Source organism: Meleagris gallopavo, chromosome 1 (assembly GCF_905368555.1).
Source record: "Meleagris gallopavo chromosome 1, MGAL_WU_HG_1.1, whole genome shotgun sequence".
In the NCBI taxonomy this organism is placed as follows: Eukaryota; Metazoa; Chordata; class Aves; order Galliformes; family Phasianidae; genus Meleagris; species Meleagris gallopavo.
Genome location: NC_139404.1, coordinates 51,540,802 through 51,612,890, shown reverse-complemented (window position 1 = coordinate 51,612,890; position 72,089 = coordinate 51,540,802). Strand labels below are relative to the sequence as shown.

Sequence of the window (72,089 nt, the reverse complement as noted above, 5' to 3'; positions counted from 1 at the left end):
TTGTCATAACTAGAGTTAGATCAAATTACTGTTTCCTCTCCTTGTCCTGGCTTCAGCCTGGATAAGGTTAATACTACACTGATGTTTGGTCATTGCTGAGCGATGGATGCATGCTGGCAGTCACCACCATGATGGCATAGGGGAAAGGTGGACGTGCCACAGGTTGGACATGCCAGACCTAGTTCAACTGTCAGCCCATCCCCACCATGCCCACTGACCATGTCTGTCAGTGCCACATCCACATGGCTCTTCAGCACCTCCAGGGACGGTGACTGCACCACCTCCCTGGGCAGCCTGTGCCACTGCAGCACCGCTCTTTCAGAGGAGAAGTCTTTCCTAATATCCAACCTTGAAACCGTGCCACGTGCTTTCTTTCAGTCAGTGAAAGCAAATCTTGCAGCCCTCCTCATTTAGGATCTGATGCAGGCTGCTTTTTCTCTCTCCCTTCCCCAGCACCAGCTGGTTGAAAATGCTGCTGCTATGCACTGTTCACTATGAATAACATGTCAGAATGGTGACATGCAGTAGTACCACCTCTGTGAGAGACAACCCAATCTTCTCATTCTTCTTGTTGGTAGCTAGGCCCAGCAATACATGAAATGTACCAGCAACTTTCTCATAGTTCTGCTGCAGAGAGTTTGGGAAGCCCACCTGAATCAGCAGACCAAGCTGGAGAGCTGGGCTGCAGGCAGGAATGCAGTCCCTGGGAAGCTGAATGAAGAAATTATTAGCTAAGTCCCTTGGCTCTCAGTGAGAGCAGGTCACAGTCCTCCTCCCAAGTCCCAGTGGGAACATAAAGCTTAAAAAATGAATCTCTAAGTCTCCTTGGTGATGTGCAGAAACATGACACCTCTTTCTCTACCTCAGCTTGTCCTCTGTAGTTGTTTGATTCCCAGGGAATTGCAACAGACTTAGAGATTCTGCCCCAGCACAGAGAGTGGGAGGGAGCACCCACCAAAGAGTTATTCTTACATTTTCTGTCATCTCCTGTCCTGCCCCTGCCAATTAAGCAGTTGTGTTACAGCCTGTTAAAAAGTGACTGTGTTCTGCCCCAGAACTAGTGGCATTCAAAGAGGTGAGTGAAACCTGGGCTTCTCTCTGTTTCAGTATTTCAGCATCTTCTGGATCATAAATTAAGAGAGGAGATATTTGTGACATAATTTTGAAACCTCAAACAGCTTCAGAGAGAGACTGACTCTGCAATGTGCTACCAGGCACAGTTACTCCTCTAACCCCAAGGAAGACGGCGCAGAGTTTTACAATAACAAGTAGCACTTTTATCTGTGAAGACATCAATTCTTATTTCCATTATCCTTACAATAGAGTAGGACCTTAAGGTGGAAGTAAAAAATTTTTATACATTTTCCTCTGCCGTTACATCAGGGCTAGGGCAATAAGGAGGAGAGTTGATGGGTCTGTGGGTCTGCTTACAGCATTTACCAGTGCTGTGTAAATTCTTAGCCACAAGTCAGAGACCACTGCTCCTCTTTCCGCACTTCCTAAAATTTTGATCAATTTTACACTACCCTAACTTGTAAAAAGAGCTTTTTCATAAATGAGAAACAAACCCCAAAAACACTGTTTAGATCAGTCCTTCTTTTAGTTTTGTTGGCAACACGTACAGAAAATAATTACTTCTAGAGTTACAGTTGTGTCACAGGGGTCATCTGGGAAACCTTCTGGAGTGAGATTAGACAGTAGAAATGACCCTTGTGTGGCTGATGGATCCTGCATGCTCCAGGGTGCCTCAACGGCTTCTATCCTCATTATATGAACTCATGAGTGGTTCTCTTAAAAGCTCCAATAAATTATGATCTCAAATGAAGATGTGCTATTGCCTGTGTACAATGTTACTAATTTCCTTTGTATAAGAAGAAAAAGCATTCAACAGAGCTATGAAGGACACCTACAGCAACCCTCCTTTATGATTCATGTCTGTCCATATCACTCTCTTTTCTTCTGGACTCACTGTTAGAAGGCTCTTTTGCTCTTCCCTTTCGAAAAAATATTCACACTCTGAATTGCCTGATTTGCCAGGACAAATTCAACTAATTCGCTCTAATTAGGAACATGGTAAACTTCTACTCATGTACAAAAGATGAAAGCTAACAGCTAGAAAGTGATTATTTCTATCAGTAGGTTTCTGTATAGTATTTCAGACAAAACATTCTTGCTCTTAATAGCTTGAATGTCTCAAAAGAAATCCATGGTAACTTGATCAACAGTGTCTGAATCTTTTCACAAGCTGGACGGTTTTCAAGAAATAATGATATTTGAATCATCTTTCTTAATGAAGAAGATAGCATCAATACAGTGTGGCAGTTCTGTTGCTTAGCCCCTCATAGTTGGCATTGGCTTCACAATAGGGCTGTTCACTTGGTGACTGCAGGGTGCTAAGGCCCCGATCCAAGAAAGTAATGAGGTAATGAAAGTAATGAAAGTGCCTAAATGCAAGCCTGAAGGTAATTCTTCAGCCTATTTGTTCAGTGATACACTCCTTCTCCAAGTATCTTGCAGAAAGTAATAGTATAGGAAAGCCCAAAGGGAGATGAAATCTGTGTTATTTGCAAACATTTTTGACAAACAGATCCCCACATGAAAAAGCTGACGTTATGCCACGCTGGGAGTAGAGGTCTCCTGAAAAGATCCAGGACATGTAAACTATTCATATCAGTCTCCTCCATTGCCTGGAGGATCAGGAAGCACAAAAGTGTTGTACTGAACTGCGCCACATTGGGCTGCTGATACTGGCACCTGTAAGCATGGTAAGTTCACTGGAGCAAGGCTTTTGTTACTTATTCTGCTCTTCTTCTCATGAGGTATTTATGATAGTAAGATTACTTTGGTTCAAATGACCCCTGCATCCACTGAGAAGTGTGAAGTGGCAACTACAGGCAGACACGAGACCTAGGAATTATCCAAGCCCAAGTCCACCCTTTGCTAGGGATTGGACAGTTGACCAGGCATCTATATACTATGTCCCATACATAGGCAAGATAACCTGTGTAGCTGACCTGTGAGCAGACAGAGGAAATGTGTTTCTCCATCCTCTGAGGACCAATAACAAACAGAATGGGAAATTTTGCCCTGTCTCTGAGTCTTCTGCTATGAGAAATGAGAAACTTTGGCCTGAAGCAATGTGGCCTGGCTGCAGAAATCACAAACCTAAACAGACTCGGCATGAAGAAAAAAAATGTGATAATTGTTGGAAGCTTATGACTCTGCAGAGACCCAGTAAAGCATAAATATGGCTAAGCAACAAACCTCTGCTCAGAAGGGAGGATGAACACAGCTTGGATGCAGAGAGCTGGGCACACCTCAGTTTGTGGGGACAGTCTTCAAGCAGGAAATTGTTGCATTGCATCATAAGGTAATTGTGTGTTTGCTTCACATCAGTATCCCATGGTCAGACTGGAATATTGAAAATCTCTCCTTTTTTTTTTAAACTTCAGCTGCATTCCAGTCCTTTGTAGTGGCAAGATCACTCATGAATCTTAAACAGCTTTTGCGCAGAATCAGTTCAACTAATGAAAAAACAGATAGGATTGCTATAATCTCCTGAATCTAAGGAGTAATATAGGGCACTGATTCCATCAGGATAAGGAAGAAAGAAAGACATGAGAAAGATGTTCAGGTGTGTTATGAATGTTTGCAATATATTTCTTTAAAAAATGTGGGGGAGGGAGAGGTGACACTATTTGAACAATGCCATTATTTCACACCATCCCTCTCCTCATTAGTTATGGACAGCCTGATGCTGAAATTTAGCACAGGAAACAGTTTTAAGAATCCATATATTCTTGGCTACAGTTCATGCCCTCAGACTGTGCCAGAACTACAACTGAATGTTAAATATCTAATATACCTATGCATTTTTAATGCATGCATTACTATCATTTGAAATGACACTGAATTCTAATAGCAATTTTTTAACAAATAAAAGGAGATATCCAGAAACCATATTGAAACAGTAGATGTAGTCAAAACCAGCATACACTGAAAAAACATGATTTCTTCCCAAAGCTGGTGTTCTATAGTACATGGTACGGAATTAGATGTGACCATACTTGTGGCTAAGATGTGCTGTAATGGGAGTTCTTCTTTTGGGGCATGTAGGCAAGTTCAAGTGCACGTTTTTTACTCCAGGGAAGATGAGTGATAGTGCTTCTACCAATGCTCTACAGACTTACTGTGGAGATGGAAGCCACACCAGCAAGTCAGCTCTCATGTACTGGCCTGAGGCAGAGGAGGGACTTAACACAGGCTCAGCTCCCCATCTCGGCATCCAGGAAACCCCAGGATTTCCTGGATTCAAAGCTTGAGTCTCTGCATGTTACTACTCTGGGCCATTAGGAATCTCTAATCAAGCACTGCTTTGAGTGGATGTTCCCTTACAAAAAGCTAGTCAAGGAAATTAAATTGAGAAGCCTCTCTTGCCTAGTTAAGCTTTGGTGGCTTAAAAGCTAGGACACTTCATTTGAGTTTGTACAGATCCAGCACCAGGGATCTTCAGTTTTAGTGGCATCTGCTAAACACCACTGCAATACATGATAATTAATAGAAGTTAATTGTGCATACCAAAGAAATCAAATGACTGACAGGCCTTGCATACCTACACTTGAAAAATTATTCTTTTATTCTTCTTTCTGCTTATAAATACATAAATAAGTGTAATATTTGCTTCCCCAGAAAAACTTTAGTGACTGTGCTTCATACAGTAACATAAAAACAGCTTGAGATCTGGAGAGAATGGGAGTACTGTTTCTAAATTGTGTAATTTTCAGGATTTTAAAATGCTATCTTCCATTTAAATATATATATATATATGTGGTAGGCTTTTATTACTGCTCAAGTCTCTTGAAAAAAAGCAAACAAAAAAACTCACTGCAAGCAGAAGAACTGGAGATCAGCCACTACACATCAACAACAAGAAATGGCAAAAAGACTTATTCTATATCCTTGGAACAAATTTCTGATTAACATTCCCCAGTTAGCACTCTTCTTCCTGCCAAGTATCCTTCCTTTTATATTGTCTTCTGCAACACACTGCTTTCTTTTTGCCCACTATTAATCTAACTCGTGTGCTGCAGTAGTTAGGATCCAGTTCTGAGGAGTGATGCTTTTTCCCTAGTAGAAGTTCTTTCTGGGGATGAAATCCTGACCAGGCAAGGCACTTGCAACTCTGCAACTCTCTACTGCCCTAAAGTGAGATCCTTATTCTATAGCCCCATAGCAAACTAAAATATTTATGTTTCTAGTGCGAATAACATTTATGGCTTTTATTCATTTGTCCTTTTTCTGAGACATCTGAAAAGTGTGGGCACTCTGTTACATCCCAAGGGCAAAATCTCAGATTTATTTTCATTGGGGAAATTAAGTTCTTATTTCATGTCTTCACTCCAAGATGTCCATACCCTACTACCTTCATTTCTTATTTGAGGTTTTGAAAAGCAGGAAAGGTGATTTATGCTCTTAATGCTCTCATTTCTTTTTGCTCTGGGAACATAGTAGGTGTTTTGTCCTTGTTTCCTCTGGTAAACCTGGTACTGTGGAAACACTGCATCAGGAAGGAGAATCTCAGCTGGCTAAAGAGTAAGAACCTAGTTTTTAACATCAGCTAAGGGTAGCTGACATGAACCCACTCTTAGTCTCTACTACTTTCTGGGCTGCTCAGAGCTTCCTGTTACAAGCTGCTCATGCTGTGCCAGCAACTTTGTTTTAGTCAATGTAGCACCTCACACAGTGAGACATGACTCAGCTGGTGGTAGAACTGATTACCCTATTCCTTAAATCAATGAATTCTGCCATTGATTTTCTTTAGGACTAAAACATTTCCGTATCTTTAGCATAATGATATAATATGTCCTTGCAGGTTCAAAGCCAAGGTCTTTTCAGTCCAACAGATAAATAAGAGTGCTAGAAGTAGAGCTGGAACAGTGTCTATGCTGACCCCATATACATTTCCAGCATCCAGAAACTACACTGTTTCATGAGCTTGAACTGTATCTCCATCACTTCAAATTTTTAGACATTCTTTGGCCTATTGTCTTCAGCTATATTTAACTGTTGTTGTTTCAAGCTCATTACATTTGGGTCTTTCATAACTTCCAGTGGCAATGAGTTCCAAAATTCTGTTGTCTCTTGAATACTTACAGGGCTTCTACTGAACCTGCTGTCTAATAAATTGTTCCCTCCCTGCTGTCAGCCTTGTCACTGTTTGCTAAGTTTCTAGTTCTATATTATCAACATCCACCACAACGTTTTTTTTATGCTGTTGGGTTTGGGGTTTTTTTGGTTTTTGTTTTTGTTTTTGTTTTTGTTTTGTTTTGTTTTGTTTTTTTAACAGCAGACCTGAACAACACACAGTATTCAAGAAGCGAACACTGCATGCTAACAAAAAGAATCCTTTTTTTTTTTTTACCATATTCTCTATTTATTTCCTAATAATTTCCAATATTCCATCTGTCTTTTTGACTATTTCTATCTTTGAGCTGATGTTTAGGAAGAATTATATGTAATGATTCCAAAATCTGTCTTCTGAATGGTAATAGCTCATTTAGAGTCCATCACTGTGCACATATAGTTAAGGTTGTTCTCCTCCATATGCATTAGTCTGCATTTATTGACAGTGAATTTCATCTGCCATTTTATTACCCAATCACTCAGGATTTCGAGCTCCTTCTGCAAGCCTTCACAAACAGTTTTAGTTTTGACTGCTGTAAATAATGTTGTGTCAGCAGCTGGCTATGCCAACTCACTATTCTCCTCTTTTCCAAAGTAAGTATTTAGGCTGAGCAGTGCCTGGGGAGCCACACCAACAACCCCTTTTTGCTGTGAAATTGCTTCTTACTCCTAATCTGTTAAAGCACTGCGACATCCTGACAGTGCCTTTGTTGCCCCATATCTCTGGGGTACCCAGGCCATATAGATTTCTCACACTGCTTATAGAGACCCAAGCTCATCCACACCTTCTTCCCATCTTAGAACCCCCTTTGTCCATCTCCGAAGCCATTCTTTCAGATCCTAGGGAGGATCTAGAGATCCTAGAGGGAGCAAGGGATGCGTGTAGAGGCAGAAATTCTTTGCGTCTTGTCCGGCCTCTCCAGAAAAGTTCCTCTCGCCCATGCCGGCGCCGTAACCCCTTGTGTACCCCAGGTCCCTGTACTCTGTGCCGGCGGAGCACGGCGCGGCTCAGCCCATCGGCAGATCCGCAGCCCGGCCGTGCGCACGGCTCCCTCTAGCGGCTACCGGTAAGCATAGCCATCCGGAGGGAACCGGAGGTGGATTGACGTGGTCATGCCTCCGGGTTGCTTGTTGATGGCGGGATCAAGAAACGAACACTGTCAAAAAGGAGAGAGCGAGGGAGGAAGGCTGCCAGGCTGAGAAATGGCTGCTCTCAGATTGCAAGTGGAGGGCAGGAAGGACTTTCAGAGCTTAAAGTTTGAAGCTTTTGGAGAATAGTTTATCGGTGATACAGTTCCCCACTCCAACTCCTGCTAGCAGTGCCAGCAACTTGTGCTGTACTCACTGATCTATTCCCTAGCCGAACTATGGCACCATAGCAGTACTCTTAGAATTAATGTGGGGTCCAGAAACAGCAGGAATTTAAGACATTTATGGGAAAGAAAACAAACAAAAACAAAGAGCAACAACAACAACAACAAAAATAACACAAAAAAAAAAAACACCAAACAACAACAACAATAAAAAAAAAACACCAATTAAAAAAAAACACAAAAACTTGTTTGCTCTTCCCAAAGGGATATAGGAGAAGAAAATGAAACTGAAGCTCTTGAAAAGGAATGATGAACAGGGAATCCAGAACCCTGTTCCAACAGTTCCATTTGTCTGGGAATTTCTCTGCTATAACTCAGACCTCAGTGCTTTTGTCAGCATGTTGCTAACGGCTGTCAGGGTAGCTATCTGTGGTGTACAGTGCAGACTGAGAAATGCCAGAAAGAAGCAGCTTTCTCATCAACCAGCCAAAGGTTTGTGATCAACGGTTGTGTGTTTGGATGGGGGCTTGTCACAAGTAGTGTCCCCCAAGGGTCGGTCTTGGGACTGGTGCTCTTCAACATCTTTATTGGTGACATAGATGATGGCATGGAGTGCACCCTCAGCAAGTTTGCGGATGACACCACGCTGAGTGATGCAGTCGATGCACTAAAGGGAAGGGAAGCCATCCAGAGGGACCTGGACAATCTGGAGAAGTGGCCCATGTGAACCTAAGGTTCAGCAAGGCCAAGTGCAAGGTGCTGTACTTGGGCTGGGGCAATCCCAGGTATTTATACAGGCTGGGGAAAGATCTCCTTGAGAGCAGCCCTGCGGAGAAGGACTTGGGGGTCCTGGTGGACTAGAAATTGGACATGAGCCAGCAGTGCGTGCTTGCAGCCTAGAAGGCCAACTGTGTTCTGGGATACATTAAAAAAGGGGTGGCCAGCAGGGAGAGGGAGGTGATTGTCCTCCTCTACTCGGCCCTTGTGAGGCCCCATCTGGAGTACTGCGTCCAGGCCTGGGGCCCCCAGCAGAAGAAAGATGCAGAGCTCTTGGAATGGGTCCAGAGGATGGCACTAAAATGATCAGAGGGCTGGAGCACCTTTCCTATGAAGAAAGGTTGAGAGAACTGGGCTTTCCTAGCTAGAGAAGAGAATGCTCCAGGGAGACCTCATGGTGGCCTTCCAGTGCTTGAAGGAAGCGTACAAACAGGAAGGTGTACAACTGTTCATGAGGATGGATAGTGATAGGACAAGGAGGAATGGTTTTAAACAGAGGCTGCGGAGGTTTAGGCTCGATATTAGGAGGAAGTTTTTCACACAGAGGGTGGTGACACACTGGAACAGGTTGCTCAAGGAGGTTGTGAATGCCCCATCCCTGGAGGCATTTAAGGCCAGGCTGGATGTGGCTCTGGCAGCCTGGTCTGGTGGCTGGTGACCCTGCACACAGCAATGGGGTTGAAACTAGATGATCATTGAGGTCCTTTTCAACCCAGGCCATTCTATGATTCTATGATATGATTACATGATTTATTCTTTACTTGCTCTGAGAGAGGGTACAGAGAACTGTGGGTTCACCTCCCTCACTCTGGACAGCACTGTGTATCCATACAAAAGTCAATGCTGACAAGGTAACCTACTCACTAGGCACACTCCTTGGAGCAGGACTAAATAGCCTGTTTAGGATACTGTGCTAACCCAGATATTTTCATGGGTCTTAGAAGCAGAATCTCAGCACAGCAACGTTCAGCAAAATCCCACATGAATGAACCAGCATGTTTGAAGCCAGTTTGTACATCTCTGCACTGCACGGTGCTGACATGACATGCTCTGATGAAACTAGGAGGAAGTTTAGATACAAATGGTCGAACTACAGCCATGCTTTAGCTCATCTCAGGGCAGTCCAACAGAGGAAGCATGAAGACAGAAAAAATTCTCTATTATTTTTATTTTCGTATGGACATCTCTCATCTTTCAGAAGTGTCTCCTTGTTCTATATTTGCACAACACCTAGCACAAGGTAACTCTTAAGTGCTAGAGGAGAGGTGCTCTGTAATCTCAGTCTAGTACTTTGAGGAGTCCAGATTTATGCTACATTTAGGAGACTTAAACAAACACAGTCTGCAAGTCCAATGAATAATGTCTACAGTATGCACATTAGTAGAAAATTGCATGACTTGCTTTGGAGCACATTTCCCAACCCACAGCTTCCAATCTCTATTTGCAATTGCACATTATTGGTCTGAAGATTACATATTTGAACCCTGTGTGGAGAAGACCTATTGCAAGGTTGAATGCAGCCATGATGTGAAGGAGAAACTGGGCAGACACTGAGCCATTCCCCTTTCCTCTGACTAAGTACATGCACTGTTTAGCGTGAGTGAAACTTCAGGTGCTAAATGAGGCAATAAATCATCTTCAGTCTGAAAGATTTGTAAAAGCTGCTACTGTAAGCCAAAAAGCAAAAATTTACCTGATTAATATTTCAGGCCAGTCAACACAAGAATCAGGTACATTGCACAAATTGCAAATGGTTCGGCTCCTTTTGAATGTGTACTCTCAAATGTTCCCACTATGTTAGTGTGAGCCAAACGCCACTGATTTTCTCAGCCATAAAATAAGCCTACAAAAGCAGAGCCAGAAAGTGCATTAGCCCAATTTCTTTCACATGTAAAGGTCTCCAGTGCACCTGAAGTCCAGTACTTGAGCTGTAAGCACTGGACAAGTAAGTAAGTCAGCACCTCAGGCAGGAGTCTTGGCTGCATGGACATTAAAAAAACAGATCATTTACAGGCCATGTTTTGTCATGAAAAAGGTGACTAAGTATGTGCTTACTGACATTCTCTGTCCCTCCCTCTCTTTTTTTTTCTCTCTCTCAGTAAGTAAAAATACTCTTAAGCTGAATTCATCACAGCTTCCTCATCACAGACACAAGCCCATATAGACTCTCTCACTGTCTCTTTCTTTCTCACTTTTAAAAACACTTAATATGTATTTAATCTTTTAAAAGGTCACAGGAAAGATCTGTCAACAATTTAATACAGAGACCAAAGAGGGAGGAGACGCTGGGCATCAGCATCGAAAAACAACTGTGAACCAGGCAGGCACAAGTCAGGTTAAGCAGACAGCTTGGACATGATGCTTAGGGCATTATTTGCCCATCTTTCTCCCCACTCTATATGCAAGTAGAAGAGGGGCACAAACTGTGTTCATCTTTCATTCGTCTTTATTATAAAAATAAGTAGATCTCACAGGTCCACAAACTGAAGACTCGTGCATTTCTTTGAACTGTTCTGGATGTTAATAGTTCAGTGACACGTGGTGAAAATTTCTTAATGGAAGGATTTTTGTGGAAGTCTGAGAGCATCTTTTCTGAGAGTGAAGGAGGAAATGAAGAGATTATACTGCAGCTCTCCTTCATTCTCTGTATGCCCATTATTCAGGCTGGTATTAACTGTGCAGAGTCACCTGTGGATGCTCCACATGAACAGCTGTGCTATTTGCACCCCCAGACAGGTCATCTGTGTGCTGCTGCACAGTCCCACGTGGCACATTGGCTCTGCTGGTTAGGCTTGTCTGCACTGACGTGGTCTCTTCTGTTACACCCTTTCTGTATGCTCTCTGCCCAATTTCAAACGCATTCAGTGCCAGCTGTCTTATCATTTTTTGTGAATTGTGTAATGCCATCTGTATCGCTATTACTTTGTATTACCAGGAGAAAACGATTCTTGGCAATGTAAGACCCTGTGTTTTTGTGTGTCCATACAGTCTTCTTACTGCTGCATTGCCTTGATGTATTAAGGTGGAGCTAGATGAATATTTTGCTTGTTATGTATCTTGTTGTGTATGTGGTGTATTTTTGTTTTTATGCGATATTTCTATTAAAAGCTAGATGCATTTGCTGTGCCACTATTGTTAGGTGAGAGCTTACATGTGTTATTGACCAGCACTGACTGACAAGTGGCAGATTTGGAGATGTAAAGTAACATGAGTTCTCCATGTTCACCATGATTTCTCTAGGGAGTAAAAGAAATTTATTAATAAAAATGGGAATTGATGAGTAATTATGAACTGAATCTCATCCTCACCTCCACCACTGATGTACTAGCATGTAAATCAAATTTAGAAAAGTAGTTGTAAAAAGAAAAGAAAAGCTGACAGTGATTGTCTTGTATATTCATCCAGTCATGTCAGCAACATAGGGATGACAATCAATATTTGGTGTCTGCAGGCAAGTTCCTGTGGATAAAGCACATCCAATTCTGTACCTGCCTTTGCAGAGGCAAGAGGAACAAATCTATGTGATGCCCAGGATAGATTAATGCACAGGCATGTGCCTAGGGCTTCAGCTCTGCTTTGATGACAACATCTCTCTTTTCATTACTGAGAAATGCTTTTAGCCCTCCTGGCCATGAGGGAAAGCTGGAAATGGCAACCTGTGTGTCATGGATATAGCAACATCTGCTTGAGTCTGCTGTCAGCATCCAGCAGAGGGAAAGGATGTACCTAAAGCTAAAGGGAAATTACAGGGACTTTTATTTTTCCTAAAAAAGTAAACAAGATGGGAAAAGGTTTTGTTTTTGTTCTGTTTTGTTGTTGTTTTGTTTATTTGTTTTTTAATGCTGTTTTCATAAATGTTGTTACCCTTCCTCAGCCTGATTTCCCTTTGGGTAGTCAAGGGGGTTTTGCATTGCCTTACTCTGCCCATGCATAGTGCAGCTGCTCCACACTCCATTGAACCGGATGGGAAAATTTACCTTTTCTCTTAAGGGTGGGCCAGAAAATAGCACTACATTTACAGCTCTTTTTCAATGCCTTGCCTGCACTGACTGGCATCCCATCACCAAAGGAGAATGAATAAGCCATGAACAAATCAAACCACAGGCAGCTGTGATCTACCTAGAAGTTCTCAAACAGGAGCGTTGGGCTCAAAACCCTTCTGCTGCCTTCTGGTCTGAAAGGACACTCTTTCATCCCTCTCAGAGATTGCTGGAAGCAGGGAAATAAAACCCAATTGCTTCTTCCTCTTTTTCCTCTTCCCCTTGTCTGCAGACTGCTGTGTGTGCCACAGACACTGTGGTTTTAGTTATATCCTGGATGTTGCAGAGGACACAAACAATGGGGCAAATTCATACAGAGAAGGGGGTTGGGGTACCACAGGTGAGGGACAGTTCATGCAGCTAAATAACTCATAACTGATAATGCTAGTTGTAAGACAGATCCTCCTGCCTTCTGTAAGAGTCTGACCATCTCCAAAAGCTTTTATTATGTCCTAATGCACCTGTCACTTAATGTATGAGCAGAAGCAATCTTAAGTCTGGCATTACCTTAACTTTCCAGTACTTGACTCTGCAGCCTCAGCTAATAATGTTCTTGAGAGGGACTTTCCAGTATGTGATTTTATGGATAAAAAGCAGACAGTGCACTTGAAGAGAGGGACAGGCTGGCACACAATTACAGAATGATTGCTTTCTGACTACAGACTGTAAGAAAAAAGAGGGGGAGGAGGGAAAAAAAAGGGGAAAAAAAAGACGAACACATACACCACCTATATACCATAAACCGTTTTCATAGCATATGGCAATGTCACATCAGAAATTACAGAAGTACATTTAAAAATTCTGTGGTTACAAAAAGAAATGGGTTGTCTCCTAGTGGAAAATTAGAAATGCATGAAAACAGCTATGTTAGGTGTTACCTAGGAATACTGGGCTAGGGCATTTCTGCCCCAAAGATTTAGGCAGTTTTGGCAGCTGGAGCTATACTTCAAGTTAGACGTGTGTAGTTTTGGGGCCAGATCTACCAAAGGACCTGCAATCAGCTCCAGGTCAACGGTGTCTGTTTACCTGAAGTTTGAGTTCTTGTGCAACCAAATGAGTGGAAATATAATGATTCAGAGGGCAATTTGAAACGGAAAAACACCCAAACCACACTTTTTGCCCTGTAATGGGACAATTTATTTTGGTATGCAACTCTGTCCCCCATCAGACCCACACAAGCCCTTGTAGCTATGGAGACGTCCTGGTTTTATCAAATCTTAACTATGGCTTGTTGCTCTCTTCCAAAGATCCTGTAATTCTCTGAGCCACAAGAGCTCCTCTCTTCCCCTACATCTGCCACTTCAGCACTTGGCCTTTCTCTGGAGGGATACAGCAAGGAAGCTCTTAATGGGCCCCCGTGGGACAACAGAGGGAAGTCCAGGAGCTAAGGAGGAATATCAGGCACATAATTCATGACCTGCCTCAGGCAGAAGGGGGCAAACAATAGCAACAACAACAACAAAAACGCTCTTCTTTCCAGAGTGGATTAATAGGAGCTCCCACTGGACCCCATTAAACAAAGCAAAATGCTGAAAGCCTAGGAATATTGTGCACTTCATCATTTTCTCAGGATCCCCAGGGAAAGGAGGGGGAAAGTTGCAATGCTGCCTAGGTGAAGTGAAGGAGCCTGAGAGAGGGCTGGCCCAAAGAGCAGACAGCACTGCCAGGCAAGAGCGGGTCATATCTCCTCACTGTGTGAATGGACATCTCTGTTGGTGTGTCTGCAGGTGATGTTTTTCCTTCTCAGGTCTGTATTCAGGTATCTTGTGCTCTCCCAAGATTTTGCAGGGCTCAGTGGATGATCTGCTTGCTCTGCCATCCTGCCATCTGGTCAGTCTGACACAACTATCCCTGGCAGAGACTGAAATTTTGATGTATTGTCTAAATTTAGAAGTGACATTTTCTCCAGGTTTTGTAAGCAGAACTAATGAATCACTACAGTGCAATCTCTTTTGCTCCTTCTTCATGGAGTTTGACCTGAATTTTACAAATGACAAAGATGATGTGTTGACAAGACAGGCTGCAAGGATAATACCTCCCAGTATACTCCACCAATCTATCTTGTTCCTGCCCAATATCTTCTCCAAGTCTTTTTCGTCTACTGCTCTCATTCCTCTGTCAACACAGTTTATTCTTCTTTTGGGACCCCATTTGTACTATTCTGAGGACAAATCTTCATGTCCTCTTAACATTTCTATTCAGGATCTACAGAGAAATTGGACAATACAAATCATCCCAACTCCTTTCCTATCCTGAAATTACACTTAAGGTATCATCAGGCAAGAGGCCCAGAACAGAATGGATTGCAATCACTTCGCTTCTTATACCTTGTTAGAAAAAGCAAGGGTTGAGGTATTCTACATGAATAATCATGAATTATTGTCATTTTTCCCATTATTAATATCTTCTAAACTCTATATCTACACCCCAGGAAGTGTGACATTTAAAAAGTGAAGACAACTCTCAGCTTTCTAGAATGAATCTGTGTTTTTTTCTGTTGGTTTTTTTTCTTTTTTTTTTTTTTTCTGTGAAAGTTGATAAAAACTTGCAAAGTTGCAGAAGCCCTTATATGCAAAATTTCAAGGTTGTTCTTGGCTTGTAAATCATGGGATTTACTATGTCAAGTAAGTGCAGGAGAATCTTTGCATAGAAATCAGGTGGATAAAAGTCTCACTTCTCACCCAGTAACATCTGTTCACCACAGGGATGACTTGACTTAGAATGGAGGACAAGCATGTAAGATGATTTTTCATTTCCCCACACAGAGATGCTGTCCCACAGGGCACAATGCCCTCTCCTTGGCTTTGAGACAAAGAAACAGTTCGAGCAGTGACCATGTAATATCAGCTCTGTCTCTTAACAATGAATTAATTGCTGGTAACAAAAGCACTATTTCACAAAACCATTTGCAAAGCCTGTTGTGTGAAAGGTGTTGACTAATTAAAGTTCTTAAGGGGTGTCAGAGCTGTCTGGGAACTTTATGACACAGCATGATGTTATTTTTTTTCCTGTAGAAATCAAAGTGATTTTGGAGAAAGGTAGGATTGTCAAGTTTGTTTATCTGTGACCATCTCAGATAGATTAAAGCCCTATTATGCATGCAGTACAGAATTTCTTTATTCCCACATAAATTATCTGTATATATGCAATTACTCCTTTCCAGGATGCCTCCCAGACTGGACTGCTGGATTATAAAAATAGCTAACGAGATAGAGGAAAGGGCTTTGAAAAATGGTGTAATATGACTGGGTGGTTAACTATGCCACCTGTTAATCAGAACAAACAGCAGCTTTACGTAAGGCATACATAATGCTAACTTTTCCTGAATGCATTTAGCAAACAGTTGATATTTCAGTTGCATCTAAGTGACCAAGAAACTGGGTCAGCAGCAAACACATGCATTTACAATGCACATACGGAGCACTGCACTATCAGGCCAAATTCACCATTAATTTCTTCTAAATATTTTGAAAACCCTTCATATTGTTGAAACATATAGTTCTTGTAGTTTTAAAAAAAGTTTGTTCGAGACCACATCTTCATTAAAATGCATGAATTATAGTGAGATTATAACTGAAAGATAAAAAGCATTTCATTATGATAGAAACGAACCAATTTTATTGCACTGTTACTAAAGAACTGAAAATAAAGTTTACTTTCTGATGATTTTTTTGAGTCCTTGACAGTTTAATTTTTCATCCTAATTTGGTTTAGGAGCACTGCTTGAAATCTCAAAATACTCCCAGGACAGGAAAGCTACTTTGCATATAACTGTATGCAGGATATGAATGACTGGACCAATCTCCTCAGGGATGATGACAATAGATGGCAGCTCCACCCCAACAGCATAGTATAAATGTTTCCCACATAGCAATGACACTGGTGGGCAGCTTAACCTCACTGACATCTGCCTACTGCAAGGTTAACTTTGTGCATAATTTTTCGTATTAGCACACCGAGGAAAACATCTGCGAAAACAAATAATACAATGCATATGTGGTTAAGTATATGGGACAAAAAAGTCTTATGCTTTGATCAAATGTAATCAGTATATTGTATGGTGAATTTGAAGGTGATGGGGAGGATGGTTCTATATTTTAGGCATCTGACTTTCTGATAATTTATTAGTTTTCAAGGTTTTCCTTCTTGACAACGATGAGAGGTAGTGGTCTTAATATGCTCCATGGGAGGTTCAGGTTGGATACCAGGAAGAAGTTCTTCCCTGAAAGAGCGGTGCTGCAGTGGCACAGGCTGTCCAGGGAAGTGGTGCAGTCACCGTCCTTGGAGATGTTCCAGAACCGTGTGGATGTGGCACTGATGGACATGGTCAGTGGGCATGGTGGGGATGGGTTGGCAGCTGGACTAGGTGATCTTAAAGGTCTTTTCCAATCTTAATGATGCTGTGGCTCTATGATTCTGTAACAGTGAAGCTAAGTAGAAAGTTAGGTACAACTTCTTCAGGCATTTTGCCCATTTGGAAGTGCCAGTCTTCTTCCTGTTAGAAAACCATACAACTCACCATGGCACTTTTCGGAAGATTAACTTCTGCTGGGCATCTACGTACTAAAAAATGTGTGAAGGCCTTCTTCTTTAATTGTAGATACAGCTTTAAAACAACAACAGTCCTGTACAGTGCTAGTGATTCATGGAAAGTCTCAGTACCTCCTCCACATGTAGATGATGAAGATCTGTTCTACGACACAGGAAATTCATTTTCATGCATCACTAATGACATTTATTCACTGTGCAACAACAGTTGATTTGAAATAACGAGTTAGAGGTCATGAACTTTCTGTTTTACTCTGTTATTGATTCCTGCAGCGTTTTCATCTTTTTTTCTTTTTTTTTTCTTTCTGAAGAATTGCTTTTATTTCTCAACAAGCAGTTTCTGTAGCCTCCTTAAGTAGGTAGGGAGACAACTGTTCCTCCAGTGTTTGCAAGGATGGGCTAAATTAAGCAAATTCTCGCTTTATTTTTAACTATCCACCATCCAAACAACAGATCAAAGCCAGTTTTATGGCCATGCCGGACAGTTCTCCATGGCAATTGCTGTTCAGAGGCCTGCACTGCTACGAAAAGGCCAACCTTTGATCTCTTCAGCCCTTCCCACATATAACAGCTCCTGCTCGTTCAAAGCAAAGAGCCAGGCTCCCAGTCATGGATTAGATAAATATTTTGGGCAGAAAAAAAACTCTATAAGGGATCTGAGGGAACTGACAGGGGAGAGGCAGCGCTATGAAGTATGAGAATGGGTTAAACAGAGGATGAAACTGCTTAACAAACACCTTCAAAATATGTAATCAGTGACCTGGGCTCAAGCTGTCTGTGTGCTCTTTGTCTTGCAGTCCTGCTGCTGCTATTATTTTTGGCCTGGGAGAAATGGCTTTCTGAGTCCATTTCACCTTGATGGATTATGATGCCATTTTAAATGTCAATTGATAATAATTGTGCCATAAAAATAAATAATAATAATAATAATAAAAAAGGACCATTATAAAAGTTATCAGTTTAAACCCACAGTGTCCCTTTTATTAATATTTATAATTTATGAGCTTGTTGAGAAATCTGCAGAGACAACAAAGCTAATAAATCTGAGGTTAAAAGGACTGCAGATGGCAGTCTGTGTGGGTTTTGTGCTAGATCGTTGCCAGCTGTTGAACTTTGAGAAGATCGGAGCAGCTGTCACTGGGGAGGTTGTTAAGTCCAGTAAGGCATAAAGCATGGAAGACAGCCTACAAGGACACACAGCTCCAGAGGGGACATGGCAAATACGCAGCTGTGCCATAGCTAGAAATTTCTGGTGAACCTTAGCACTGGGGCCTCTTACTACAGGCCTATACTTGTTCTGTATTAGCTGGCTGAGCACAAGCCCTCGGAGGGAAGGTCTTGTGAGCTGTGGCCTCTGTACTGAACATGACCACCAGACTGCTCTGGTTCTGTATCACATATGGAAGTGGGAGCTGAAGGAGACGCTTTCATGCACCAGGTGAAACACTGCCCCGTTATCATCTTTATGCAGGGAAGAGACCGCTAGGCACGAACTTGGAGAGAGCTTATAAGCAGGAAGAGGAGCGACTTTTTACATGATAGGGCAAGGAGGAATTACTTTAAAAGAGGCAAGATTTGGGGTAGATGTTAGACAGCAATTCTTTACTCAGAGGGCAGTGAGGCGCTGGCACAGCTGTCCAGAGGAGCTGTGGTGCCTCATCCCTGAAGGGTCAAGGCCAGGTTGGATGAAGCCCTGGGCAGCTTGAGCTGGGTTTTGGCAGCCCTGCCTATAGCAGCAGCTCGGGACTCAGTAGTCTTTAAGGTTCTCTCTAACCTAAGACAGTCTATGATTCTACAATTGTATGAAAGGGCACACTTCCTAAGCAACAGCATAAATGCAATTTGTTTTCCTCTTTGAGATAGGCGATATAGCACAAAGAGCTCCCGAGGTTTGATCTCAAAATGATTTTGAGTCAGCACATTTAGGAGTCTTCACTTTCAGAAAGCACATCGTATTTTAGAAGTTTCACTCACTTTGTGGATTTCTAGATTTGCTTGACATGGACAAGAAGAGTTGAGAAAATCAGCATGGCATGATTTTCTTGCAGACTAGCTGCCTGGTGGTGTGAGGAGTTGCCTTCAGAGTCCAGCAGCTCTGAGGAAAAATGTGTATCCTACCTGCAGGAGTTTATAGACTAAATTAGACAGGTAGCACAGTAATTGTAACAAATGAGAGTCATCTACATTTCCAGATCAAGCAGAAACATAAAAATATCCCCAAACTTCTCTACAAAAGCTATCACATTAGAATTTGGCAGAAAAATAACTTTTTCATTCTTCGGTAATTTAAAAGTAAATCATTCCTTGTTTTGAACATAAATAATTTGTTACATTTCAGCAACTCCGTCATATGAAAAAGGGGTCAATAGAAATATTTTAATTTGTAAAATGTTCATTTGCATTTCAAGCTTCTATTTTTTCCCCTTTTCTTTGTTCTAATACAATACAAAGAAAAGAAAATCCAACATAGCAGTCATTACAAAGAAAGAGTTCAAATTTTTTTGTTAATAAAATAGTACATATAGTACTTTTTCCATTTTGTTATTTAAAGAAATATGAAAATGCTAAGATCTTCCAGTATTACTTAAACATTTTGACATCAAATCTACTTATTTTTTCTGAAAGAACTTTTGTATGCAAAATATAGGATTTATGCATCATTACACTGATGCTTTGTAATCTCCTTTCAAGAGCTGTCATTTATTCACTCTTTCCTACTTTAGAGCTTGTGTTTTTCTATATAGAAGAACAAAAATATATTTCTCAGTTGGCACTGCCTTCAGGTTTAATAAAAAGAACAATACAATAAGACAGAACAAAAATAAAGCCTTCACGAGGAAGCTTTCAAGTTATAAATTTGAGTGTGTGCATCCCATTTAAACCCAAATATAGCCAGAAAATCATCTTGCCCATGCAAGCAGCAGGGAGGTTCAGAGTCACAAGCTAAGACAGAATTGTTACACAAACATGCAGAGTTTGATTTTGAAACATAGGACTACAGCACTGTCTCAGCAGGTGCCTATCCAGAGAGACTCAGCAGTGGAGACAGGCAGTGTATTTTTTGTGAATATGAGAGATTCCAGTTTCACTTGTTACGTGTTGTCAGTGTGATCACTGCATAAAGGCATGAAAACTCACAGTGTGCCTGTCTCCCCTCTTATTTCTTCACAGTATTTTTTAACACAGAGACACCTGTATTTCTTTAGCAGCTTGTGCTGGAAGGCTGTGTCTCTTCTTTTTAAAATGGTGTGTGCTTAGCTGAGCAGAAACAGAGCTGGAGCGCAGAGGAGACATAGGAAGTAGATTTTTTGCCCTAAGCCTGGGACCTCCAAAGATATGAGTCCTCTCATAAGGGGTGCTGGAACCCATTAGACTTTCTCCTGGAATCATCCTCCTGCAGGAAGAAATGAGCCCCTTGAACACCAATAGGATCTAATAACAAACCAAAGAGAGCTTTTCACAGTTAAGGAAAGCATGTCCTTTCTTGGGCTTCATTTGTCAGATGAAGTAGACAAATCTACAGGTTTCACTCCTGCACCTATGTACAGCCTTTGGAAAGGTGGGTAGAAGAGGAAGCTTAAAAAAACAGATGCTCCCATTCCCTGGAGATGTTTGCTGTGTGCCTGAAATCTTTCAGGTAATAGATAGTGCAGTAAATAGCAGAGAGTCCAGACACTGTCATATATGCTGAACTAATACATCATAGACTGGGTCAAGGACATTTCATTTGACTTGTGGTATCTGAGAAATGAGTAAGATTTTAAGCCCCTACAAGAAGACTGCTCCCTGTTTTAGTGTCCCAGGCAAGTTGCATAGGGAAAATAAGGCATTTGTAGGAGGATGAGCTGAGTTCCTCTTTATGCTCTTTCATGGTATTCAATCTCCAACTGATTTTCAAATCAGGAATCGTGAACAAAAAGGCAAGCCCTTTTGTTAAATAGGCTGTTTCTATCCAAGGTGTACATTCACAGCATCTTTTTTTTTTTTCCTCTCTCCCTCCTAGTATGCTCATCTCCTCTCAGCCCACAAATTACCCTCTCTCTCATTCTGACTAAGCAGAAAATGGGAAGAAATCATTCACTGTGATCCTTGCCAGAACTATAGGCACTGACAGAACCCAAAAGAAAGAGAAGATGGTGATGCTGCCTTTGGCCAGAGCAGCACCTCTCTATGCAATTAGAATTTATAGGCAAGGTGTCTTTCCTGCAATGCCACAAGACCTCTTGCATCTGTGCAGTAGCTGCCTCCTCATCGGGCAATGAGAATGGTGAAATCCTCCTTTACACAGATGTCCCCAGTGAGGCACTGGGCAGAGGGATGCCCTGGGAACAAAGAACAGCCCTTCTCTACTTCTTCCCTTTAATCAAAGCAAAAGACACTCTCTTGTCTAACCTGTTGCCTGGGGAGAAGCCTGATTAATAAAATCAGATAATTAAATAGTCTTCGTTATAACTGTCTGCATCACTTTTTTTTTTGCCTTTCATTGTTCTTTTTCCACTTACTCACCCACCCCCACCCCTTTTCCAGTATTTGGAATCTGGAAAAAGCCGAAAGCCTTTCATCTTATCAGATGTGGTTTATTACCCTCTGGTTACACAGTAATTTTGGTCTGTGCTCAATGAAGTGGTCATATGATGGGATATCAGCTCAAGAATTGTCAGTTCATTGGACAAATAAGGCAGGGCCTGCCGATACAGTAATAAGACCTGATAACGAAGGCACAGAAGAGAACCAGCGGGAGAGGGAGACACAACCGTAACAATCTAAAAGGTGAGGGGCAATCCCAGAAGAACATACAAAATACCATGGGGGACAGGGAGAGGGAAGGAACAGGAGTGTGTCTAACCGCACATTCTTCCCAAAATAAAAATTAACAAGAAGATAGAAGGGCCTCAGGAGTGGAATCATTGGCATTTATCAACAATCTCCCAGCATGATGGACGCCTGACTGGGAGGCATAACCAGCCAGGGGGATGATTATCCATCCAATTGCTCGGGAAAGAAAATAATGTTTTATCTCTAGGAGTAGAGGTGGGGGTAGAGGGCACTAATTCCTGTTCCTAAGAGTGTTGCAAGGGGCCTCTCTTTTTCTCTTGTGACTGATAAGGTGGGATGTTGTTGAAAAGCACCTGTTTGGAAAGTTCAAAGGGTTTCCAGAGTGAGAGAAAAGAATTTGAACCAAAGCTGGTGGTATGGGGGAGAGCTGAAGGATAACCTGGGAAGTGCTGGTAAGGGAGGTTTCCGTGTGTGACACCTCCTTGTATGTGAGAGAAGTTTATGAAGCATCTCCTTTGCTAGTAAACAGCATGAAGGACAAGTATTTGTCCTGCCGACTATTTTCTTAAGTTCATTATAGCACAAAATCAAACAAGTTGTCAAAGATTGCAGCCACAAACTAGAAAAGAAAGATAGCTGCCCCAGGAACAGGATTTACCAACATGAAGCAATTCTTCAAGGGCTTTTTTCACTTGGGTCTGTGAGAAGTACACCTCCTCCAGGGATGACAATGCAATTGCTCAGAGCTCTGTAAATCTGCTCCAACGTGGGGCTGTTTGGAAGTGGGTGGGGTTGGTGAGACTTTTCACCTCTGGCTTCTGATGCTGGCTTCTCCAGGCACGCTAGCACAGCTCTAGATCCCAAGCTAGCCAGCAGAGAGGAGCAGGCTCGCGTGCTCACTTCGGGGTTGCCTCTGTTTCTCCTTCCTACACTACTGCACGTTGGCTAGGCACGAGAAGGGAGAGGTGCACACCTTCCCAGCTGCATGTTTCTTGGGGTTCATCGAGAGCAGGGCAAGCAGGAGAAGACTCTCTACCCTGGGGCTGCTCTAATAGGAAGATGATGGACCCCTGTGAATGTGCCAGCCAGAGGAAGCCCAGCCTGTCCTTTTCCATTGAGGAGATCTTAAAGAAACCTTCTGCCAATACCACCAGCAACGAAACCAGGAGCAGGAATAACTACGCTGGGAGATCTCCAGCTCTAAAAACAGAATCACCGTGGGCCTTTGGTAAGTACAAGTTCACATAATGAAAAATAACCTTTTGTTTTGTTTTGTTTAATCCCTAAAATGACCTGTTTGATTAGACAGAATTTTTATTCTTAAATTCTTCGGGAATTTGGGATTTCCATAGTCAGGCACAAACCATTCATTACATTACAGAAATTATCTTTAAAAATTAATTTCCTTCTAACCTCACAGCAGACTGGGCTCTGCTGTCAGTCCTTGAAGGATTTTGTACAATCCAATATCAGTAGAGAAATGGGTATGCAACTTGAACAGTCACTGCAGGTAGCTCTTTTCAGTAACAGTGAGGTGTCCTTGTTGAAAACAAATAGAACATCCTGTACATTTCCCTTTAAAAAGCAATGGTTCTAATATTAATTAAAAAAAAAAAAAAAAGCAAAAAAGCATTGCTTGTCACAAGGAAAGACAGATTGAAACTCAGGACGCTGCCCTAAAACTTCTGCAACTTAATGAAGATGATTGAGCTTCATTTATATGAAGAGCTGACTGTGGTTTGAAGTGATGGTCAAATCTCATATTGGTATCATTTTCTGATAAATCTGACCACTCATTCTCAGGCAGGGGAAATGGTTTGTAAGGGTATTGGTAGCTAAGGAGTTTTAGAACTCGATCACTGGAACAAGAAAAGAGAAATCATCTGTGTTTAATCATTTTTGCTTATTGTCAAGGGCGCTAGGCCTTTTCATGTACTAAATAAAACCAACCAGTAGATAACTAGCGTGACTTCGACCATAGCAAAGCAGCAGTGCATTAGCCTTTTTGACTTCAGTTTCCTCAGTTACGTTAATTTGGCTATGAGTGAACTTTTACCTCTTCTGAAACTGTCTCCTTTTTTTCCTTAACAAAGATCAATGACCAGCATTTTCTGGATCTAGTATTTATTATTCTTTTTTAATCTACACTTTCCATGAAACAGGGGTGTTTTTATGTGTGCAGGCATCTTCACTTAACTGAAAAAATTATCAGGAGTTTTGATGGAGGATTTTCATTCACTTTTTGCTTAACTGCTTTCAACAAAGCTTAATGATACAGCTTATTTTTTGTAACACAAAGAAATTCCTCATGGATCACTACCCCATTTCCCTGAACACTGGGTGAACCAGTAGTAAGAGAGTCTTTTTCTAAAGACCTGATGGTTCAAGTAACCATTGCTTATTCACATAGTTTCAGCTCTTTTTATGTCCAAGTGGAATTCTAATCTGGATGGGAAAGAAAACAAGATCTAAATCAGGAAGGGAGCTACAGAGAAGTGAGCACCAGATCCAGGCTGTATTTTAAATATGGTCCTGAAACACAGAGATTTCTAGTTTGCAGGAGTGGACAAGGGCATAGCTGATGTTGGTGCAAGCATAAGAGGACCTACATGACAAAGGAGAACAGGAACCAGGTTGCCTCGTTGGGGAAAATGCTGCTGTCAGCATTGTGGGAGTGGGATTTTGTGAGTTGAAAGTCTTTTCTGAAAGGTCACTTTGTGCTATTGAATCCAAAGTGAGACATACAACATCATGGAAAACAGTCAGTGCTGTTCATAGCATGGATGATAAAACTGCATTTAAAAACATGAGACTCCTCTCTGGAAACAAAAAAGAGTATTGTAGACAGGATCTATTATACTAAGTCTGTTTCTTGATCAATGAGCTGAAGATGACCAGCCCTGTTTTGCAGTGCATCTCAGCTAAGTGTGCCACTCCAAGCTCAAGAACTGACAAAACTGTATGTAGAACATGGCGGGTTCTGGGAATTGCATTACTGTACCAGCGGTAGAGTCTGATCTCAAACTGCTCCACCTGATAGTACAGTCACTTTTCCACTTTGAAAGTGATGCAGGCATAACAGCATGGCTTTGCCTTTGACTTCACATCATCATCCAGCCAGGGACTAGCTTATCAAGAGAATACAGTGACCCTTCTATTTTCTGCTAGAAAGTAAGGCTGAATTAATTTACTCAAAGCAATGTAAAATGTTAACTAATGAAAGAAGCATGTATGCATGAATGTTCACCTGCCTGTCTCTAAAACTGAGAAAACCTAGAAAAGCTGTACAGAAATTCCAAAATTTTGTTCTACATTGTTTTTACAATTGATCAAATAACTTAAAAAATAGAAGGAAAATGAAGATTTTCACTTTTGATTTCTTACTAACAGCTAAGCTTATTACTCTTTACTTTCCCAGAATTGCCAATTTTTGCAGTTAGGATTTATTTCAAAACTGTAACACCATATGATGTACATCTTGGGATAATTGCTGTGTTTCATCAAAGCCATCCAACTTCTTGTCATTTAACACTGGCACTAAACAAATTATGTAAATATTTAACCATATATAATTTGGACAAGATCAGGGAAATGAAATGAGGTAGGGAACTTGTTGGAAATTCCACGATAGGATACAAATCTAGCTGCTCTCTCAGAACAGCTCAGCAGCAGCAAAGAAGGAAGTACTAGGGTCAAGGCTGAGTCATATCTTACTGTAGATTTCCCACCTCCCATATGTTATGCATCTGAGCCAAGCTATGATTTATAAGAGTCAGAAATGGCTCATACACATACCCATATTTCCCATGAAGTAGATACCCAGGCTAGAAACAATTGTCCATCCAGTCTACTGATCCAGGCAATCTGGAGACCAAGGTCACACTGGTCCTAAATCCTAAATCTAGGCTTCAAGCATTGAGAAGATGGTGGGGCCAGGAGATTCAGAATGTCAGAAATGAGGGACATAGTCATAGCTTACACTGGAGTCCTTTTCCAAGGCAACTCAGGGCACAGGACTAGATGCCCACAAGAAGTTAGTTCTAACTTAAGTTGTTATATGATAAAAAGAATGCAATGTATAGTGACAGCAACTCATGGAAAGCTGAGGCAGGAGCTGATCACATCTAAGAAGATTTCTGGGATTGATTCCTAAGTTCACAGATTTTTGTAAAGGTATCTTCAGTGTGATTTGGAATAAGGAGTGTAGTCTTCCAACAAGCCTGTTTGCAGTATTAGGCATTTGTGTGATTACTACACAGACATGACTACAGGACGTCTCAGAACTGCTGTTGTTGACCTGAAGTCTACTGAAGGTTTTGAATTTTTGAGACACTCATGCAAAATTAAAAAAGGAATGGTGAACAAGAGGACGTTTGAGTATTCAGCCTGTTTCTCCCCTCTAATTTTTTTCACACTGCCTGGGAAAAGTAACCATGGCCTTTGCAAGGGACACAAATAAACAGCAAGTACCGTTCTCCTTTCTAATGTCAAATCTTTCATTTTAATCAGGGTGGACTAGCAGGTGTGTTTTAGAAAAAGGGCCAGTCTGCTAAACGACTCACTCATCTGTTAAATGAATTGGCCCCTCTTCTGAAATCCCTGGGAACTTGATTTTAATGTGCTTGAAAGTACATCTGAAATAATTGTTCATTACTCCCCCTTACTGTCTTTCTGTCAGTGAAGTTCCACCAACAGGAGGTCTTTTGTCAAGGCAAGGAGAGCTTGGGATAAGTACACTACACCTGGGAAATTAATAGTAAAAGCAGTAATAGATACAGTAATTATGTTATTTTGTCGGCATTATGCCCTGTTGTGTTAAGGATATGCAAATTAATATGAATTCAACTGCTGCTTCACACAGAAGTGTCAATATGGTGAATATTTACTTCACCCATAGCAACACTCCACCCAGATTTGTTGCGAAAGAGTAAACAGAAGATGAAGGCATATAACTGAATAGATACCATCTGGCCAATATCAACAATTCACCCCACCTTTCACAAGAAAAACACATCTACCTAAAAAAAAAGATAGAGAAGCAAGAGAAAAACAGCACACAAAAAGAGGTGCTTGAAGTTCTCAGTGACAGATTGGTCCCTATTCACCATCTTAGTAGGACCCTAAAATGCCTGAGGTCTTCAACAGGTCAGTTTCTGTCCAGCAATTACACAGAGAGGCTTAAATGGGACTTGTAGCATTGGAAATAACCTCCTGTTTCCAAAAACAAATCTTATGTGCTTGCCTGAAATTTTCCATCCTTCCCTACACAGTTGAAAGTCAAACTAAAAGGTCGTTTTGAGCCATGAGTCAAGGCCAATGGATACACACTGAAAAATACTGGCTGACCTTAAGAACTATCACTTGCTAGAGCCCTTGCTTGTTCAAGTGAGCAAGTACCACAGAAAGATGCAATAGGAAGAGTAGGACTAGATTATGGGACTCTTAACTCTCAGATCTGTGCCTTAAATTCAGTGTCATCCACTTTCAGTCTTCCGCTCCAGAAAGTTCCCTTCATTTTTCCAACCTCTCCATGAGGTTTATACCACTATAATTTGCTTTTCTGATCTCAAAAAACAGATATTCCCACTCCTTTCTACCAGTTCATACAGACACATCTGCTTAGGACAGTCTCCCATTCCCTCCTTGGTTTCTCTTTGTCAATCTATAATTGTTCTATATATCTTCATATGTAAGTTATGTCCATCACTAGGGTATGTGAGTATCTCAGGGGAATACTCTGAGCAGGAAAAGTTGTGTATGGAAGATAAAGACTTGGGAAAAAAAAATCATTATTTGGAAAATGCCAGTGTCATTTTTAGGAAGGCTTAATGGCTGTCTCTGAAAGCGCTTTGCTCAGGCACCCTTGAATTCTTCATTACTGTAGGATGAAAGTGCTGTCAGTTTTGTAACATTTTCGTCTTCACAGCATTCCATCTGGCAAGAGAGTGCAATTAGTCCTTAATTTAGTAATGGAGGATTGAGATAGAAATCCTAAGAATATACGCTAACACTGACATCATCAAAGTTTTTGAGCGAATTATCTAATCCAGACCGATACCAGTGTCCATTTCCAGATCTATTCTTCTGCCTTATCCCATGAATGTAGCTCAAAACTCCATTTGTTTTCTTACCAGAAAACTCAAAATGATTTGATCCTAAATGACTTAAAGGAGTTGCATTTTGCACGATGTGCCTCAAAAACAGACATGTGCATCATACCACATTTTTAAGGTCAGCATGGCTGGACATATGCAGTTGTGCTTCCCCAGAATTTCCCTGGAGATCTGAGATAGTTCGAAAAGATAACATCTGAATAATCATTCATCACCTGAAAAGAAGTTTTGGCTAATTTCCAGAGCTCCTGTGACTGTATTTTCTTCATGTCAGTGTCATGCCTCTGTACAATTCCTCTTGTGTAGGTTTTTACTGAGGGCAGAATTGGTCACTTCATCTCCAGATGTTATAATTATCATTGCTTCAAGGCTGGTTAGAAATAGAACTTGCTATTTGCTCAGAAAATAAAACTTTGACAACTCTACAAAGTTAGATGATTTGCCAGAGCTATATCCTGAATCAGAAATTAAATAGGTATTAAAAGTTGAGTTTCTGCCAGCGCAGCCTATTTGGGTCCACACCTACTGCTGTTTGAATATGAGAGGGGAGAATGGAATAACTCAATGTGCTGCAACTCCCAGAGCCTAGATGTGAGTGACTGCTCAATCCATTATTATGCTAATATTTTAATGTTCTTTGGTGCTAATAACTGACAGGTCTGTGCTGTAACATTACCTTTGGTCCAGAGTTAACCACAGAACCTAAATTTCACAAAGTTTACTGAGTTTATGCATTGCCTCTTACTCTCCCCTTACAAGCAAAGAAATCCAGACAAGGGGGAAAATAAGATCAAAATCTAGGCTTGCTCATTAAAACAACAGAGACCCAATTATCTTGTCTCCAGAGAGTCAAGCCTGAGCCCTGAGATTAGCCTCAACTTCCACTGAATGTTTCTAATGCACTATGCACCAGTGTCATGTCACAAAGGTAGATGGGAAATGTTGACTCAGCCTGGCCAAAGGCTACCATTAGAATAAGATGATACCTAAATCTGAGGAGCAGGCTGGTCAGAGGTACAGAAAAGGACAAAAGGTCCTAAACCAGGAAAGACACTGGCCTTTAGCCTGCTATATGGCCCATCTTCCTATACAATAGATATACCTACAGGTGTTAAAGAAATGATCTGAGCTCTAAAAGCATTTGGCATCCAGAAAATTCTACGGCAACCTTGCTGACAGATTTCTAGAGCAGCTCCACATTTACTGCATTTCTGGGTTCTTCAGAAAAGGCAGCTGGTGACTTGGTTCCTGGCATGGAGAATGATCTTTCTTGATCATTTGGCTGTGTCTCCTTATTGCTACACTCATATTTTGAACATCTCTTGCAGGGATCATCCAAAGCGTTAAGGTGGAAGAAAGCAGGGAAAAGATTAGATTCTAGGGGATGAATTTACCAGGATCACGCCCCTGGCAACCTGAGGGTCATCCTAACAATGTTGCAAAACATAGAGTAAGTTCATTTTAGCTATGATCTAGTTGGAATGATAAGGTATCTAGAGCAGACCCATGTTTCTTTCTTTCACCAATACAGGGAAGTGCACCTAATTACATTTGCTTTCTCAAAGCTTTGTTGTACTGTGTCCTTCACAGATTTCAGCAGCAGGAGTCAATTAGAGAATGACTTCCCTTCAGATAAAGTGCTTCTCCCTGCCATGTGTGCTACCCCTGTGTCCAGAGTAAAGAAAGTGCAGGCAGCTCACTGCAGGAGAGCTACTGAGAGCCCACCTTCCTTCCTGGGTGAGGACATAGGACATGAACACCTGGAAGGCAAAAGAAAACATGAGGAAGAGGAAGACCAATTGTGTGATTTCCCAGTGGACCATCCACTTCATGGTGAGTGTCTCGAGACCAAAACTTTTTCCTAGAGTACTCAAAATGATAGCTGTTATCTCACACGTCGATACGTAACAACAGACATCACAAGTATTTCTACTCTAAGCTCCTGCCTGAGTCACAAGTGTGATTCATCAGTACAATTTAGGGGATGACCTGATAGAAATAAGATCTAAGGAGAAGGACTTGGGTTTGCTGGTGGGTAACAGATTGGCCACGAGCCAGCATTGTACCTTTGTGGCCTAGAAGGTCAATGGTATATTAAGGTGCATTACAAAGAGCATGACCAGTGGTCAAGGGAGGTGATTCTCCCCCTCTACTCTGCCCTGCTGAGGCCACATTTGGAGTGCTGTGTCCAGTTCTGGGCTCTCCAGTTCAAGAAAGACAGGGAACATCTAGAGAGATCCCAGTGGAGGGCCATCAAGATGATGGGGGTCTGGAGCACCTCCCTTATGAAGAAAGCTCTGGGACTGTTCAGTCTTGGAAGAGAAGACTGAGGAGGGATATAATCATTGTTTATAAATATCTAATGTGTGGGAGTCAAGTTGATGGGGCCAGACTCATATCAGTGGTATGCAGCGATAGAACAAGTGCCAATGAGTGCAAACTGGAACACAACAAGTTCCATACAGGCAAGAACATACTTACTTTGAGGGTGACAGAGCACTGGAACAGGCTGCCCGGGCATTTTGTGGAGTCTCCTTCTCTGGAGATATTCAAGACTTGTCTGGAACTTTCCTGTGTGACCTACTGTAGGAAACCTCCTTTAGCAGGGAGTTGGACTTGATGATCTCTAGAGGTCCCTTTCAACCCCTATGATTCTCTGTGATTCTGCGTGTGATTCTTCAGTCTAACCAACAAAAACTCAGAGGCTTACCCTCTGAACTAAGCTGTAGCTCAGGCTTGTCAATCCTATCAATTTTAATGATAGGGACTCCTTTGGGGGTTTATTGCTCTCCTACTTTGGGTGGCAATCTACAGAGCTAGGAGGAAATGGATATTGCACAACATGATGAGCAAGGCTGCCGAACATGCCGAATCAGCTTGACGCACTGCACACACCCTGGACCCATAGCACAGGTGGTGAACAGGTCAGCGGCACACACACAGGCAAACAGGCCATGTGCAATAGCTCTGGCATGTAGGATGTGACAAGTGCTACTTTAAGTTTGTTGAATTTCCGGAAAGGTTAATGTGGACAATAATACTACATTTCAGAAAACAGCCTCTTAGTAGCAGTAGCAAGATCTTTCTTTCCCACATGGTTTGTCTTGTGAGAAACTACTGTCACCTCCTCCTTCTCCATGAGACAGTCTGTCTTAATGCAGAGAGAAGCGCTGTAAGATAAGTGAATATTTTAGCCGACTTTCTTCTTATAACTTACAGGCAGTCAATGACAAGGGCAAAATCCCATGTTGCATTCTCAAGGAGGGGTGAGGGAAGTGCGTCTCGGGCATACAGAGATGCCTATGAGTGTTGAAAAGGAGAGTATTTTGTGCAGGAGGGAGTCCCCAGCCATGGGGAAGGCACTTTCCCAGGGTGGCAGAGGGGGTAGGCAAGTGTCCTAGCTCAGCATTTAGCTTCATTGACTGGCACAGTGGTTGGTACCCACCTGATAAGCAAAGCAGGAATAAAGCATGTAATTACCTGTATAAAACTGAGCTGAGTTGAGCTGACCCTTTCAATGACAACTTGTATTTTAAAGGCATTTTAAACAAAATCCCTCTGTTCCCTGGAGGCAGTGGGGTTTTGAAACCAAGCAGAGCTTTAATGATGTGCCATTTTCTAGGCTACTGGTTCCCGCAGTTGCTGAGTCTTTGATAGAAACTGGCTGAAGGAGAGGGAGGAACCAAAAGCACTGGATTGGCATTTTCCCCACAGTGCACAAACAATGATGTTCACACACTGTGTCATTCTTAACAGAGAGCTGGAGGCCTGGGTTTAAAATCCTTTCCAGCATCATAAGTTCCAGTCTCCATCCTCCACTCTGCTGATGGGAAAGAGCTGGCAGCTCTTTTTCTCCTACTTCGGCTACAGCTGGAGTTGCCTTTTCTAGATGTGGTCAGCAGCAGTGCCTCCAGGAGAGGTTGGCTGGCATCATCACCAGCAGCAGTCCTTACAGCTACAGCTAATAGCACACAAACTTCTCTTACCATGTCTAGTGACTATGTGCTCCAGTTGCGCTTTTGGCACAGTAGCTATAGGCTGGTTACATAGAATTTGAAAGCACTCATAGAATCATAGAATCATTAAGGTTGGAAAAGATCTTTAATATCACCTAGTCCAACCATCAACCCATCCCCACCATGCCCACCATCCACATTCCTCAGTGCCACATCCACACAGCTCTGGAACATCTCCAGGGACGATGACTCCACCTCCTCCCTGGGCAGCCTGTGCCACTGCAGCACCGCTCTTTTGGAGAAAAAATTTTTCATAATACCCAACAAGAGCCTCATCTGGAGCAACCTGAGGCCATTTCCTCTTATTCTATTGCTGTTACCTGGGAAAAGAGGCCCACTCCCACCACATCCTGACCTCTTTTCAGGTTGTTGTAGTGAGCGATGAGATCTCCCCTGAGCCTCCTCCATACTGAAAACCCCAGTTCCTTCAGCCATTCCCCATCAGACTTGTGCTCCAGACCCCTGACAGCTCTGCTGCCCTTCTCTGGATACACTCAATGCCTCCATGTCTTTCTTGCAGTGGGGGCCCAAAACTGAACCCTGCACTTAAAGTGCAGCCTCGTGAGTGCCAAATACAGAGCCACTAAGAAGACACCTTGGTGTTGTCGAAGAACAATGTCAGCCTCACCAGCAGGAGAGCCTTCTGACATGGAGGACAAGTCTTTCACTCCTCTATCTATATAAAATATCTACACAATTTGTGAGAAAATACACATGGCTCTGACTGAGCAGACACATTCGTGCAGATGTCAGGGAGCAGAATCAAGCGTGCAGTAAAATCACTTCAGAGGAGGGAGAGATGGGTTTTGTTTGGTGCTTCTGCAGATAGGAGGAAAAAGATGAGGAGGAGACTATGACAATACACAATTCAGGAGCAGATGCTTAGAGATAGCAGGGGCACTCCAGCAGTGATCCTTGAGTTTGGATTTGGAGTATATTTCCAAGCAAGTCTGTAACACTGCAGTGCTCCTAAAAACTTACTTTTCCCACAAGATGGCTTCTGCAACTAAATGGGTTAGAAATGGCAGTGTCATTTAACCCAATAGATTTATGCCCTTATCACAAAGTACTTCTCACACTTTGAACTCAGAGGCTGTGTTGTAAGCAAAAAAAAAAAAAAAAAAAAAAAAGAGCCCTCATATGTTAGAGATACACATGCAGTGCCATTTAATTTTGCTGAACCCCCCATTTGAATTTGGAAGATTTCATTCAGCACTTGAATACTTTCACCTGTGGCAAACTGCATGAAAAGCTCAGCAGAACCTTTTCAGAAAACCCAGATCTCAAAAGCAGCACTGGCACAACCCAATTTAGAAAAAGACTAGACTGAGAGAGGCTTTACTTTGGAGCTGTGGTTATGGATAGCTGTCATTTTGCTATCTGCAGCCACCATCACTGCTGGTGTCTTCAGAACTTAGGAACAAGCAGAGCAAACTCTTGCGGCCATCAGACAGCATAGCACCAAAACCATGTCAACACTCAAGTTAAATACTGACCACCCATTTTCTTTTTAGTTCCTCCTCTCTGCCCTGTGTGAGACACTTATGTCTTAACATTTCACCTATGCCAGCTCCTGCTGCAGGATCCCAGATTGGTTCAGGTTCTCGTGGGCAATTCTGCTGCAGTGCATTTCACTCAGGCTGAGACTGGCTGTATATATTTGTGTTTGTGTGTCTCCTGTAACTTTTCACAACCAAATGTGGTGGGTGAGTGTTCCCAGAAATGCAATTATTTCATAAGTTGTTAAGCATGGATAATGATTCCAGTGCTCTGCTCCAGCCAGGGAACAGTCAGTTCCTCAGAGAAGACAGATAATAGCATCGCCTTAATACGCTAGCAGGTGCCCAGTCTTCTGGGACTTCTTTGGGCAGTAGTTCAAGCAAAGATAGATCAGGCTTCCACAAATGGAACTGGCTCCTAATTTCACCAGGAACTGGGGAGTTCAGGGCATGGAACAACTAGACAGTATTATTTCGTGCAGCTCACATCACTGTTTTTCACTGTAGAGGATCCTGCCACAGTGAGTAAAAGTCATTCAAGTGTTTCTATAGCAGAAACCCTCTGCTCTGATTGAGAACTCAAGGATCTTTTTATTGCTCTTACAGATTAATTTTAATGGTAATATATTTGATCCCAGAGCATATTGACAAGTTCTGGAGGCGATTATCATAAAGACAATGGAAAATATGGAGATTATCCCAGTCCTGAAAAAATTCCAGCATGAGCCTCCCTTCTGCATTTATGCCAGTGGCAGGCATCTTTAACTTGGTGTTTATGTTTTCTCTGAAGCCATAAATTCATTTGTTCTGTTCATTTGCAGACGATATGGTCAAATCCATGTACTTCTGTGAAATGGCATGGTTTATCACTCATAGAACAGTCCTTTCTCCAACATGCTGACTTATCTTAACGCATTTATAAAACTCCCCAAAGGCACTGAAGCACTGTATAATCACAATTCCAGATAAATATCTGCTGCCCAGAGTATGCCAACAGGACTGAGAAAAAGGGCAGAAGCATCCCTTTGTCCTGAACAACTAAATAAAGCAATTTGAAATGAAAAGGAAAAGCAGAGGAAAAAAATAAATGCCTATATATATAATTTTGCTGCCACTGGCTGTCTTACCAGGCTTCTGTTTGTCAGTGTGAATAGTCCCTGCTGTCCTGTGTCTCTGAGGGATGGAATTCTTATATGCATTGAGAAACATTGAAGACTATCATAATCTCTACTTGCATTGCTTTTTTGTTTTTGGAGGTTTTTGTTTTGTTTTGTTTTGTTTTCAGTCAAAGCAAGCATTTGCATTCAATGCTTTCTTCCAGCAGCTCCTTCTTTTCTGGGAATTTCAGATCCAAAGGGCACATTACACAGGAGGTAGAGGTTAATTTGTTCCTGCAAGTCAAATCTCTGTAACGTGACCACTTGTAAAGTTGATGGCACATCTTGATAAATTTACTTCAAAGGTCTTACAAGTACTTACTGGCTTCTCCCAAATTGTCTGAGAGCTTTTCTTTACACCCGTAGGATCTGATGCTTTTAATTACTGTTCTTTAATATTGATGGCAAGTCTTTTACCTACTGTATGAGCAAATGCTTGATGCTGAAATTAGAAACAGCAAACACTGTACTAAAATAATGATGGAAATATGCTTTCCTGGAGGGAGCACAGACGCTGAGGTAGGGATGTAAACAAGTGTGCCTGATTGATGTCTCGAGGTTTGCACAGATACAAGTAATCACAGAGAGCAAAAATAAAGCAGAAAACAGGCTGTCGGTGCAACCTGCCATAAGCTTGTTTTTCTCCATGGGACAGCTGGGCTCTGACAAAGGTCCATGACCGGAGAATATGGGGAGAGCAGTGGGGAACCTGTATGCAACAGTGAGAACCATTGCTAAATTACTGTGCTGTACTTAACCGTCATCGCTTTGCTGGTGGATGGGATGGGTTAAAGTTGGAAGGGACTCAGGCTGATGGTGAGTAGCATCCTCGACAACAAACTATCCATATGCGTGGTTTGATGTGTGTCATTTGCCACCCATACTGGTGGTAGTTGGACAGTTGGACTAGATGATCTTAGAGGTCTTTTCCAGCCGTAATGATTCTGTTGTTCTATTTTCCTGCCAATTCCTCTGAAAATCAGACTGAGAAAATCCTGCAGCCACTGCTGGCCTAGCATTCTTAGCATTCCTGTTTGCACTGCCCACAGCCTGCACCTCTCTGCATTTCAGCCTTGCTGTCAAGTGATTAAGCACTGCATCGTGCAGTAGAGTGAGCACAGCTCTTTGTCAGGGAATTGCAGACTGAACAGGGGGAAGTCAAGCCTTCAAATGCTCCAGTCCTGCTGCTATACCTTGAATTCTGCCACGCCTCAGTGGCCAGCAGCTGGGTGCTAAATGCTACATTTCACTGGCAGGAGGCTCTATCCAGAACACAGTGTATACATACAATTAGGATCAGTCTCACTGGCTGTGCCAGTCCATCTTGAAAGTGGCTACAAAACCACTTTAAAAAAAGATTAGCCACAGTGCCACATTCCCACCTATGTAATACAGCACAAACTCTTTTGAAAGCCTTGAAACACCTCTTCAGCTAGGAGACTGCCATGGGCATGTCTCGATTCCCAGACAAGCATGTTTTGTCCTGATGCCATCAGCATGCTGTAGTTACTCTTTTTTAGAGTTGCAATTGCTTTGCTGTTGACTTGATCACCATGAATGGAATGTCACCACAGGAGAACAGTCCTCAAAAAAGTTACTGGAAGGAAGAAGCTGGGACGCTCAAATATCTGTAATTGATTGAGTTAAAAAGAAGAGAGAGCATTCTTCTTTCAAAGAGGTTGAAGGGGAAAAACAGAACTCAACAAGATATAATGAAGCTCTTTGTCAAGGCTCCTGAGTTTCTTTCTGAGAAACAGGGGATACAGACATTTTTGTTACAAAGAGAAAAACAAATTTCTGAGGATATGAAGCTGAAGTCACCATTTGCATATGTAACTGCTTTCTCTCATCTTGTCAAAGCAGCAGCAAAATCTTTGAAGCTGGTTATCACATACTGTGATGGAGGGTCTGTCCAGAAATGACAGAGGATTGCAGCGAGATAAACTGATCCCACCAATTTTCACCTACCTAGATTACGTACCTCAAAACACAGATGTGTTGGCACTGACTAGTAGCCCTTCTTTGGGATTTTTCTTCCTTATCTCTCCAGCAAATGTCCCAAGTAATGAGACCAAGTAGGCTTGGTACAGTCTTAGCTTGCTAACAGGCTAAGTGCAAATGGGAGTTGCAACTGCACCATTGCAGAGGTCTTCCCAGGTAACATTTGTTTAGCTGATTCAGGTATGCAGGTGAGGCACAGCAACATAAACTGTAGCCTATTTGTCTGCTACAAAGCACAGTCCAGAATGGATTTGCCAAAGTATAGTGTTGGTGCAGATGCACAGCTTTTACTTAGCAAACTTAGGTACAAGCACTAATCTTCGATATTTATTTGCTCATACTTTAATACCTTGCAGCTGTGTTACAGTGGGTGGTGAAAATAAGCCATTATACCCTAAGCTAAGCTACAATGATGTAAACAGGCAATTGAAAATTAAACTCCTTCAGCTATGAGTAATATAAAGCTTTAAATTGCCTTGCTTTTTAGGAAAGGAGTCATAGGGGTGGATATTTGATGACCAAATTTCACAATGACCTGTGGAAACCATGTTGTTCAACCCTAACTTTAAACAGGACCAGCTTAGGTCAGATTGCCCAGGCCTTTGTCAAGTCAGGTTTGGAATATCTCCAAGGATAGAAACTTCAGACCCTCACTAGGACTGTATCCCCTGATCACACTACATCATGGTGAAAATATTTTTTCTATTACCTAAACAAAATTTTCCTTGCTGCAGTTTCTACCGATTGATCTTATCCTTTAACAGCATGCCTTTAAGAAAAATCAGTATTTCAACAAAGCTCAAGTGTTTCAACTTTCTCTAAGTCTGACCTAGTAATAAAGCCAGATCTGCAGAGGACAAACGTGCCTGTTACTGAATTTAAAGAAGCTATACTGTTTTATCAGCATGGAGCATCTGGCCCTTCCAATGTCAACAGTAAGGCAATGTATAGACAGCTGTATTTTTAAGCATCTGCAAATGCTGACATATCTAGCTGCCTGGTTTTTTCAGGCCTGGTTTCAGCAGTCAGCTAACCTGTAAATGACTTTCACAGAGCATAAAAGCACACTTAAATATCCCAGCTTTTACATAGAAAATAGCTCAGGAAACTCAGACGAAGTCTTATTTCCCCCGAGATTCTAAAGCCATGTTTGCAAAGCCAATGTTAGACTTCCAACACTTTCTAGTCTTATATCTTCCACCCACATTCTTTATTAGATAGTAATTCTGAATGCTGTTGTTTGCTATGGGATCTCTAAGCCAAGGTCCCAAGGCAAAGAGAAGTATCAAAGCTACAGTCATAGAGAGTTTCATCTTGCAAGGGAAAATGTTAGCATATAAGCCCAGATTTTTTTTATATTTTTCATGGATTTTTTTGTTTGTTGTCTTTTTTTTGTTTTTGCTTTTGTTTTTTTTTTAATCAAAAATAGAATGACTGATTACTTACAGAAAAATATGCACTTTCTACTGGCAAAAGCCCTGATTAATTCACAGGAGTCTCTATTGTTAGCAATTTAATTTCATTTCCACTTGAAATCAAAGCCTGTCCTTCAGTCTCTACTGTCCTAATACTTGACCTCCTGTTATTTTATTTTGTTTAATCTGATGAGAGCAAACTTTGAAAAATCAGGTTTCAGTAGAAGTGGCACTTCTGAGCACTGTGTAGATCTTCCCCTTACATAACAGTCTTGTCTGAAAAACAGCTCAACATGCCCTTTCAAGAAGGAAAAATGTGGAAAAGCTGAGAGACAGGCTGTTTCTTTTGCCTGTCTTCAAGCTACCTGGGTCATTTTCATACAAAAAATGCTGATTGGAGACACTCCAAACTCATGAACCTATTCTCTTTTAAGCTGCACTGTCCGGACCTGAACACATCTTAGCTGTCAGTAGGATGGACAATCTGGCAGATCCATTCCCTGTCCCCTCGATAGCACAATGTAAAATATTGAATGGTTCAATGCAATCTATCAGGCTTTCAGGTAATGTAAGATGTTCAATTCTCACAAAGTTTCTTCTCACATATACACCACCTATGCACATCCTTTGTCTTCTTATTCTCATATATTCTCTGTAGGGTAGTCTTTGCTGCTCCTAGATTCATGATCTTCACTACTGAGTCTTCCATATCCCATCCCTGTAGAAATAGTATTGTTTTGCTTGTTATAGATGATTTCCTGCGTCAGCCTAGGTTGATTAATCCAATAAATTCTGCACCAGCTGAACTGCCAGCACCCAGAAATTCTTAAGCTGATAGCCCAGGACAGATATCCATATCATCATTTTTGTCTACAATCTGTACAAACGTACTGTTTATGGAGAATCCTACAGCTGGCAAGGTCTGATAATGTAAAACATTCCTTTCTATCTCAAGTAATATTCTCTGGTCTGGGGACTAAAGTCTTGCCTTTATTTTTTATTTCACCTGTATGGTGTTTACAGATAAGAACTACTGATTGCTGTTTATATGGTGCCCACTGTGATGGGATCAGATCCAGATGGCTTTAACAATCACTTCATTCTTATCATGGGCCACTTCAGCCATTCTTATTCCATAGAGTCCGGTCAACATATGAGACAGAAGGGTTTATATTGGATTAAATAATTATTTGCTGTATTCTGATGGAATACTTAAAAAAAAAGAAATATTTTCTTATTTGAGATCTTAGATTTTAAAATGTACAAAGTTTCTCTGTATAGTTATCAAATTATATTGTAGTTCACTGAAATAAGACTTTAAAAAAAAAAAAACTGAACTAAAAACACATGGGTCTTTTTCTTTGCTAATTCTGAAATCTTCTGGGAAGTAGTTGAATTTGTTTGTTTCTCCTGAAGGCTTCCTGTTTGCTAGAAGTTACGTAGACTGACATGGTATACAAAGCCTGGCAGGACATGAACTCTGCTAGTATTCCAGAAGTTTATGTGCAGTTGGGACCATATGAAAAAGGAAGTGGTTACATTTCAGCTTGGATCACTTGCTCCCCCATGTTGGAGGTATACTGCAGCTTTATCCAGGTATGGGGAACAATCTCTCACACCTGCAAAAGACAGGAGCTCAGATCAGTTTTCAGTGAGACATGCAGGATATTGCAGGAAGGCCTCAAATTTCTGAGACCATTACAAAGTCAGGGCAAAAATCTCTTGTTTTCTGGACCCACTATGTGAATTGCCCTGTGCTATAGAAATATAAATACTATATATTGTAAAGATAAAAATGTAGCAGAGAAATTCATTACTGTATGACAGAACATAATGTACTTGACAAAATATCACCTTGGTACTCAATCTTACCTGTCTGCAGTATCTCCCAGGAAGATATGGAAGATGATCCCCACAGAGAGGTGTGAGGTGAAAATCTTTCACACAAGAGACACTGTGGACTAATTTAGTATATCTTATCCCCAAGGACATAATGTCTTGAAATTCATATGCTCAGTACTGATAGTTTATATTGCCCTTTTTAATTCATACAGCAATAAATCCTCCTTTTCTCACAGCCACGCTTTGGGAAGATTTGAGTCAATGCAACTTTGTAATCAGAGCTTCTAGAAAAGGATGCCCATTGCAATCTTCAGCATATATACAAAAAATACTTCTCATTTCAAATCTTTTCCCTGGTGGTGTCAGCAAGACTCAATTTGAATGACATTTTTCCCTTGGGGCTGAGGCCAGGTCTGCTGTCTAATGAGTAGTACTTTGATAGACCAGTGAAAAATCTAATGATATGGATTTAACTCTGTTGGACATGAACATTATTAGGTTGTTCCTGAGATATGGGAGTATTGACAGTATTTATGATTAATGACTCTCCTTAGTTATTCTTCTATGAATGGTCTCCTTATCAAAGTATCTGAAAATTTTAAAAAGAGGAAATACTCACAACGGATCATATTTACTTATGGGTTCCCAAATATTGCATCCTAGGCATCTTCCTACCAAATCAATGGGCAGAATTTTTTATTCCTTATATTCTGTGTCAACAGAGTCACAATAAGATTTTCATGACAGAATGGAAAATGTCATATTCTGGTGGGGATAGAGCCTGATTTATGTTGTCTGAGGTGTTTAGTTACCTTTTTCACTGATTTAGCCCCAACTAGGAATAGTTTACGCTAATGCTAAAGAGGAAAAGACTGTATTTCTTATTGAGGGAGTTAGCTAACTGTCTCTGGGTAACTGTTTCCAGTAAGAAATGCAAGCATCTAGTTACATCGTCTGCATTGATAGTGGTCATCAGACCATGGATAGCCAAAAGCAATTATTCAAAAAGGGGGCTTTCTTCAGCAACATTGTGTCATTGTCAATTACTTCAGGTTGTTGAGTAGCAAGTTCATTATAGGCACTACCAGATTTCAATTTTTATCTTGCTGCAGTTTTACAAGGTCAGAAGAAGAAAATAACTGTGACTCTCAATACTTGGGGCATGGCTTTTTGCACTGCTCATTCAATGTCAGCTGGAACATTCTCTATTTGTGCATCAGAGAGGATTCCAGACATAGGATGAGGCTGAACTCCATGTTCTGCATGTCAGTTGCTTTACAGCTTACTTTCTTTCTCAACCTCCATGAAAGATATCAATCCTTCAGCATCATTTAAGACCAATCCAGTCTTTATTCTAACCTACACCAAGTGGCATACATAGTTCATGATCTAAATAAAATACCCTCTTGTGGGAGGGCATTTTTAAAATACTGTAGAAGTGCTGAAGGGAAAGACTGTTGGTGAAGAAAGACTGTTGGTGAAGTCACACTGGAGCAATCCAAAAACTTATTTAAATATGTAATTTCTCAGCAGATTTGATCTAGTGTGCAACAGGTTTCTGAAGCTGGCTATTCTAATGTTCTTGTTCTCCAGCCATGAATCACTCCAATACTGGCTGTAGTGTAAAGTGGCTTGAACAGGTGTGGCATTGGAAAAAATGTTATGGGGCAAGAAATTGCTGGAGATGTCCAGTGACAAGGTGACATGGGAAAGAAGTTACTAGTGCTCTGAGGTGAAGGGAAGATGGAGATGTTGATTGTAAAGTAACTGTCATGAGGTCCAAAAGTTCTTTTCTGCTTACAAAGGTTACAGTAATCTAAAAACTGCTTGGCTCAATCTCACAAAGAGTCAGTCCCTATCCACAATAACTCAGAGACTACTTTTAAGGCAAGAATGAACATGTTTATGCAAACAAAATGAAAGAGCATAAGGAAGCAAGGAATAGCTGCAGACTTTGCAGTAGATCTCAGCAACCTTGCAAAGACTTAGACAAATATCCCAGAGAAATAGTCTGAGAACAACAAGGGCCTTGGTGTAGGGAGAGGAATCAGGCCAGATCTGAGACAGTTTATCTATGGACAAAGGTTTCCACATTCATTCATTATCCCCTCACTGCCTAACAAGATTCATGGCCTCCCGAGTGGGGAGAAATTCATTTCATCTTATAAGCTGAAAGAAAAATGGTGATTTGTCACAGGCATGAAAACAACACCAAGACAAAATGGAGGATCTACTTATTCATTGTCTTTACGTTAAGGATTTGCTCACAAATAGTTAATAAAGGATTACAAATTAGCAATAAATGCTGCATGCATGTGACAGATGAGCAACAAAGATCAAAGGTTCATCCAACACTAAAGGACTCAGATGACAAAATCATTGCAGAGATAATGTGGTTAAAATGCATAAGGTTTTATGTTTAAAATATATGCATTTCTGTAGCTGTTGACAGGCAGTGAATCAGAGGAATTAGCACTGCATGTGGACACAGTTGATTTTCTTCTTGAAAGCTAAAGTCCACATTCAGTGTTGAGTTAGGAGACAAACATCTAATGTATGTACATCTCTAGGTGTTGGAGATGCCATCCCAGCTGCACAGCAATTTGCAGAAATTTCTGTATCTCTGAATCTTCTTGTTGTTCTGTGGCCATTTCCTATGAGATTCAATATACTTTTCCTTCTTTGCACAGTTGAGAGGAAAGGGAAACGGAGAATCCGGACAACGTTCACAGCTGAGCAGCTTCAGGAACTTGAGAAGATTTTCCAAGTGACTCACTACCCAGATGTCCATATTCGCAATCAGTTGGCAGCAAAGATTAACCTACCAGAAGCCAGAGTTCAGGTACATTCTATCTCCAAAGAGCTAAACTCATTGCACCAATTCTTTACTCAGGATATGTTCTAAATACTTCGTGCCTGAGTGACAACACTAATGAAATATATGATCTCTCTGTTGCTTTACATGAGAGGCCAGTATCATTATTCTCCTTTTACAAATAGGGTAAAAAGCATTTGTCACCCAATTGGGATTAACCAAATGGGATTAATCAAAGGGTTAACAGGTGCTCTGAGTATATTAAATGCATAGCAAATAGGAGTTACAGATGGTTATAAGCAACCTGTTGGACTCTGTAGCAACAGAACTGCCATTTATGAAAAAAATATATCGATCATTTATCAACCTTTTATAAGCAATGTAATTCATTGTAATTCACATTGTCCCTCTTCTACAGGTTTTAAAAAAAGTGAAAATAACTGCCCAAATGGAAGTGATTTCTTAATGTTTTGTAATTTGATATCACAGATATAAATGCCCTGGATGTAATTTCAGTTCAGGGAAATTGATTTAGCTTCCCCCAGCTGTAATGTCATCTTGATGACAGAGCTCAACGCTGACCCCACATGTCTGCTGTATGTGACATATGCTGCATTGAAATGTACATATCACTGGATTTTGGAAATCGGTGTTCTATTTAGAATGATTGTGATGATTTTTACAGTTTCTGTGCTTGTCATAATTCTGAAGTCATCAGTGTATTTCTATGTACATATCCCACTCTAACAATCAAAGTTCACCATAGTGCAGTTTATTGACTGAGACATGCCTGGGACTATGGACTAACTGTGATGATACTGCTTCAGAATTAGGTGACAGGGAACATTGGAACAGCACAGCTGCAGTGTGCCCACTAGCAATATCTGTACACACATGACATGTTTCCAATGGCATGAAGCATGAGCTGGGCTATTAGTCAGTGTTCCTGAAAATCAAATCACATGAAAGAACAGAACCATCTTCCATGTAAAAGAAAAGTAATTTATAGTCTGTAGAGAAAAAGAAAGAAGGAAATAAACTGAGTTATTATGGCAAACATCAACCTGAGATGTAGGAGAAAGAAGAAAAAGCCCATCTGAATTCCAGCAAATTCCCTGTACAGACAGGGGATCTGACATGGAAGTTCTGCATTTATCCCTTTCTTGACTGATAAAAATTGGCCACAGAACTAAAATCTAGTGGTAACTTACGTGCAAGATTGTTTTAATTTTGATTGTATTTGTTATATGTAAACAAAAAAGAGCGCCTAACATTCACATTTGTTTTTTGTGCTTTGAAATAATAGCTTTGACAAGGCTAAAATCAGCTGTAAATCAAATCACCTTGGAGAACTTAACAAAAAAAAAAAGTGAGAAATCACTGCAGTAATCATGTGAAACATTTCATAATGATGTGAGAAGCCAATCAAGAAACAAATCTGTGATTCTTGCAGAACAATTTAAGTGGACAAATGGAAAAACAACCTTGTACTTGTGCGTGCCTACTTGCAACACAAATGAAAGGTGGCCAGGAGGGCCAATGCCATCCTGGCCTGCATTAGAAATAGTGCAGCCAGCAGGAGCAAGGAGGTAATCATTCCCCCATACTCAGCACTGGTGAGGCCGCACCTCAACTACTGTGTTCAGTTTTGGGCCCTTCACTACAAGAAAGACATTGAGGCCCTGGAACGTGTCCATAGAAGGGTAACGAAACTGGTGAGGGATCTGGAGCACAGGTCTTATGAGGAGCGGCTGAGGGAACTGGGATTATTTAGTCTGGAGAACAGGAGGCTCAGAGGAGACCTTATTGCACTCTACAACTTCCTGAAGGGAGGTTGTGATGACGAGGGATTTGACCTCTTCTCACAGGCAACAAACAGGACCCGAGGAAATGCCCACAAGTTGTACCAGATGAGATTTAGATTAGACCTGAGGAAAAAAATTTTCTCTCAGAGAGTGGTCAAGCACTGGAATGGCTGCCCAGGGAAGTGGTGGAGTCACCGTCCCTGGCAGTGTTCAAGAGGCGTCTGACTGAGGAGTTACAAGATATGGTTTAGTGGCTTCTGTTAGCATTGGTAATGGGAGGACAGTCGGACTAGATGATCTTGTAGGTCCTTTCCAACCTTGTGGTTCTGTGATTCTGTAATTCTACGAAAGAGGCTAGATGGGTAAACATTAGAAACAGGAAGTTATAAAAATGAATAAGCAGTGCAAACTGATACAGGCTAAATCTGTAGTCAAAAAAGTAAAGGATCATCAGAAACTCAATAAAAATATATAGAGAGCAAAAAAAATTTTTTTTAAAAAAAAGGAAGTGAACAATTATATTGATCTGCTTCTCAATAGACATAGCGGGACTGTCAAGGATAATGCAGAACTGGCAGATCTCTGGCTTGGAAATATGTCAGATCAGGTGGTGGTATCACATGATGGCTATGAACACTTTCCATCAGGACAATGTTGAACAGCGGCTGCAGTCTGACATTTTTAAATCCAGAATCTGTGTGACTTGCTTCTAGTAGCTCTTAAAAGCTGCTTGAGAAGCATCTTGGGTCATCAGTTTGATATTCAGTCAGTCCTGGAACCCAGGAGATATTTCAGGGACCTGGAAAAGAGCTAATATTGTGTCAGTGCTTAAAAGTGTAGACAGAATGACCAGATAATGATTGGTCTGTGAGACAAACATTGATTTTGGCAAAACAATGTTAAAGCTGATATGAGACTCTGTTAATGATGAATTAAAATAAGAGTGAAATATCTAACACTTTTCATCATTGGCTTAAGGAAAACGATGTCATCAAACCCATCTTTTTTTTATTAGATTATATATTTGATTGATAGAGTTAATAACATTGAGGGCATGTGACTGCAAGGACCTTGCCTTGGTCTTACACTGCTTTTGGATTAAGATCAAGACGCCATGTGCTAGTACACAAGAAGCTGAATGTGCAGCAGGCGTCCAATCGCAAACGAGGACATTTCAAAGGAGGTCTCTTATAGAAACCATTTACTGACACAAAGGTCAATTTGTACTGCCTAATCGGTAAAATCTTTAATAATCGAGTTATGAAATAGTAAGAAGATAGGGGACTGGTTAATAAGGAAAAAGTTGATTCTTTAGTACAGCATGTTCTGTCTCATTAGTCATGGATCTGCAAGAGAATAATATGGGGATGAGCACAAAGTAACAGATGGAAGTTGTTCCTACAACATGGGGCACACCACCCTCTCTCTGCACTTTGTTTTAGCCCTTGTTTCCTCAAATATCCCGCTGATCAACCTCACTCATCCTGCTCCTAGCTAATGCTACTGCTGAGAGGACAGATGAGTCCTTTGTGAAGTCTCAGGCAAGATTAAGGAGGCAGCAGACCCTGGCTTTAGCACCAGTGTGATTTTCACAAGCACACGTGAGAATGCTGTGCTTTGTCTCTGTGCCAGTTCAGAAGCACTGGAAAATTGAAGGTTAATAGTAAACAGAGAAAGAGTAGTATCAGTAGGTTGAGATCTGTGGTGGATACAACTTGGAGGAATAGATTTAAATCCCAAAGAAGGAAAGTCAGGGTGCACACTGAGAAATCATTCTAGGGGTAAGGGTGTTAGAGAGCCAGTTGGGTAAAATGGTGTTGGTTTGGGTTCTAAACACAGCTGTACCAATATTAAATAATAATAAAATATCCCTCAAGTGAGTGCTTTATTCAATGTGCAGACTTTGGAAAGAACACTTAAAAGGTTGAATTTTTGGCTTCAGTACACCCCGTACCCTCAATCACTTATCGGTGATAAAGAGGAATCATTCATGGTACTGTTTCACCATATAACTCCTGCCTGGTCGAAAGGGAATGGAGCAGTTCATACAGACTAAGCAGTTCTCGAACACATGCAAACCCAGATAAACAAGGCTGTCCTTTCAGTAACCTCAGATAGTGCTAACTATCAGCAATATAGCACGGGTCTCCTGGCATTCGCATTAATTCCTGGGCAAGAGATGCTGAAATAATTGAGCTGTTCATTATCAGATTTAAAATGCATATATATTTACAACCAACAGCATCTGGTTTTGATCCCTAACACCTTGTGTTCACTTGAAGCACTTGCCAAGTAAGAAATGCTTACATTCAAACAACAAGTTACTAAGCCAGCTGGTCCCACAATGGAAAGGGAATTCAACTTTCACAGCGTTGCAACAAGATCTTCTACTACTGTGGTTATTACACAACTATACTTTTGTGCCTCAGTTAGAAGCTAGACAGGTCAAAGCAGCTGACAGATGAAAGAAACTGCCTTGAGAAAACTGGTTGGTCATTGTCATGGGCAAAAGATATGGCAGATAACATATTGAGAGTGCTGAGTGATTCAAATGGTGGCATCTTCTTGAATCTTTTGCTTGGAATCCTTACATGAATTTCAAAATGTTACAAGCCAAATACAGGAAAAACCCTGCTACTATAGCTCCACTGGCAACACAATCTTTATTGTTTTATATATTTATATATTATAATATTTATTTATTTTTAGAAGATCTGATTCTGTGAGAGAAAAGTGGCTGTTCCAATTATGCAGAGATTCCATATGCTATGCAAAGTGCAAGAGGTACTGTGTCAAACTAAATGTTTTTCTTTAGGTTCAGCCTCTGTTGATGCTGAGCTAGAGGTCATTGTTCTCTGAACCTCACTTAATGAACAGGAAAATTAGTTGGATGTGAGCAATTTCTCCTGTAACAGCTACTCATTTCTATGTCCTTTCTTGCCTGTATCCAGATCTGGTTCCAGAACCAGCGAGCCAAGTGGAGGAAACATGAAAAATTTGGCAACTTTGGTGGCCTTCAACATCTGACAGAAGTTGATTTCATTCCTGCTCCCAAGTCAGATATTACAGTGAGTACTGGTGGCTATATATAAAGCCAGAGAGAGGAGACAGGTATCCTTCATCAAGTCACCTTGTCACATGGGACTATCTGACAGAGAGAGAATCAGAAAGTATAAAAAATGGTGATATGATCCAGATAAATCCCAACAAGCATGGTCAATGAATATATATATATTTTTAGCAGTAAGTGTTATCCCTAAACCCTAATCCCATATATTCCATAAATACGCTGTGAGATCTCTCTTGTAGGGTGGTCCTACCCTATTTTACTACTAAATTTTTTACATTGATTTACATTCCCTGTAAATCATACTTTGGGTCAAACATCTTTACCATAGCAGGCAATGTCCTGAACAGGAAGGAACAGGACATTTCCAACTACAAAGCTGTGTTTCTTTAGCCAGTATCCCTTCACAATGTCCAGCCTTGTTAGGCTGATCTGTGCTTTTTGCCCTCAACTGTTGCCATTTTTAGGACCAGGACAGTTAGACTAGGCTGGCACACAGACTCCTTCCCTGTCACTAGCGTTTCCATTGCTATAACAAAGGATATTTTGCCTTGATCCCTGAGTGACAGCACTTCACTGGGTTTTAGGGAGCCTATTCTTTTATATATTTTTTTTCATAATTACTGAGCACCAGGGAAACAATTAAGGTTGACTGCAAATTGTATCTAAGTAAAAAGTCAGTATTGGTTTATCTAAGATTTCATTTTTACTCTTGAAAGGTTCCTAGCTTGATGCCGAGGAAGCTTGCAGCCACCATCCCTTCCATAGGATACTACTCACCACTACAAGGACAGCTGACAACTACTTGGATGCCCAGCACACTCTCCTACATCCCCCACCACTTGGAGCTGCTGCCTTTCCCAAAACCATACTTTTTCTTCAATGTCCTCCCCGCCTACAGTGCACCACACTCCCACAAGATGGAACAGAGCAGTATCTCTACATAAACAAGGATGTGGAGGAGCAGGGGACTTGGGGAGCATGCCTTTATCATCCATGACAGTTTGCAGGGGGCAGGTGCTCTCCTCAAGCAAATGTGCTGGGATGATAAATGGCATGAAATCAGCTTCATGAGTACCAAAACAAGAAGCTGCAGTCTAGTGAACATTGACAAGAGCCACCATGGACTGGGAAGGAGATCTGTGTTGACCAGAGGAGCAGCATGTTCTGTAGAAACCAAGCCGTTCAACCAAGAGCGTCTCAACCAAGAGCATCAAACCCAGAGGGACAGTACACCAAACTGAGTAGTCCTGCAAAAGAACTTGACTTTTATTCAGCCCCGAGATAACACCACATGACTCAATTGCACCAATGCCTTGGAGAAGGGAATATACCTGCTGTGAGGAGTATGTAGCCCCAAAGTCGGGCCAAACAAGATTTTCCTCCATAGATATAAGTTTCTTTCCTTGGACATGCTCGTCTTTACTTGGGAAGGAGCAAAGAACATGTTTAGGTCAAAATATCGGACTTTTAAGATACTTCTGTTTTCCAAAGCATTTGGTGAGGGAAGGGAGTTGGTTTGGTTTAATGGATGTGTTTTTGACTTGAATAAAGGGACAGAAACATGATTTGAGCTTAAATACAACAGTCTGAGAGGGGCAGCAGGGCTGAGCTCTGGATTTGGTACTGTGAGTCTCTGGGGGCAAGAGAATTCTTCAGTTGGTTAATTAAAATGCTTATGAAGAAGCCTCTCAATTTCTGACCTGAATTAAGAAAGCTCTAAAACTCCATCAGAAACAATAACAAAGAGACGGCCTAACTGAGTTTAATCTACTAGACATAATAGGATGTTATGACCCCACAGTTTGGCTTAATTGTAGATCAATAATGAGATCGGCCTGCCCATTTACAAAATGTCTATATGCCCTATTATTTGCATAATATTAATCTCCTTCCAACATATGGCTTTTTCCCTGCTTGTCGAGGGTCTAGTGCTCCTTCTGCTCATGTCTCCACCGACTCATGGGAAACACTATTGGAAGGCATTGTTTAAAGGGTTGCATCATTTTCTGTTTTGCAGTCACAACACACATTGTACACCAATAGGGGAATCTGCTGAGCAAAGGCATTGTCTCCCTCCCAGACATATCACTTGTAAGGGTGACCATTTGTGACACAGTCCGAATACAAAGCAAATCATCACCCGAATGCTTGCTGAAGAGTCTGCTCTGTGCGTATGACAGTGCAGGTAGGTAAATGCCTCTGTATAGGTTGTATATTTAAGAAATCTCTCTGGATAGAATCCAGCTGCCAGGTTTTCAGCTTTTTCCCAGTCACCGATAGTTACATAGGGTTCACAGTGAATTAATAACTTTTTTGTTCTCTGGCTGGTACCAGCTGTCCCTATATTTTACATTTGAGAGACCTGTAAACAAGTAAGTAGTTGATTGTTGCAGGGTAAAAAAATGAATGAGCAAAACCCTGCCTTGTATGGACTTCATTTCTCCAGGCCACAACTATTCATCAGAAATCAGATATATTGTCCCATTTCCCACAGGTGCTTCATTTCCTTTTTCCTGCATTGAGTGAGTCTTTACAGCCTCTTTATCCCTGGCATCATGTCTATCATCTAAAGGACAATCAAGTCAGATAAAGGTTTTCAGAATCACAAAGCGGTTAAAGCAGTTAACTGATTAAAATCAACTGGAATTAGTCATGTTATTCACCTCTTTCAACTTCAGGTGACTGCATTGCAGTCTCATCCTGGTCTCACTTTGTAGAAGGAAAAATGCTCACACTTGAGTTTCTAGGTTTGATGAAGTCCATGCATTAGTGAAGCTTCCAGGGTCAGAATTCTCCCTGTCGAATGGGATATGCATTGGCATTGTAATCACATGAAGGTAAGAATTTAGATGACTATGGGCATGACTCTCACAGAAGTAGACAAGGGCTGCAAGCCAGCACAGCTCATCTTGGGGAGTAATTTGTGCAGCATTGACAACGATTCTGTAATTGTCATAATGTGGTTATTTATCTTTGAGTGTTTCAGTTTCTCCAGTCTTGTAAATGAAATCTAACAACTTTCCTCTATTATTCTTTATTTTGTGACCAGTCCACATGTGTACCTGATAAACCCAATGCCAGGGTCCCTACATGGCCAGATGCCTGCCCCAAATCTGGAAACTCTGCTTCATGCCTCAGAGGTTATCTAGAAGCCCTTTTTTGGGGCACAGAGGTGAGAAGTAGAGCTGCTGAGTAAGTTTCAACAGCTTCATCTTGAAAAATGAAAGCCTTGGAATCACTTTTTTTTGGCTCACAGTGCCAATACTTGGAGATTTTGTTTTGATGTAGAACGGTTTTGGGATTTTTACTTGGGATTTCTTGTTTATTTATAAAATTCCTAGATTTCCCACTCAACAGCAGATCTAGATTTCAGGAAATGTGCAGCATCTCCACTCATGTAGATATAGCTGGTCAAATTCCAGAGAGATTTAGTATTAACAGTTAGTTTTTCACAGATTTCATAATTTCATTCTGAGGTGAGTGGGACAGTTCCTGTCATTGGCATCTTGTTAAATTCCAGCACTTACAGTTTTCATCTTATCTTCAGTGATGTTGGTATCTTTTCCTTCCACCATACCCTGTATCTATCCTCTAAGCAAGAAGTAGAAAAGACCACTAATTTCATGCCTGTTGTGGTACTCAGAATGCCATTTTTGCATTGTTTTATACTTTAGTGTTTCCAGAAAATACCAAGTTGGACACACTCAGATTCAGGGGCACCCTATACCCCACCAAGTCATTCAGACATATAGGATTGTTCTGGGCACACATATACTTTAAACCTGTCTGACAAAGGGCTGTCAGAGGAAGCTGACTACACACTAGCAATACCTGCCAAGTTGCAGCAATGGTTTAATCCTTATTTCAGAGTAGAAGCAGAGTGATTCACCTTTCTTTGTAGGTAGCTGGGGATTTATCAGGGAAAAAGAATCAGATGTGTTCAGTTCTTACCATACTTATATTCTATGCTTCAGAATCTAGCATCTCTGCTATGCTTGTCCGAGACAGAACTATGGCCATCTCAGCAGCGAAATAGCTGAAAAAAAGTGTGATTATAATCTCTATCCAAGGGGCCCAGCAGAGAGCTTAGGCTCAAATATGGTCACAACATTTTGTTCCCTTGGCTGATCTGGATAACTTCTCCAAGGCAAGGGCCAATGCGATGTTGTCCCTCTCTGCTTTGCCCTCATGAGGCCCTATCTGGAACATTCTGTCCAGGCCTGGGTCCCCCAGTACAAGAAACATGGAGCTTTTGGAGAGGGTCCAGAGGAGGGCCACAAAGATGATCAGGGGGCTAGAGCACCTCTCCTACAAAGACAGGCTGGGAGAGCTGGGCTAGTTTAGTCTGGAGAAGAAAAGGCTACAGGGAGAATTCATTTCAGCCTTCCAGTATTTAAAGGGAGATTATAAGCAGGAGGGAAATCAACTTTTTACACGAGTAGATAATGATAGGACAAGAGCAGATGGTTTTAACGTAAAGGAGAGGAGATTTTGATTAGATATCGGGGAAAGCTTTTCACTGAGGGCGATGAGGCACAGCACAGGCTGCCCAGAGAAGCTGAGGGTATCCCGTCTCTGGAGGTGTTTAAGGCCAGTTTGGATGGGGCCCTGGGCAGCCTGATTTAACACTTGATATAGTGCCTGGTAGCCCTGCCCATGGCAGTGGGGTTTAAACTTGATGATCTCTAAGGTCCCTTCCAACCCAAGCCATTTTAAGATTCTATGATTCTATAACAGATTAGTGTTACATACTCCCTGCATCCTGGAAGGCTATTGCTCAATCTCGTGGATCAGGTCATGTTAACTTAAAGACAGCTCAGAAATGAGTGACAGGAGAGTCCTATCTAGTCCTGGCCCAGGACAAAAATGAAGCATTACTTATCATTACTTATCATAGAAATTTAGAGGTTTTACTTCAAATGACAAGGCTATGCAACCCACTTCACAGATACTCTTTGCAATCCCCCACAAAACCCCTTATAACCTTCACAATTCCTCTCCTCTGCTTATGGCCCTGATTTCCATTTTCACACTGACTTGTCTCGATGAGCCAAGCCACCAATATCAGACAAATTAGCCCTCTTCAGCACAAGGAAGACAATCCTGTCAATGATATTTGCACACTGTAGACATCTCTGAGCCTTCAGACTGCCCTGGCTTAGCTCACCTAGCTATCTTGTGTCCTTAATCTTTCTATGTAAATCCTTCAGGGTCATAGGTATTGAGGGCAAGATTCTTAACTGGATCAAAAACAATTAGATGGATGACCAAGGTCCGAGAACCGACGTAAATTAGCACCAATCAAGAAGGTGGAGACTGGAACAAAGTCCAAAGAAGTTGGTGAATATGCATCAGGGAGAAGGGAATGGGGAGAGCAGTGAGTTGGCGGGATCAGGATCAGCTTAGTTCACATGTCAACTATTAGGGAGAGGTGGCCCTGAGCTGCTGGAGGGGAAGAGGGCACAGGTGTACAGGAAGAAATTTGAATACCACATAGAAACTGGACCATGTGGCTGCCCAACTCCTATTTAGACTATTTAATGTGGAAAACCGGCTACATATGAGACTGAAATTGACATCTGGCAGAGCAAGGAGAAACGTGCAGTGATTGCTCTTTTGATAAAAAGCTAATTTTGTTGTGCCTTTTTTTTTTTTTTTTTCTTGTTCTTTTTCTTTTTTCTCTCATAGCTGGAGTTTCCCAATTGGCAAACTTTTACCAACACCATAGTAAGAGAGCCCAATGGGTTCTAAAAAGCTTTTCTGATATCAGTGCTGCTGTTGTTTTGTAGGGGTGGCTGGAAAAAAGAACTAAGGTTTGCAATAGTTGTTTACTTTTGAGAGTTTGTTCTTTTTTCCTTCCTGTGATTAACACAGTCAGAAAGAGAACATGCAGAGGGAGAGCAGCCTGCTCTGCAATTCCAAACAGGTACGCACTAGACCTTGGGTCAGAAAAAACTGTGACTTAAAGCAGCTAAACATCTGGTTCTTCATGCTTGTTGAGCAAGATCTGTATCCTTTTCCCACTCTGTGCTCTGACCTGACTTTGCTAAGCAACTGCAGTGTGCCCTTCCTCCATCACCCCACATCTCACCTTAGCTTGGACTTCAGGTCTCACCTATTTTTCTCTTCCCTTTTTGACTCTCAATAGTTTTGTGTGTTTTTATATTTGAAAAAATTATATTGGTTTAACTCAGGAATGAAATGACCACACATGTGCAACTCAGAAAGGTCAACCAAAAAGTCTGGATGCAAATAAGATCTTAATTCAAAACATAGTGGTTAGTGGAATAATTCAGGTGGACCTCCATCCAGCCAGGAGATCTTGTTTCTTTCCAAAAATGTTTCTTGTGGTACATCCTCTTTGCTTGTGTCTTCAGGCAAACCTGTTCTGTCCCTAGGCCAGTTTTTAGCTCGCTTCCAAGCCATTTCACACGTTCTTACTTTTGTTGAAATCCATCTTTTATAGCGTCCATCCAAAGATACCCACACAGACTAATGTTGTTTTCAAGGGACTAGCAATAAAAGCTCACCCCTGGCCTCCCGAAGCCTGTCAGGCTGGAAAGGGCAGGAATGGAAAGAGCCTTTAATTCCATCTCTTCAGAGCTGGAAGATTCTCAAAAGATTCCAGAGCTGTTTCATTCATTTGATCAAAAATAAACCTGGTGTCAAAGTTGCTAAGGGGTTTTAGAATAAATGTTTTAGAAGAAAACCTAAATAGATTTTTTTTTTTTTATTAGCTAGAAAAAATAAATATAAGTGGCAAAGAATTAATTACCCAAATAGCTGTTTTCACAGTTATTTCAGGGAGAGTGTGTGCCTTCATGGGACAGCTTGTAACATCATGTGACATCACATGATACATGCTGGCCACCTAAACGATCTACAGTCTGTTAAAGAATTAAAGAGTATCAGCCAGCAATCATGTGCCATGAATTCATAGCAGCTGCCCCTTTTTCTGCATTTCAAATTTCTCTAATAATCACATTCTTTGCCGTTGCATTCCTCATCTTTGTCATGCAGCTGAAGTCAAGCTTACAAGGCAGAAACTCACTGAATTCTTCATCATCTTCAATTAAAAGTAGGTGCTGCTATTTACAAACCCCTCAGGCTTTTAACGGTTTCAAACACTTCCAACAGCAGAAAGAGCCATTTCATCTGTTCCTCAACAATAGAAAGAGCTAATTTAACACTTCTCTTTTTTTTCTCTGCAGGAAACATGCTCTTGACTCCGGGATGGTACCTTTTGCTTTGTTTGTGTCTGATGAAGCTAAGAAATCGTTTAGGGCCTGCAGCAACATCAACCTTGCTTGTCACTAATTTTCCACTCTCTGAAGCCTCACTATTCCCTCTCTCCTTTCTTTTGCCTGCCTATATGCTTTAGAGAACAAACTCTACTTCTACTTTTGCTTTATTCCCTTGGCTAATCTCTTTTTACTGCCCTGAACATAGGGCCATCCTTCGCAGTGCTGCCAAGATTCCTGGGGCGGGAGTGGGTGCACATTCTCTGTAAGGGCACCAAGCAATGGAAGGTACCTCCTTACTGCCATGATACACTTGATGGTGTAGGAAGCTACTCAGGAGAGGCCTTCTACCCAATTTTCACAAAAAAAAAGGAGGAATAAAAGAGGGGAGATTTACACTGAATATATGGAAAAAGTTTTTTATAGTCCGGATGATGGGGCACGTGCACAGGCTGCCCACATAGATGGTGGAAACCCCATCTCTGGTACTTCCAAGGTCAGGCCGGAGGGGCTTTGAGCACCCTGATCTAGCTGTGAGTGTCCCTGTTCATTGCAGGGGAGTTGGACCACATGGGCCCTCTAACTCAAATGATTCTATGGGTGCATAAGTGTGTAGCGTTCAGGATCTACCATATGATTGCCAGGGCTATTCCCTCCTCTATTTAAAGAAATGTAGGTTCCCATCAAGGAGTCCTAAATCTCAGTCTGCATTGCAGGTGTTTGTGCTATCTTTTATTGATGGCATTTAATGAGTGCTTTCCATGCAATTCCCGCATTCTTAGACACTTTGAATTCTACTAAATTTTAACCTTCAAGTTAACAGTTTTCTGTGTTACCTGTCTGCCTCAGGCCGATGTCTTAACTTTAAGTGATTCACTCTTCTTTGAGAAAGAGTGTGCGGAAAACATGCTGTTTTGCTCATTGTGACAAAATTCTGGTACCCTTTCAAAAGGGAACAATGCTTAGAGCAGGAGCTTGAAATCTGGCATGGAGGCAGTCTTTTCTGTCAGCTGTTCTTTTTGCTGTCATTGCCACCGACAACTGTCATCTGGACAAAGTATCAGTCTTTGAAGAGAATCAGTTCACACAGGTTTATTTCCAGTCCTTCCGGTTATAACAGTTACATTCCCTGAAGAATCATAAAATCTTTAAGGTTGGAAAAAACCACTAACATCACCTGGTCCAACCATCAATCCCTCATAACTATGCCCACTAAGCATGTCCCTCAGTGCCGTAAAGGCACAGAGTCAATGCTCTGTGCAATGCTTATTCTGACAGCTCAGCTCGACTTCCCCACAGGCTCACTTTTCAGCTTGCTGTGGACAACGCATGGCCCAGACTCTCATGACAGCTAGCAGAGATTGTTGGCACTGGTTTCTGAGTGCCCCATGACCTTAACCACAGGAGCAAGATGGTGGAGGAAACTTCTCTACCTAATAATAGGGAAAAATTCCTCAGGAGAGAGGTCTGGCAAGAATTGTGGCTGAAGGATGACTGGTAAATGGAGAGGGGAAATAGAAATGGTATAAATAGAAGAGCGATGCTGGTTGATTGAGGATGCTCTGATGGGAGGCCAGGGAGGTGCCACCAGCAAGGACACCTATATTTTCATGGAGCCAAGATAAGGAAGTTGCATAGCAATGAACCAGGAACAAGAGTTGATCTGAATTGTGATGAGGTTCAGGTTTGCGCCACTGAGTTCCTAGGAGATGCTTAGCTGGTGGTTGAGTTTTGGGGATCACTTGTGGAAGGCTTCTCCTCATGTTTCACTTGTCTGGGTCACACTACAGTTCTACTTGACGCTACTTTATGGCAGTGTGCAAAACTCAGGAGTGCTCTCAGCCTTTTCCTGCTGTGCCTTTCTTGATTCCCTCCTGCATCAGAGACTACATTTCCTCACCTGAAAACTGAGTTGTGGGGCTCAGATGCCCTTGAGAGGAGCACGGCAGAGAGATCAGGGGTCTCAAAATCCTTCCAATGCCAGAGCAGGCAGCATATAAGGCCTGAAAGCTCACAATTAATAATGAAGAGATCCTGCATAAGACCTGTCATTCAGTGAGTCCTTCCATCCCATGCATTCAATGAAATCAGATCCCACAGGGAAAAAAGCATCCAGCAATCATTTAATTAAGGACTGTCACAATACACGCACAAAAGAGGGCAGAGCAGAGTATTCACTCCACCTTCTTGGGGTTTCCTACACCTTTTACTGTTTGATTTAGCTACTTTTTTTCTTTACTCAGCTTCAGCCTGTGGTGTTGCACAGAGCATCACTGGAGGAGGGCAAACAATGATGAGGATAAGAATTCTTTGCGCTATGAACAAAGCTAAAAATTCTCATTGACTCTGATGGAAAGATTCTGACTAGAGCAGGAGGCATTTTATTACCCAATTATGTAGTAACTTACTGAAAGGCAGTAATAAGATGTTACATAAATGTATATATATGATGAGTGTATGCGTGTTTGTAAACGTGGGTGTGTATGTACGTGTGTTTCTTGAATGAAACTGCTTAAAGTCTACTGGGTTAAAGAATAAATTCTACTGTTAAACTGCTTGTTTTACTGAAAGTAGGAGCAAAAGAACACAAAACGAGCCACACTGGCCCAACCCCAAACGTATCTGCTGTTCAGCACTTTGTAACTGTGTGCGGGGGATGGCTCTGGGAAAGCTTATAAGTGTGACCATGGAAGTTTGATTCAGTCTCTGTTGAGATCAACAAGAAAACAGGAAAATGTCCATTATCTTTGGCAGAACCAGAGGCTGGTGCATAGGTGCATGATGGAAAAAAACTTCTCATACCTACTTACTGAACAGAACCACAGCCGTAGGCCCATTGATGTTGCACTGGGGGTTATCCAAGTGCAAACTGGCGTTAGCACAGTGTTCCAAGACTTAATATCATTCCAGGCAATTTACTGCTCTCCAGCATTAAAGCTGCTGTCCGTACAAAAACAACAGCACACAGTGGCACATCTTTTATTTTCTGTATGCTTAGCTGAGCTACCTTAGCAGTGTTGCTTTCATAACATTAAATCTGCACTCTATGTTACAGCAAACAATAGCGCTGAAGGAGCTATGAAAATTATTTCCTTCTCTTCTGGGAAACAACATCTTCTAAGCCCTTGCAGGACCTGTTGCAGCGCTCAACACTAGCCCAGGAAATGTTTTATCATAGTGTTATACAATAACCGATTCTTGCTCAGTGTAAGTATTTACACTGAGAAAGAAAGAAAAAAAAAATGTTGTGCCTTGGTTTTCCAAGAAGGTGGGATGTCAAACCAGGAGACAAGCCCCAGTCTCACTTCTCACAGTGCGCTGTCCTGGCCACTGGGTCCTGGTTAGGCTCTTTCACATTTGCTCTCATTCTGACTCCACAACTTTTGCACTCCTGTCAGCACCACGACACAGACTGAAAAGCAATTACTCTACAGAGATCCCTTGCATCCCCAAAACCATTTCTCCCCCAAATCAGAGCTGTGCATCCCATCTTTCTCCAGACAGAAGTGAAGGACTCACATCCTGGTGAACAGCTGAAAACAGTGGGTCTGAGGTGCAGCCATGGCTTTTTGTCTAGGGTCTGTAGCTGTGGCGATTGCCTCACCTTTAACACTGGTATTGACAGATACCTTCAGCAGTAGTTCATGCTTCTGCCTCAGAGACAGGTCATGTGCCATGTTGAAATGTTTGAGTAGGCTTCCCACTTTATACAGAGCATTTGGCTCTGTAAATGCACCTAGCTCTTCCCACAGAATTTACAGGGGAACTAAATCCCTAATTCAGGCAGGCCCCATCTTCCAGCTCCACAATGTTTTTCTTGTAGTGAGGGGCCCAGAACTGAACACAGAACTTGAGGTGCAGCCTCACCAGAGCTGAGTACAGAGGGTCGGTCACCTCCCTGCTCCTGCTGTCTGCACTATTGCTGGTACAAGCCAGGATGCCGTTGGCCTTCTTGGCCACCTGGGCACACTGCTGGCTCATGTTCAGCTGGCTGTCAACTAATATCTCCAGAACCTTTTCCTCCACTCTGCTTTCCAGCTGCCATGCCTGATGTCTATAGCGATGCACAGGGTTGTTGTAACCAAAGTGCAGGACCCAGCACTTTGTCATGTTGAAGCTCACAAAATTGGCCTCAGCCCATTGATCCAGCCTGTCCAGATCCCTCTGCAGGGCCTTTCTGTCCTCGGGCAGATCAACACTTCCTTCCAACTTGATAGTTGTCTTCTTAGAAGTGTGTCTTTACCATGCAGCATGGCAAGTAAAGCAAAAAAAGAAATATGCCTTTTCATTCTAGCTAACCAGACAGCTGCCCCTGAATGACACAGAAAGAAAGAGGACCAAAAAAAAGAAAAAAAATAATAAGATGAGGAAGGCTTAATTAAAAGATAAACACAAATGAAATCAAAACAATCAATGGTAGTTCAACTCTAATTGAATTTTATTGTCAGCAGAGCTGCTGTTGTTTTTCCCTTCCTCCCAAACTGAGAAGCTCCGGAGAGGAAATTTCCCTCATCGAATTTCACATTCTGTTCAGTTAGCTTGTGAACTTTTTCTTTATTATTATTATTATTTATTTTTTTTAAGAAGGATATAGAAAAAAAAAAGAAAAAGAAAAAAGAAACTTGAAAGGAATCTCTTTAATTCCAGCCAAGGCCCTTAAAACAACCCACTTTCTACCAGACTGTTCAGGGAACTGAGGGTGTTGGCACTAATCATCTGTCCCTGTTTTCTGACGGTAAATTCCCCATGTGTCTCAGAGCTGGGGAGAAGAAGCTCTGGAGTCCTCCAAGGAATTGGATTGTAATTCTAATGTGATGGCATCAGCTAATTAGCAGCTCTAAGAAATCTCACCTCCGGCCCCTCTCCAGATTTTTGTCCAATTATGGCTAAGGGTGAAGCCCTCAGTAGGGAGGTGAGGAGGGGGGAAGTTGTCCATGGGTGTTGAAGGTTAAAGAGCTGCTAAGAATAAAAATGACTGAGGTATTCAGTGGCACTCTTTGTTTAATTCTGACCAAAGAGCATTAGCATCCTGCAAATAGGGACGAGTTAATGTGGGAGATACTAAGCAGAGTAAAGTTCCAAAGCCTCTTCTCTGGCTCCTTGCACAGAACTAAGTTTTACCAGTGTGAGTGTAAGAGTATTACCGGTCTCTGGATATCATTGTGCTTTTTCATGTATGTGTGTGAATATAAACATACATTTTTCTTGAGGTTCTGCTTTAAAATTCTTAACTACAGAGGTTCTTTTGCTGCACTCTTTTCTCATACATATCATGTAGAGCAGCAAACACTGTTTACCGCAAAAAGAACCACTTGTACACCAAAGGCAGAGAACACTTTAGTTGCTGCTATCCTCAGAAGAGTTTTCTGTTGTGCCCAGAAAGTTTGGGTGTGTTTTTCATACCTCTGTGGCCCTGAAAGACTCTCCCACTGAAACAAATGCAGTCCATTTTTCACGGAAAACAAAGTTCTTCCCAACTGCCATAAAACAGGACTGCCTTATAAATGCGATAAAATTGCACAGAGTTTTACAAATGCCATAAATGTGGCCATGCAAGGAGTGAAAATTATTTCAAGTGTGGTTGCATCTCTCCCCAGTAACTGTGAGATCTCTGTCAAAGTACAAAGCTTTGGAACAGCCATATCGCTTTAAAAAGCAATATAAAGCTCAGATGATGACATCAACAAATGCTCAGTGCTGACACTTAAAAGAGCAGCTGTAAAAAATAGCACTCCCTGATAAAAAGCACAACATCAGCCATAGACTTTATGCAAAATATGTATCTACTATACAAACATACTGGGCTGCAAAATATAGCTAATAAAATAAGTGATTTGCCTGCCTGCTGCTTCCAGAATCACTCACAATCCTCAGTTGGCATCATTCCCTGGGGGTGAGTATTTCTTAGCAGCAAAGAAGAAACTCTCGATGAATTTTTTCTTTTGTTGGCAGTGAAGAGCCACCCCTGAAAATCTGATTTTAACTCACTAGGATCATTACAAGCTCTCAGTGCAAAAAAAAATTTTAAAGCAGGTGCTAAATAAATTAAATAACTTACCTCTCCCAGGGATAGCACCTATTCTTTCAGCTCAGAAATATCATTGGCATGCCTACGTTTCTATACAGAGTGGATCACGGGGCACCAGTCATGCTAAATGTCACCTTGTAGTAAAATGGCACATGGTGATTGCTCCATCATTGTAGACACCCAAGGTCAGGCTGGAGGGGCTCTGAGCACCTGATCTAGCTGTAGGTGTCACTGTTCATTGCAGATGAGTTGGACTTGATGGCCTTTAGGGGTCTCTTCCAACTCAAATGATTCTTTGATACTATGATGAGATTCAAGATACATCTAGTTAGGGCCAATGCTGAGAAATAATCTGGTGAGTCACCAGCCAGTTTCAACATAGAGGCCACTATTGAACCATATTCCTGGAAGCTGTATCTAAGCAAAGACATCTCCTTTTTTCAGATGGCCCCAGGTAGTTCCCTAGACAGTGCTGGCACATCTCTGTGTCACTCATTCATGCTTTCATACTCATACTCACTTCTTGCTTGTACTTGAAGTGAATAAAATCTCTCTCTTGCACATGCTATCAATTTTGAGATCTATGTGACAATAAAAATCACTTTGAAAAAAGCTTCCGAATTTCTCTGCTGGTAATGGTGATCTTTGCTGCCTAAATACGGCTCAAGAACAAATCTTTCTAGGGGTGTTCAGACCGCAGTAACTTCTTAACAGAAAACAAAGGCCTTTTTCCTTGGCTGATCCCCAAAGGACCTTATTTTTCAGGAGTGGCAAGCTACTTTGCATGTACTATACAGAGAACTGCCTGTACTCCCACTTATTAACTTCTTATTGTCTGGTTTGCATTCACTTTCACAGGAAGCCATCTTCCTGTTAAAGGAAGCCTTATAAGAGACACACGTCAGTCAAGGACTGCATTTCATGGGCAGCTTGGCAAGAGTTTCCTCCCACCAGGTCCTTCCTACAGTCAGGTAGTTCACATTTCATCAATGAAGTCAACCAGCTACCCAAAGTTAGATGTGTTTTTAACTATTTAAATGTTGGATTCTACTCCTGGTGATCTAGCAGCCCCGTAGAGAAGGACTTAGGGATCCTGGTGGACAAGAAGCTGGACATGAGCCAGCAGTGTGTGCTTGTAGCCCAAGAGGCCAACTGTGTTCTGGGCTGCACTAGAAGAGGGGTGACAGCAGGGAGAGGGAGGTGGTTGTCCCCCTCTTTTCTGTACTCATGAGATCCCATCTGGACTACTGCATCCAGGCCTAGGGACCCTGGTACAATAAGGATGAGGAGCTACTTCGAGTGCGTCCAGAGGAGTGCCACAAAGAAGATCGGAGGGCTGGAGTGCCTCTCCTGTGAAGAAAGGTTGAGGGAGTTGGGCTTTTTTACCTTGGAGAGGGAAAGGCTCAGAGGAGACTTCATTCAGCCTTCCAGTACTTTAGGGGAGCTCATATGCGGAAGGGAGATTGACTTTTTACACAGTCTAATAGTGGTAAGACAAGGGGGAATGACTTCACACTAGAGTAGGGTAGATTTAGGTTAGATGTGTTGTGGTTTAACCTGGCAAACAGCTAAACAACACAGTCACTCACTCATATCCCCTCAGCGGTATGGGGAAAAGCACTGGAAAAAGAAAATTACAGCTCATAGATAGAAATAAGGACAATTTACAAAGACAGAAAAAGAAGAGAGAAATAAAAATAATTATATATGAATTTACATATATATATATACAAAATAGTGATGCACAAAACAATTGCTCACCACCAGTAACCTAGCCAAACCACGTGTAGTGGCGGCCACCTCCACCCATGACCAACTCCCCTCAGTTTTACAGGTTTTTTTTTCACATGATGTCATATGATATTGAATATTTCTTTAGGCATTTTAAGTTAGCTGTCTTGGTTTTGCCCCTTCCCAGCTCCTTGTGCCCCCTCCACCTCCCTCACTGGCAGGACAGCTTGAGAAGCTGAGAACTGAAACATCTTTGGCTCTGCTAACCAACAGCACTGCTAACCAACAACAAAAACATTGGTTTGTTATCAACATTGTTTTTCTTCTAAAACCAAAATATAAGCATCATACTTGACACCATGAAGACAATCAACTCTGGCCCAGCTGAAACCAGGATAAGATGTTAACCAGAAATTCTTTACTCAGAGGGCAGTGAGGCACTGGCACAGGCTGCCTAGAGAAAATGTAGTGCCCCATCCCTGGAGGTGCTCAGGGCCAGGTTGAACGGGGCCCTGGACAGCCTGAGCTGGTGGGAGGCAGCCCTGCCCATGGCAGGGAATTGGACTGAGTGGGATTTAAATTCTCTTCCAACCCAAGCCATTATTTGATTCTATGATCCCTGAAAATGGCAGTGTTCCCAAAGCATCCGGGCTCCGCAGAGCGACACCAACACTCATTCCTCTGCGCCTTTTTACACACAGCACTGCCTCAGCTTAGCTTTTCTCCACAGAGAGCTGCCTCACCAAAGAAAATAATCCAAGTACCCAAAGTCCACTGGAGTGCTTTCAGGGCTTTCTACAAAGCTTCCTGCAAACCTCCAATTTCCCTGCTGTAAATATACCTCTGACATTTTAGGTGGAGTCCCCTGGGAGTACTGTGGAGTCAACGCAGAACTAAAGGACAACAAAGCGAGTTTATGGCTTGGTAAATCTCAGCAAAAGCAAAGCAAGTTCTTCCTGGCTGGTCCTTCTCTTTTCTCAGCCAGACTCCATTTTGTCCACTTGGGGGTTTCTTTGTTGGCTGTTTTTTATTATTTTCCTCTCCTTGTTTTAAAATGCCGATGCATTGACAGATGTTTCCCATATATTTCCATTCTATGGCGCTTTAAATCTTGCTGCTGTAGCAGCTACAAGTCCTTTCAAGGGATTATTGCCTTCATTCTTACACCTGGGTCATCTGGATATCTGAAGGGAGAAAGCAACATTCTCTGCTGGCTCTGTGATTAAAATGATTTATCTTGCCACATCTCACAGTATCACACTGAGCACAATGCCACCACTCTTCTTGAACACAGGCTCCTGCACTAATGGCTTTTTTTCCCCCAAGCAGGAATGATTTCAAAACCCCAGTGTTTTGTTCTGTGGCTACAAAAATACCTGGTGCTCAAAGCCAAATTCAGATGGAAGCAATACATTAGGTGGGAACCACACTAAAATTCAAAGCAACCTTGTGTATTAGTCAGATAATGTAAAGCCAGCATCCAGAATGATGATAGCAGGAGTATGTTCATTAACTGAAGGCATCACAGCTGCCTTTCTGCTGCTGAGCTCTGCAGTAGCATGCAGTTCTCACGCCCAGAAACATCTCTCAGAATCAATGCTGCTTTGGTAATATAGTTTAATCTAAGCATTACCTCATTTATCCTACTATAGACTGAAATTTTATCTTTCTTTTTACATCACTTTTTTTTTCTCCTTTGCAACAAAATTCACATTTAAAATAAATGCTATAAGCAGTAGTTGCACTGCCCAACACAGTGACAATGCTCACAAAATGCCATGGAGAAATAAAATAAATCCAGGGTTTACTGAATGATGGAGTTCAGTATTTTACCATGTGTTGCCCTGTATCTTCAATTTCCTGCCTTTAGAGAGTCCATTCAGCCTTGTATTTGACTCAAAGTGGAAGAAGAATGCAATATACATGTCAACTCATAATACAGCCTGGCCCTATCCTGATCCTCTCTCTTAAAAGATGCTGTTCCTAAATATCTCAGCTGGTGAGGCAAAGCAGATTGATGGCTGTTGGGGAAGGTTGGTGCATACCCACACCCTGAGCAGTGCTGTTCCATTATGTAAATCCTAAAAGCCCTTGCTTTTTGACTCCCTGAGCCAGGTATGTGGCAGCACCACTTACCATCTTTTTTCCCTTTTTCTCTTTTATTTTTTCCCAGTTCCCAGTAATGAAAACAGTAGATACAAAGGCCAGAACTGGATGACTTGCTGCCCCACTGCTCCTGCATCTGACAGCACCAGCCCACCCTGCCAATTAGGTGATTAAATGAGGGAAACAGAACTCTCCAACAGCAAACTGCTCATTGCACAGTCTTTCCTATATGGGACCAGCTCAGGAGGACCCCAGATCTCTCTCAGCACAGGCAAGGGGGACAGATAACTCCCCAGACTGGAAATAGGTGTCCAACCAACCAGGCAGGCCAGCTGCCTTTGCATTTTCTTTATCAGCCACCTGCTGTATGACCCCAGTCCTGTACTGTGCACTTGTGATGGGAGCAAAGAGATCTCCTTGCTATCTGTACAAGACAATCGAGTCATTTAGCAGCAATTAGGCTCCCTACCAGCTTAAGTCATTTACAATTATACAATGGCTCCTAACAGCTCCAGAGTCCCAAGACACTATTTGAGAGAGGTCATAAACCAGGCAGGGGTGTTGGCAGAGCTGAAAAGGAGCATGAAGCTAAATAAGGAAAAATGAGGTGGCCCATAAGGTTTAACCCTGAAGTGCCTCGGTGAGAACCACTCTTCTACCATTCAAACACTTGTCAGCCCCTTTCCAGAGTAAAGATAATAGTCAGCCAACTCACTTTTCCAACTTCTGTTTCTGTGTCTATGTAAAAGCATAAAGATGAAAGGGACCTTTTTTTTTTATTTCCTAGGAAGCAGAACTGTACAGTGCATTCTAAGCATTTTATTTTTTTATTTATGTGTGATGCTCCTCGTATGCATTTATCTGGTTGCTTTTTATCAAGACACCGGGACTCCTGGAGGTGCTGTGGCTGGCGCTTAACCTCACATACTAGGTAAAACTTCAGGCCCCACTACAGACCTTGCAAAGGCATGGACTCCATTTTAGGTGTTCTAAACCTTCCACAGAGAGTGCAGAGGGAGATCATTTTCATAGGCTAAACTGATCCATGCAAACTGTTTCCTTGGAAATCCAACACGAAGAGCCTTGCAAATGAGAGGTTTTGATATCTGTGCTCACATCCATAACACTTCTTGTTTTCTGTTTGCCAGTGTGTTATTTTCTATTGCTTGCACTTGCCACACAAGGAATCAAAGCCCTTACAAGAACATTGCTAGCCTGACCAGTTTGGCCAGTCTCCATCTGCAGGTCCTAACATCCACAGTGATAAGAGCTATTGCTGAGCTGGTGAGGCCTGATCTTGTGTGCTATCAACCATTCACCTGTCCATGATATCCTGAAGGACAGCAAGGATGCAGATAAAATGCTGCGACCAATTGCTATATTGCTTAAGACAGTGCTAAATTTATTCTCTAAATGTTTCCCTCCGGTGCATGAGCCATCCTATATGCAATGCTTCCACTCAACTGCTGGTAAAGCTGGAGGAAATTTTTTGGCTCAGTTGCCTAATGCAGCAGTGCTTAGAGAGCAGAGCCATCTTCTCAAGGGAATGAGGCTACCTGAAGATCTCAGGGAGACAAAGCAGAGATCAGCAGATGAATTCTCTTCTCCCAGTGGCAATATTTCTTCAGATACGCCATTACCTGGGGCCTGTCTGGGAGCACAGCCTTCGTTTTCTGTAAGTAGTTGAGATTGCTAAGGTTAATGAAGTTAAAAAGTGTCAAGGACCAAGCAATGCTGAAGTTCTTGAGTTGAACATATCATTGCTATCTCCATTCTGCTAGCAGAATGCTAGAAATGCTCCCTGAAGAAATTGAGTCCATTTTATTGAGAGAAAGTACGCTCTGTTTATTAGCACCTCTCACACCTTCTAATCATTTCTTCTTTGAAAAATAATTACGAAATGAAGCATAGGGCAAAGTTATCTTCTTATCCAGTGAGCAACCTTACAAGTTATCACCTGTTGTGATCATTAGGGCAAGGTTCAGGCAGGATGATAAGTAATGTAGCTCAGAGGCAGAACTGACAACAGCTGTGGGTTCCTATATGGTACATGTCTCAGTGCTTTGGGCCAGCACCACTCAGCAGAAAGGACCTGGAGTTTTGGACCAGTCCCATGACATATGTTTTGTATTGTTTCTGAGACCTAGATTCTAATTACTTTCATTCTTCTGATCCTTAAACCCATAAGCAAAAGAGGCACAAGAAGACAGACTCAAACTCCCAAGGACAGAGCAGGTATTTTCTGCTTTAGCACGGTGAAGACATAGCAAAGTCATTGCCCAACTTAGAATGGCTTGTAGCTGTAGTTTCTAGAAATTACTACTTGCTAGAAGTGACATAAATTGAACACAAGCAATATGCACGTAAGCTTGGAGGGGCATTAGGTGCCAGTAAAAACAGAGCCCAGTCCTACTTGCATCACACGTTTAGTGATGTCCATTAGCGTTGTCCACAACATGCCAACATAGAAAGTTGATTCTCTTCACACAGGGCTGCAGAGGCAGAACAAGCAGATATTTGGATTCATTTCCTTTGCACTGACCTTTTCAACAGTCGTCACCACTATCCTGCTAAATAATGTGATCTTTAGAAAGGGTACATTAAAAGTAATAGATCTGAACAAACCATGGTCTCAAAAATAGAAGTTGAGAGCTGAGAATAGTACTGGGCTTTCATTACTGATACCATGTCAGTAGGGGATTTTCTGTTTGTCATAGGAATCTGCCAGGAAACATATTTAAATGCTGAACTTCTGAACTTCTCCTTTCACCTGTATTTGAACCCTGCTAAATGATTTTACAACTATTATTGCTTTATAACCCATGACTGTAAATTCTTCCATTAGATTTTATTACTTAAGGATAAAAATGTCTGCCTGGGGTTTGTATTTATATTTAATAATATGTATATGCGCTCCCACAAAGTGGCTGAGAGATAAGATAGAAGGGATGAACGGCTGTTTGCATCTGAAGATGGTGACGTCCCTCACTGGGAGTCCATTTCGGACTGCAGTGTGGAGATCCAACAAATCAAACCTGTAGTCACCTCACCAAATGGCCCCAAGATGTCAGAAAACCTTTAGGCTAGTAGGGGAAGGAAAAAACAATTTTGCCAGGCTCAAGTAACAAGAAAATAGTGAAATTGTTTCAAACTAAAAGGTGTGAGATTTAGACTGGATATAAGGAAGATGTTTTTTACAATAAGGGTGGTGAGGCACTGACACAGGTTGCCCAAAAAGTCGTGGTACCTGGAGACAACCAAGGTCAGGATGGAGGGACTCTGAGCAGCCTGATTGAGTTGTAGGTGACTCTGTTCATAGCAGAGGAGTTGGATCAGATGGCCTTTAAGGATCCCTTCCAGCTCAAACAATTCTACGATAATTGTAAATTTGCCCCTATAAAAATTTTGCAACATTTAAAACTATCACTTAAAACACAAGACTCTTTTGGTTTTGTTCTCTTTTCTGAGGCTGCAGGAGTAATGATTTCAAGCATTTCTCCATTGCCTAAAGAGCTAGATTTTATTTTTAACAAACCCTGAATTATGCAATAATAGCAGGACTCTAAAAGCTTTTCTCTCTCCGACAGAAAAAAAAAAAATCCTAACAATCATTGTAAAACAGCTGACAAAAATGATGAGAATGGATATCATTGGTCCTCAATATGCCCATTTCTTCTATATGAACCTTGTCCCTCATGTGACGAACTTTAGAAGGGTAAAGTTGAGTTTTATTCAATTGGTTACTTTCTTCCAGCTTTTGTGTGTGTGTGTATGATTGCTAAATAGAAATATCAAGAAAAGGTGAAGATTTCCGCCAAGCTCTGGCTGAGGAGTCCTCAGGGTGCTGACTTCCAAGCAGGCATTGTCTCTCTCTCCACCAGTTGGCAGGAAGTCAAAGCTTTGTACAGGTTGAGCCCCAGGCAGAAGAAGTAAAGATGCACACCTAGAGAAGACTGCAGTGTTGCAGCCACACAAAAACAAGGACAATGTGCACAGAAAGCACAGAGACAGACAGCCTAAGAAGCAGGCAGCTAGACACAAGACAAATTCAGTCTTTGCTCATCTGACAGTGATTTTGCCACTGCTGGGAGAGGACTAGTTTTGCTTCAGGACAGTTTGACATCTTTCAAAAGCTTCTTCTTTTTCTCCTTAAAGAGAAGCCTGGAGGAGCTCTATCCAAAAATACCCATTTCCACTGATGGCACTGACTCTCTGCCAAAGTTCTTATGAAGAACTCGGTTGGGGGTGGGGGGTGGAGGTCTAAAGCACAGAGAACATCAACTTCAACCTGAGAAACAGTTGAGAAAGAGGACAGAATGGGCTTTCTTTTCTTCCCAGAATAGTTCTCTCATTTCTGCTAACACTTCAAGATAAAATCAGGTTTAACAAAAGTAGAAGGGTTTCCATAAGTAGCTTCAAAGAGATGAGCTACTCAGAGGTTCAGACAGACTAGGGAAACTCCACTCCCTGCCAGACAAAAAGTACTTCAAGCACGGGGGTCTGGATGGGCACCGAAAGTTTGCAGAGTGCTTTGGAGTATTTCAATTTCATAAGCACACCTTCTGTTTCAGATAGTATAGAACTTATGCTTCACAGTTTGCTCCCTGTTTCTCCACCTCATCTGTCTCCATTACTCAACTGTTCCAAGTAAAACTCAAAAGGATTTGCTCTGCAAAATGAAGAATTGGCTTGCAAGATCCCAGAAGAGAAGAAACGTGCACAGATAGCATTTTTAAAATGGTATTATCATTCTGCTTTAACAAAGTTTAAGGCAATTAACTCCCTAAGAGCCTCAGGTGGCTGATTTCCTGATTACTCAGCCAGAGGGAATGTCATCGCAACTGCAGCAATTAATTAATTAACTCACGCCAATTGATTGGAAGAGTCACTCCATTATAAAGCCCTTGCTTCAGTCTCTTGTCATTTTTTCTGACACTGCTGGGAGTTTTTTTTAAGGATTTCCTGAAGTGTTTTTTTTTTTTTCAGCCCAAAGGCAGACTCCTTTTAACACTCACAGCCAAAGCAACACATTGATTTTTGCCTTGGACTACAGTGAAAAATACCTGGGTGCTTACATCTAGTGAGCACCAGCTATGTTCAGATAACATAGCTAAATACTTTGGAAAAAGTCAACTATAGGGCTACGTGCCCCACCAGGATTGATTGTGCTGGTCTTGTGATTTCTACCCATCGGACAACAGCTCAGGGAGTGAAGCAATAGCATGGCTGTCAGCCTCGGTTCTGCTCCCAGAGGCACTGCTTCTTGCAACAACTGGTTTCATCTAAGGTAGCAGGGTGGAAAGATAAAACTCTCTCCATGCACTGTTGGAGATATTAGGAGAGTGTGAGGAGGCAAGCAGGTCAGGCATGTAAGTCTGGGCATTGAAAGCACAGTTTTTCCCTGAGGGTCAGCAGAAGGATTGGGGCCTTTGTCTCCAAGCCCCTCACTCCTCTCCGCTGAGCTCCAATAGCACTTACTTTTTCTGGAAGTTATCTGAATTGTGCAGACACTTCTCTCCTGCCAAGAAGTATCTGTGTCGGGACTGCGTGCCATTATTTCTCTCTTTGTTCCCTTCCCATGCTGATGGTGGATTTCAACTTCTTGGGCTCTTCTCCAGCTGCTGTCAGAGTTCTTTGTTTATTAAACAATTTATTTGCCTTTTCCCCTGTGGAAAGGACAGCGTGGGGAGCATTCATAGCAGGGGTCTCCAGCCCCGATTCAAGCGAGGTAGCAGGGATCTCACCACATCTCATTTGGCTTCCTTGTGGTGCTCAGGTTTATCACACTCCTTCAGCTGCTGATTGTGAGAAACAAAAGGTGTGCAGCATCACCTCTGCGTGCAAAGCTCTGTGCGCGGTGCTCCTGGCGTTCTGTGCTCTGCACGCTCTGCTGACCATTTGGTGCCAAACCAAGAAGTGTAAGCTGCCAAGCTGGGCAACGACTAACAGTGACAAAAATACAGCAGACCTCCACTGGGCTTTCAGCTTGTCTTCTTTTTTGTTTGTTTGTTTGTTTCTGAAAGCATGCAACCAAAAATGTTTCTCTCTATGCTTTCTGTGGATAGTTGTACTTTGCACAAGGGTGATATGACTGGAGGGTATGTGGAGATCCTCAGCACCCACTTCTCCTCTCCTGGCATGGGTCCCTTCAACAGTGCAGGCAGCCTCTGCAATCACTGCTCGCCATCTTCACTTCTCTCTTTCAGCCTCATGCTTCACTGCTACCTCACACCCTCCTGGTAATGGAAAAGACATAGACAGGATTTGTAATGCTCTCATTCTTGTCAAGGCTGTATCCTCCTGTGGTAATGGATCACCCAGCAGGAAGCACGGTCCTGGGTGATGGGAAGATTCTGTCACCTGCTCCAACTTCAGTCTAGGAAAAAGGCAGAGCAGGATAAGACTATAGTGTTGAGACCACCCGCGAGGTAGTGCTACCTGCTCCCCTTCACAGACCATGCATCCCATGGTAGGCAACTGTAATGGGGTTGGCTATCCTCCTCTGAGACTGCTCTCTGCTTTTCTTTCTCTAGATGTGAAACATTGGTACACAGCATATTGCTGTGAGGCTGTCTGATGGGGTCTGGCTTTCTTTCAAGTAAATACACAGCACTGTCTTACAGGTCTCATTGTGTTTCACAGCCCTGAGCTGATCACATTCAGATATGGTTTGTCCAGCACACCATGATGTCCTGTCTGGTCAGTGTTTCTCCCAACAAGCCCATCTCCAACGTTTTCCTTTTGGTGGCTTTGGCAGGAAAGGCAGCGTCTCATCTTCCAGGATGTGAATTTTCTTTAAACAACCTGGAAAATCAAATTCAGAAAGATGCCTAAAACTCTTAGAAACTGTGATGCTACTGCTTCAAGAAAATGATAAAAACTATCCTCTCTAAGGCAAGGAGGGGTGACAAGCAACAGGGATTTATTAATCCTTTTACATGTAATGTCATCGAGTACTGAGCATCTCATTCATGACTGATTTGGTCCTGAGATGTGTGGAAGTCACAGCATTGAGCACTACCCACTATTGCCATGTTGGTCTCCTTTCCACAAACCACTTCAGACTTCTCTCGTTCCCTTCCTTCTCATCGGCCTGCATGTTCAGTAAGTTTCCAAAATAGCCACTCTGTGCCCCTTCCTAAGAAAAATACCTAGTCTAGGTGAGTGATGGTAACCTGCAGTATGAGAGGATGAATAATACTTAATGGAGATAGCAGCATGAGTGAGCTGAAATAATATCAGCTTGGGAATCTCCATCTCTGGCAGTGACCAGTTGTGTATCCTTGGACGTGCATGTCTCTACTTCCTTTGACACAGGCTGTTACTTTTAACCTCAAGTTCCTGCTCTGTCTCTTTTAACCTCAAGTTCCTGCTCTGTCTCTTTTAACCTCAAGCTCTTTAGGGTGAGGACCATTTCCAGCTTCAGTGTTGCAAAGCTCTTAACGCAACTTGCTCTTGTTCAAAGACTACAAGCATTCTAATCTAAGTAATAATTATTATCTGTTCATGGAACTGTATAAACATTAATCATTTTTCCTCTGTCCTTTGCAAAAGAATGGTTGCCAGAGGAGGGTTACACCACCCACTTTCAGATAGGGTTATATTTCAGGAGA

General features: G+C 41.8%; 1 protein-coding gene across 4 annotated transcripts; it reads left to right on the top strand.

The window, feature by feature from the left end:
- The first annotated feature begins 21,539 nt into the window (after positions 1-21,539).
- Positions 21,540-50,406, top strand: ISX (intestine specific homeobox). Of its 4 annotated transcripts, none has more exons than XM_010711815.4 (6): positions 21,540-21,631; positions 22,587-22,865; positions 29,341-29,583; positions 42,371-42,522; positions 47,252-47,368; positions 48,087-50,390. In XM_010711815.4, exons 2-6 carry the CDS (start codon positions 22,697-22,699, stop codon positions 48,312-48,314), a joined length of 909 nt encoding a protein of 302 aa, XP_010710117.1. In that variant the 5' UTR covers positions 21,540-21,631; positions 22,587-22,696; the 3' UTR covers positions 48,315-50,390. The 4 variants fall into 4 exon arrangements, with proteins under 4 accessions (XP_010710117.1, XP_010710130.1, XP_010710123.1 ...); XM_010711828.4 differs by having other exon boundaries at positions 21,549-21,631; positions 22,693-22,865; positions 48,087-50,392; XM_010711821.4 differs by having other exon boundaries at positions 21,564-21,631; positions 22,650-22,865; positions 48,087-50,391.
- Positions 50,407-72,089: the final 21,683 nt, after the last annotated feature.

Bases quoted from the DNA above. Each gene is read 5' to 3' on its own strand.
- ISX (XM_010711828.4), top strand. From the start codon at position 22,697: ATGATGGACCCCTGTGAATGTGCCAGCCAGAGGAAGCCCAGCCTGTCC. The intron at 42,523-47,251 runs GTACATTCTATC...GCCTGTATCCAG, and splicing joins TACCAGAAGCCAGAGTTCAG to ATCTGGTTCCAGAACCAGCG. The intron at 47,369-48,086 runs GTGAGTACTGGT...TACTCTTGAAAG, and splicing joins CTCCCAAGTCAGATATTACA to GTTCCTAGCTTGATGCCGAG.